Source organism: Mytilus edulis, chromosome 3 (assembly GCF_963676685.1).
Source record: "Mytilus edulis chromosome 3, xbMytEdul2.2, whole genome shotgun sequence".
NCBI lineage: Eukaryota > Metazoa > Mollusca > Bivalvia > Mytilida > Mytilidae > Mytilus > Mytilus edulis.
Window position 1 is genome coordinate 39,434,758 of NC_092346.1, and position 66,185 is coordinate 39,500,942.

The following is a 66,185-nucleotide window of genomic DNA, read 5'->3' on the forward strand; positions in this document are numbered from 1 at the left end:
GATTGAAACTTGCTGTGCCATTCGTATTGAACATGCTCAATGATGCTAAAAAAGAAAAATAGTTCATTTCAGTACTATGGGTACCATATAAATTGCGCCACCTTATGACAACTGCGTTGCAAGTGATCGGTTTCGATTTTATCTTGAAAGAAATAAATATGCCACATCTACATGTAGTCAGAATATTTGCATTTCAATATTAGCTAGTAGGAACTGGCCGTCTCAAATTGAGTTTCCTGGCGACAAGTAACTTCGTAAGGTGCAGAAGTTGTCGGATTATATATATCAAAAATATGTTCGTAAATCTTCAAATGAAATACCGTATCTCAATTATACACAACTGGTTTTCGTTTTCGTTTTTGTTTTCTTTGAATTTCATCTAAGGAACTACTGGTACATATATATTGATTTTAATAATTATCATTTCTTAATAATTTCTAATCTGATTAGATCAGACCATTTGCATTTGCAAATAGGTAAGGAAATTTAAAAAGGCAAATATACTAACTCCAATGGAATATAAGAAAACCGAAGTTGGGGAAAAAACAACTTTAAACGTTACACTAAATAGTAAAAATCACCAACAAAATAACGAACTCCAAGGTAAATCCATAAAGGGGGGAGTCCAAAAAAAGTCCCAAACAAAATCAAACACTGACTTAATCAATCCACGAAACTAATGGAAATTAGCAGTCATATTTCTGACTTGGTACAGGCATTTTTTTTTTTAAAATAAAATGGTTGTTTAAACCTTGCTTGTAACTAGTTAAACTTCCCATTTGTATGACAGTTTATTGCTCCATTACATCGATTAAAGATTGTCAAAGTTCTATTTCGAGTCTACTTGGAATTGGCTGTTGGGTGAAGTTTTATGCACATATTTCAGCTAATTTAAAATTTTCTTCCTTTTTATTTTCATTTTATAGAAGGAATAAAAACTTCGGTTGACTTAGATGAATGTAAAGAGCAACCGTTTCAGCAGTGTAAAGTAAGTAAGTAAGTAAATTATTGATTATAGTGACATGTGTACATTATGTATAGATTATAAACATATAATATATGATAAATATTAATACACCCGGCCCAATGGAACTATAAGTCACCTCAAATAAAATAAAAGTGTACATGTTGATTTATGATAGGAATGTTCGGTTTGGAGGAATTTGAAATACTTGCATTTTGTTAATAAAGAGGAACGTTTTTATCAGAATATAATGGTACTTATCTATCAAATTTAAAACTAATTGTGATGAAACTTGTAATTAAAAAAAACTGTCAATGCAAATAGCCTTTTACAAAAATTTAAAAGATTGACGAGATTGTATATATAACCGGAGAAATCACCGAATCACCCTTGTGCCTATACATTCCAAAAAGTAAAAAACTTTTGAATTTTAACCCGCCAACATTTTTCGTTTGTTATATGTGTTCATAAAGTAAAGAAAGAAGAAAATAGATTCTTACCACAATAGCATGTAGGAATGAAAACTGTTAAAAATATTAACAAATTCATTTTAGCAAACTTGTGTCGTCGTTCTATTCCACCTGCTGGTAGGATTGCCAGATAAGACAAAGAAATTATCATTAGGTCGCAGTCAAACACGTGGTCAACACTTTAAATTGTTTGTTATTTTTGTCTTTTATCAGTCGTTATTTAAGATTATCTGAAACTGGGGGAATTTTTATATTTCATCTGATTAATGTCCAGCTTTTATTGGATAAATTCCTTATGGAAAGACAAAGGCGATAGTTTGTTTTAAATACGTATTGTAGAGGTACACATAGATGCATGTTTTGATCATGCCAGTCTCAAAGTACCCATCACTGAGACCTACAAAAAGAGGGGCGAAAGATACCAGAGGAACAGTTAAACTCATAAATGGAAAATAAACTGACAACGCCATGGCTAAAAAAAACTGACACACACAAAAATAATAGTACACAAGAAACAACATAAAAAACTAACGACTGAGCAACACGAACCCCACCAAAACTGGGCGTGATCTCAGGTGCTCAGAAAGTTAAGCAGATCCTGCTCCACATGTGGCACCCGTCGTGTTGCTCATGTTTTTACAAACCCAGTAAATAGTCGATAGGTCACATTCATGAAAAGGGTAGGGGAATGTAGTTACGATAACTTTCTACGTTATGTGCCGATTCCTTAATCTTATTGAAATATATTGTAGGTGAAACAAGTTTTGCCAGACCTGCATAAATTCTGCCCCTTAGGTCCGACGATTAGTTGCATCTCTGCACTTGTCGCAGAAAAAAAATCCTATATAGACTTAGGGGTTGCCCATTTGATATTCTGGGGGGGGGGGGGGGCAGGAGGATTTTTTTTTGACAGGTTATCTATTTTTGTAATCTAAGAGGACAAATTATTCATTTTCTGCACTATTGAAGCAAGATTTTTCATTTTCATTAAAGCAAGGGACTGATTATTCATTTTCACAACTGTATTTATGATATTCAAAACCATACAATTTTTAAATGATTTGTTTATCATAAACAACATATTTGTGTTTCCTTTGACATTTTTTTTTGTATGCCGAATGCTATAAATTTTATTTTGACATTTTTTTTTGTATGCTGAATTGATGTGCACGCTACTGCGTGTTGGCGTATAGGGAGCTACGCGCCTGAATACAATTTAATTAAATATATTAAACAACTGGGAATCCTCCCCCTTTATAAGTAGAGACAATCCATAACCTACATCTCAGAAATATTAATCTTAAATTTATATAAATGAAAAGTAAGCTTCCATAAATAAAATTCAACAATGTTTCTTAAAATTAGTAAAAGTGGTTTATAGTCATACCCCAACATGTTGACCATAGATAGACAAACAATTCACTTGCATTCGATTCGCATTTGAACTATATGTGTTTGTTAATGTAAACTGTTTCAAATGTGAATTAAACTAATTCAAATTAGGTGTGAACTCAGTATGATTCTCAGGTAGTTTCAAACTGAAAGATACTTTTAAGGGAAGGGAAAGAAACAGATAAAATTATGTGTGTTACAAACACTGTTTATTCAAGTCAGAATCCTGGATCTCAATAGTACTTTGATAATGTCAAATAAAAACATGAATATGATAGTTACATACAATACTACATGTATTTATTACATATTAAATGACATTTATTTTAGTGATTGGTAATTAGGAAAAATCTGTAATTCAGGTGTAAATTGAGACAAACAATATCACTGAATGCAGTTTCTAGTCAAGTGACCAGCAAACATGGAAATCTACCTTTTGAATGAAAGGAGAACTCTTACATTGAAAATGAATGATGTAAATCTAGATTCTAATAATAGCCGAAGGGAGCTCACATTCACAACAGTTAAAGCATTGCTGAATTAGTGAACAAAGCATTTTTCTCATTAACTTGAAAATCCACCTATTAGAATGGATAAAACCCGAATTTTAAGACATACATGTAAGGTCCGAGACCACAATTATTTCGTAGTGCATTTCTTTTAGAACATAAATGAAAATAAAAAAAATCCAACCTGTGCTTTCTGAAAGAAACTTTTACAGTGTGTTGTACTACTCTTGGGAAAAATTATATCAAAATTATAGAAAACTTCATCGGATCTAACACAAACTATGAACAATTTTATGTTTAGGGCGTCTTGAAATCTTTTGACAGCTTCTGAAGTGCTAATTTTAAACCTTTTTCAGCTGGACCAAATCACTACTTTCCTTTAAAATTCTGGACTCAATTTTTTTACAGTGTAATATGACCCCCCCCCCCTCCCCCAGGGAAAACATGACCTAAAACCTCCTTCATATAAGACAAAAATACATGGGAACTCATACTGAATGGTCAAATGTGTTCAATACACCTTATTGCTTATAATTATCCCGGCTGACCCAGCCGCTTGAACTTTTGACACATACAACTGTAGCGGGGTTGCTTCCCCTCAGTACAGGTAGAACATATAAAGCCAGTCTTAATCAACTGAGCTAGAGAATAGATTCTTTGGCTCAGTGGGTTAACGCACTGACTGTCATGCAGACAACCGGGGTCGAATCCCAGTGGTGACAATATGAATTTGTAGAGTAGATACGTGCTCTCCGGTTACATTTGGCACCCGACTAAAAAATCCACAATGGTTATCTGGAGTATAGCCAGGGTTTGTGTTGTTAAGAGTCATATATGAAGATATGATGACTCTTGTGGTGGGGGAATAGTGTAGCAGGGTTGCTTCCCCTCAGTACAGGTAGAACATATAAAGCCAGTCTTAATCAACTGAGCTAAAGAATTCATTCTTTGGCTCAGTGGGTTAACGCACTACCTGTCTCGCAGACGAACGAGGTTTGAATCCCGGTGGTGACGATATGAATTTGTAGAGTAGATACATGCTCTCCGGTTACACAACAATCACTTTTCCATTGTGGCGTCAGATATTTTGTTTTATGACGTCAAAATTTTATGGGAACCTGTGTGATATCCAGTAATGGCGGACAAATAGCGATAAGGTGTATATGAAAATTGCAGTTAAGATGGTAAAATCACAAATCAGCCATTACTGTAAATGGACTAAAAGTATGACTTTTGAGCAAATTTAAAGGGAAATGACAGGGAAGGGGCAAAATAGTGTTCAAGGGGAGCAAATGCCCTTTAATTTGGTATGGAGGTTTCAAAAATAGAGGGAGAATTAGAGGGAAAGTTGAGTCATCTTTTTAGACTTCAGTTAAATAATGACTTATGAAGTTAGGGAGCTACCATTTTATTTTTATGGGGGGGGGGGGGGGGGGGGGCTAGGATGAAATTTGAAAAAAATAGGCAGGACCGGAGTTTTGAGTAAAAAAAAAAGTCAGGATAAACTAATAAAAAAAAAAATGCAGGACCGAATAGAGTGAAAAATAATAAGGCAGGACAGATATTACAACTAAAAAAAAATGCAGGACAAATTTTTCATCCTAGCCCCCCCATAAAAATCAAATTCTAATTCTAAAAAAAAACCCACACTTCTCAGAACTATGTCTAATTCACTTTGACTACTGATATGCAAACCTAAAAACAAACAGAAAAATATATCATAATATTATTTATAGTGATTGAAAGATTCATAACACTTTGAAAGGATAATTCACACGTGTTACACGGGGAGCATGTTTGTTTACAAATAATAATGTCACGTGATCGCGCAGACCTCACATGTTGCATCGCCCTTACAATCCACTAATACATAACCAATTATCATGCAAACATGCAACGTGAATGTGATTGGTTATCAAATAATACAGAAATAATGCATGTACAGTTTATGAAGAAATTAGTTCATCAAATAGATGCGATTTTCACTTTTGACACGAACAGGTCGGGTTGACATTTCTGTCATCGGGGATAATATTGAGATAAATTGGATAAAACTGACCGTCAAAAAGGTCTAGAGAAGCACATCAGTAGAACCTTAACATTAATAAGTAAAACTTACCAAAATTTCTCTAATTAATAAACTATATAACTGAAATTTCACAAAGATAACGGTAAATAATTTTGATGATGGTGATGATGGTGGTTAAATTGGCGCGAAATAATATTCTTACTCCTATTGCTTTACGTACAAAAAATGTATAGAATTGAATTTGACTACAGTTGAGCATAAAAAACGTGAATATGCAAAAGCCTGGTAATATATTAATGATAAAGTTTGTATAAATTTCCGTAAACGAATTTACCCGTATACTTCACTAAGAATTACATTTGAGCGCAAGGAGATCTTTATCATGTTTATTTGTGAATCGGTTTATATAACCCCGGTTGAACTCAGGGTCGTATTAACGGAATTTTTTGCGTTGCTTTTAAATCATTGAGGCCATCTATTTTTATTACGGGTTTCCACATCTTTAAATCGGAATTATAGAAAAAATGGAATGTTGTTAGCAGAATCAAAACAGAAATGATGAACACTGCAACATTTTCAGCAAAACATAAATAGGATGGAGGATCTGTGTATTCACATTATTTGTAAAACTCTCCTTATTCCTGTGAAGCGTGTGCTTTACATCGAGGCTTTCTATGCTTATCATCGACGCCACAGTACTTCAACCAATTAGACAACGTTTATTTGGGGCATTCGACCTATTTTAACTCAGATTTTGGAATTTTTTAATCGAAATTATAGAAAAATGGAATGTTGTTAGTACATATAAAATAGAAAAAGATGAATACTATTAGCTAAAGCAAGTTTAGATGGGGTTCTGTGTATTTACATTGTTTGTACAACTCTCCTTACTGATGCCATATTTTGGAATTTCCGTGACCTAAATGGTTCGCGAAAATTAATATTTTTATATATAGTATAGTAAATAAATATGCCTGTCCTGACAAAAAAAAAAACTTCCAAAAATATATACACGTGTCGTACCTATCGTGTGGTCAGTTTCCCACCGAAACGGTCATTCAGTACGACAGCGCCAAAGCGATCGGTCCTCTTTTGAATACTTGGTGAATTTTAATTTATTCAATTAGTCCCCCTTTTTTAATTATTTATAAGATATATATGATTGATAGGACTGGAGTGTTGTTTTTCTTTTTGGTATTATATTGTGTGAAGTATACAGTTGTGTTTAATATATATATACATATGCGTTTATGAATGTTCATCTGTACCATATTTAATAAACATAGCAGTGGCGTTGTCGTGTAGCTTTGCACTTTAATTATGAGTTTTGTATTCTTTATACTTTCACAGTATAAAAGGTTTTTCAAAGGCACACATTATCATGGGGTGACGTACATGAGACTAGTATTATGTATTGAGGTTAATACAGAATGAAGGTTGTTACAAGAGAATTTATTTCTTAGTTAAAAAGGGGGGGGGGGGGAACTGAACTCCGACAACATTCAAAAAAGGAAAGTCCTTAATCAAATTTCAAAATCAAAAGTTCAAACACATCAAACGAATGGATAACAACTGCCATATATTCCTGACTTGGTATAGTCTTTTTTTTATGTAGAAAATGGTAAAATGGTGAAAATGGTGAGATATACCTGGTTTTAAAGCTAGCAAAATCTCAAACTTGTACAACAGTCACATACAATTCCATTATATTGACAACATGTGTAAACTATAAAAAAAAATAAAAAAATATATCAACAAAGAAATCCAAAAAGGCATATAGACAAAACACAATAGCTAAAATGAAAGACAAGAACACAAAAATGTATTATAGCACTATAAAGGCAACAGCAGTATACAACTGTTCAGAAGTTATGTATCAGTTGAGGGAGAAGAAATCCGGCTTACAAACTAAAACAGAGAGAAAAACAATAACTATAAGAGGAAAACAACAAAACCAAAACCTCTGAAGTGAGAAAAAAAACCATAAAAAAAAAAAAAAAAAAAAAAAAAAAAAGAAAATGCAAAATACAAGGAAAAGAATTATTAGATAATAACTACCCTTTTCCTGACTTAGTACAGGACATGACGGGATGTGTAAATACCGAGCCACGTTAAATGGATATTACCAAAAATAAACTAAACGGTAAAAGTATTCACAAAAACAATTAAAGAATACTTTAACACGTTATTTAAAAGATGATAAGTAACATCAGTACCTATAATTTAAATTTCAAGACCATCGTGTTAAAAATGTGAAGTTGGTACGGAATATTTATCATCAAGGTCTTCCGATGTTGTTTTTTAAAAGAGGGTGAGACGTTCTTTGACATACTCCTTGTTCATAAACTTTCTGCTCAGCATGACACGTTGACGTGTTTGAAAGTCGCATGATAGTTTGATAAACCTGTGAAATGCCCACTCTGAGTCGGGTATTAAGTCATAATCGAGTTAGAAGCATGTATCAAATTAATACTTCTTAATACTGATTAAATAATTATTTCGATGCATTCTGACAAAATTAAACAATCTTAAATGTAAATGTAACAACAATGATTTTAATTGATTTATTTTCCAAAACTATTAAGCTTGTTTGGATCAAAGGTACCACTTCCAGTACCGCCATTAAGTTTATTCGGGTCAAAGGTACCAGTTCCACTTCCACCACTACCAAAACCAGTTCCAGAACCGAAACCTCCAGTTCCACTTCCACTTCCTCCAAATCCAGTTCCGCTTCCGAAGTTGTTTACTTTATTAGGATCAAATGTTTCAGTTGTCCCAGATGGAGCAACAGTCGATGCGGCAAATGTGGTCATGGAGCCTGCAAATGTTGACATGGAGCCGAATCCACTGCCTCCAAAGTTCTGGTTCAAAGCGTTTGGATTAAAACTACCCCCTGCGCCTGTTCCAAATCCACCACTTCCGGCCGCGAAACCACCAGTACCAAAGTCCTTGTTTAGAGCGTTCGGGTCAAATGTCCCATCTAAAAAGGAACATATTTATACATTTAATGATAAACTTTCTCAAAATCTTTTTCACATACCATATTAGACAACCTATGTTGAAGTATTCTCATCTTAAAGTCTCAAAGTAGGAATATCAGGCCATAAGTTCATATCATATATAATCATTCCAAATAAATTTTTGACAGGTAAAAAATATGATAATGAGTCAATTATCTTTTGCTCCGTTGCACTAAAGTATATAATATACCTTGAATATTATTACTTGAATTTCAAATTTTAAATTGAAGACATTTATATCAAGTGTATAGTTACACATGGATTTGATTAATGACATAATGTTGTAGAAACCCAAGGCTAGTATTTTCACGAAAATTTAATTCTATTCAATCTTTGACTTCTTTTCATCATATAAATTTGATATGCTTACCAGATAGTGGAGCCGACAGACATGCCGGTAAGAGACAAAGAAGAGCTAACCAACCCTTCATTTTGACTTTCGATGATGATCTGATGAAAGCGTGTCTTGATCAGTCTTCTCCACTTAATTATCTTAAGTTACGATAAGACTTGACACAATTACTATATACAGCTGACTGTCAAAGATGGGACTTTCGATGTACAAGATACCGTATATTTCCATCAAGGTTAAATAGAAATTAAGACTTTTCAAGTTTCTTAAAAGATGTCAACGATACTGACTATAAAAAAAAATAATAAAAGATTTTCATTTATTTTTCTATTGTCCGTTTTATTAGTTTCATAAATTTATATACCTACATATATAGTAAGAACTGTATAAGCTATTATAGATTAAAAAAAAACATTGACTATTCGAAATGGTTATGATGGCATCCAATATATTAGTAAATTCACTAAGTTGTTTCATAACTTGAGTGGACGTCTTTGACGGTTGCATCTTTTGAATAAGGTAGTACATTAATTGCATGCTCTGAATACTTAAAAAAATGTGCCCAAATTCATTGAACATTTTAAGTTTTTAAATATTTAGCTGTATCAAACATAGATGTGGAATTTTGGTATAAGATTTGAATTGCTGGACATAAGATTTTGATATGTTTATTAAGCTTCTCATTTACCATGCAGAAAAGTGTGGTTCAATTACAGAGAATCCGTTCCGATTTCTGCACTTATAGCTGATCTAAACTTAACCAATAATCTTTAATTAGGATTTCTTACTATTTACCTGAAATCAAGGTTGAAAAGATTAATATTTAAGTATTATTATTTGTGTTTATTAGGTTCAATACAACAAACAAGATTTCATTCATAATGTGATTAACAAGATTTAAACATGCTATTCATTAAGTAAAAGACTTTTCATGAACCTTTTTACATATATTTTTTTCATCGATCTGAATTATGACATATGGTATAATTTTTTCCCACTCACATGGATGGATGATTTAATCCAAATTCTGACTGTTTACCGAGGGAGACTGTCATTTTCAAAATTGAACTTGAAATAATAAAAAAAAAAAACAACATACTAGCCAACAGAATAATTTCTAAATCTCAAAAAGCCTGTCTGTCGGCCAACAATATGTCAAAATTTTCGCCCTTTGTACCGGTGAACTACCTAATGTCCATGTGGTATCTTTCGCCCCTCTTTTAATACAGGACCTACTTATTGTTCATTTGGTTTTGTCCTGAACATGAAATGAACTGGACGTAAAGCAAACAACAATTACTCGTTAATGGTTCGAAATTACACCTGTTTTAGCATTTGATATTATTCTTAAAATGCAATTTGAATAAAAGTGTAGAATTTGTGATAACAAAACTATGACATTGTATACAACAGCAATGACAATTAATTTCTTTCAATGTAAAAATAAAAATAGAATCAATTCATTTTCAAACCTGTTCCCCTTTTCTATTCTATGACATCACCGAGTGACGAGTCCACACCCTTGACATCATCTAACTTTATCTGCCATAACTGCTTTTAATGTAATGAAATTTTATTAGACTGTCAAACAGGTGAGAGGTTTATATACCATGGTTAAATCCAACGGGTTGTTGTCTCTTTGACACGTTCCCCATTTCCATTCTCAATTTTATTGTCTACATAAGGTAATGCCTTAGTCTGGAATATGACAGTTGTTTTCCATTCGTTTGGTGTGTTTGAGTTGTTGATTTTGCCATTTTATAAAGGATTTTCCCTTTGAGGTATGTTTTTATTTTTTGTATCGTTTTTTTTATACAACCAAATGGTAAATGAGAACAGAACATTCAAATTCTCTCAGTCCCCAAAATAACCAAATCGTACCTTTTGATAAAAGGTACATGGTATATGAACATGAAAACGCAAAAATAAACTGATAATCTAAAATGATTCCATGAAACACTGATAATCTAATATTGAAGTCATATATGAAGTTAGCTTTTATATAGAAAGTTCCTAGATGCTTCTGTTTCTCAATGGAGTTTAGTATTAAACATCTTGTAGCTACATGCTATATATGATTATTTTGAGCAAAGATGGTGCAAGTGAATAAAAGTGATGACGTCATAGAAGTGTTTACAGCATTTGTTTTTTCTGAATCAGAACTATTTATTTCAAATGTAATTTATCGTTATGCGATTTTTCATCTGAATGCATAAAGGCAACAGTAGCATACCGCAGTTCATAAGTCATAAATAAATTAAGAGAAAACAATTCCGTGTTCAAACTAAAACTGAGGGAAACAAATCCACTACAAGAGGATTACGATGGAACAAATGTTGTTTAAACTAACAAAATGACACAAAAAATAAAAATATCACAAAATAACAAAACAATAAAAAGTCATTCAGACTTTTCTAAAAGCGTCTCGGCCGAAATAAAATGAATTTTTCTTGCCATTATCATTTTACATTTTAAATAAATTTTAAAGTTTAATACCAAAATAATTTCTACAAGACCATTTAGATCATGTGTATGAAATGTGTATTGTGTATTGCTTAAAGCACACAAAGTCAGTCTCAGTCATGAGAAAAGAAAAATGCTTCACTTGTAAAAACAATTTGATGATTTTTTTTATTGATTTCATATTAAGTTTAATAATTATAAATGTTTCAATTTGCAAAGTTTACAAGGTGCGTCAATTCATAGATATTTATTTGGGCGTAAAAATATTATCTGAGTAAATGCCTTTTTTTAAAACAATTTCAACTTCCATCTCGGAGTGGTATAATGCAACCATGTTCATTATTATTATTATTATATGCAAGGCTCCAAAAAGTCAGTATAGACGACAACTTATATTAAGGATGATCGCTCCTCTATTTCATATCAGCAAGCTTTTCAAAAGACGGTTATTAATCCACTGTATTGGATCCCATTTCAACCAAAAACTATGAAAAAAATAACAAGGATTTCATAAGATTTTCAAAAATGGCTATGTCATTAAATTATGAAAAGAAAAGAAAGGGTTACTAGTAGCCGTAATTTTTTTTATTGAATAAAACTAGAGGATTCGTAATATCTGACAAGAGTAGCGAACATCATTAATAGGCAACAATAACAAAACGATGTCATCTTGACTTTATAACTCTCCTGGCCCAAATGGCTCTAGTGGAAGTCTTAACACTCTGATGTTAATAGGGTTCAATAACTATGATCCGTCCACATTTGCATCAGTCTGTCTTTTTTTTTTTACTAAATTTTAAATCAAGGTTGAAATGGTTTATATATTAAGTCTCTTTATTATTTTGATTATTACTTTCATACGAACATTAAGATTTCACTAATAATGTGATACATAAGATTTAAGCATGTTTTTTCTCTCTTCACAATGAATGGAAGCATTTCTTACTGGTCATGAACTTTTTACAGTTTAAGTAGATACGTCAATGGATTATGTATGTAATCATTATAGTTCCAAATTTTACCCGTGTTTAAGCGTTTTTTTTTGAATATGAGAAATTCCGATAACTGCTTTACAGTTCGGTGTCATTGAGTTCACACCAGTTTTTAGTTTTTATACGCCCGTCGTCTTTTAGACGGGACGTATTATGGTATACCGTTGTCCGTCCGTCTGTCCGTCCGTCCGTCTGTCCGTCCGTCGTCAACAATTCGGACAATAACTCAAAAACACTTTCACCAATTTCCATGAAACTTAAGTGAATTGTTTATATCTATTGAAGTAAGCTCCCTTTCGTTTTTTTAAATTTCAGATTTTAAGTTTTGGATTTATGGGGCTTTATTCATAAAAAAGGGGGGATTTTCAACACTTCGGACAATAACTCAAACAGGCTTTCACCAATGTCCATGAAACTTTGGTGAATTGTTTATATCTATTGATGTAAGCTCCCTTTCAATTTTTATAAATTTCAGATTTTAAGTTTTGGATTAAAGGGGCTTTATTTATAAAAAAAAGGGGGATTTTTAACACTTCGGACAATAACTCAAAAAGGCTTTCACCAATGTCCATGAAACTTTGGTGAATTGTTTATATCTATTGATGTAAGCTCCCTTTCAATTTTTATAAATTTCAGATTTTAAGTTTTGGATTTATGGGGCTTTTTTTCAAAATTTTGCAAGCAAATGCCACAATTATCATTCACACTTCATTTATACAGTTTTATCAATTGTGTAGAGAAGGCATATTTATACCATAATCTATATTTAGCAAACCTGTTTTGAATTGTGATGTGATCATGGACATATAATCAAAACACCATAGCCAACAGAAAAAAAAACAGAAAAAAAACCAAAAAAAATAAAAACAAAAGCAGTTTTTTCATAAAGAGTTATTCACAATTTTCCAATAGACAAAATGAATTCCATTCAACATAAAATTTATCATTTTTGTATCATCACTATTGAAAATGCGTTTTCAACATTTAGATTAAATAGTTTCAACATATCTGTTTTGAACGGTTAGAGATGCATAGTAGTATATTGCATTGGAACAGTGATAACCATATCTGTTTCAGTCACGAGATAAAGGTTTCATTTGCAAAACATATTAAAGAAATGATTTTCAGTAAAAAATCTTAATCTTATAAAAATGGATTGCAAACTCATCTGTAATTTGTTTGGAAATGTTTTCATTTTGAAACCCAAAGATTTTTTTTACTTTTAATTTCATTTTTTAGGTGCCTATAAGGACGAAAAATGGTATATGCTACTAATCCCTTATCACCATGTGTTTAAGACTATAAGTAGTTATAGTTATAGTATAAGACGGGCTTTAAGAATAATGAAAGGGAATCCAACATGAAAATCAAATTATATTTCTTTTGTACTCTGCCCAAATGTAGTTTATGTAATTTCCCCTTACAAATATAATAAAAAAAATAGAGGTATCGGAGCAATTTTAAGCTACAAGTTGTGCAATTTTTTAGAGGATTATACAAGGAAACTAATTTTTATAGCTAGCTAAACCTTTCACATGTATGACAGTCGCATCAAATTCCATTATATTTACAACGATGTGAGAACAAAACAAACAGATATAATAGGCTGCTATTTCAAAAATAGAGGTACAGCAGTCAACATTGTGTTATAATCTTAATCATTATAAAAACAAACAAATATGTAACAAAGAAACACAAAAAGGCATATAGACAAAGGTTATGACCAAAAATGAAAGACAAGAATACAAAAATTTACCATAGCCCAATAACACAATGAGGGGATGTAAAAAGTAAAATCACAAAAATACTGAACTTAGAGGAAGATCAATTGGGAAAGTCCATAATCACATGGCAAAATTAAATAACAAAACGCATCAAAAACGAATGGACAAAAACTGTCATACTCCTGACTTGGTACAGGCATTTTCAAATGTAGAAAATGGTGGATTAAACCATGTAAACACGAAGAGACACGTTATAAAGATGATAAATAACGTCAGTACCCAGAATCTATTATACTTCAAGACCATCTTTCATTATTTGTGAAGTTGATACGGAATATTTATCAACAAGGTCTTGGTACTTTCTTTTAGAAAAAGGACGAAACGTTGATTGACATACCCCTGGTTTATTAACTTTATGCTCAAACACTGGTTAGTGAAATTTAGTAAAATAAATAAGATTACTGAACATTTCATTATAAAAAAAACCTGAACTATATCTTGTCAAGCAATATAATATTAAAATCGTCATATTGAATTTCTGTTTACTTGCGATCATAAGATAAATAACAATCCGTTTCTTATAAGCTAAAAATCAATTTAACAAAATTCTAGACGAATCATTTGAAGCTATTTGCAAGCAAGACCCACGATGTACCCTGGCTGTTGATAACCCTCTTGGAAAGTGGGATTAAACAACCGCGATCCCGTTCTGCATTTCGCGTCGAACACAGGCCTACACATAACCATGATAACTTTTATTAACTACGATACAGCTCTTTCTATTAAATATGAAACCAAGGCCGAAAAGATTTATATTTTAAAATATCTTATTTATGTTTTATTAACACACAAGATTTCATTCATAGTAATATTTAAGCATATTAGTTTTTATAATAGTGAATACATCAATAGACGCATTTACATCAGTTCATTCCCCTTTTCACAGTGCACTTAGACTAATCACATTAACCACATGTGGTGTATCTTTTTTTTCCTACAATTTGTTTGACGGAAAGTTTTAAAAACTAGACCAAATAGCAGAAGAAAGAAAACCAGTAAATGTAATTCTATTGATAATATATTTTATTTGTTTGTTTTTGTTTAAACAGATTTGGGGTTTTCTTTTTGAATGTGTTATTTTTGGGGTCAAGGTGACTCACAAGGTCATTTTTTTAAATTAAGGTCAAATGAGTGAAGGTCAAATGGTATGATGTTTTTTGGGGGGTGAACTATCTTTTTGGTGAAATGATATCACAAATGAGACCCATTCGTTAAAGAAAACATATGTGTGATATAAAGTCTGGCAGAGGTCTATTTTAAGGTAATGGAGTTCTGTAACTAGTATTTGAAAATACTAAATGTGAAAGCGGTTGTAGAGAAAACAAATTTACACGAAATCAATGCAAAACAGTTCACCAAAGGGATCATGTTCTTACTAAACCGCTCTGTATCTCTTACACAATATGTAAAACAAAGGCAACAGTAGTATTCTGGTGTTCAAAAGTCATTAATCGAATCATACAACTGAAGGAAGACCAATGCGATGAAGATTTTCTAAATATAAAATAAGGAGATATGGTGTGCTTGTAAATGATACATAAAGACATGGATACATACAACAATGGTCACCGTTCGGCCTTTAACCTATCTAAATTATAGCAATTTTATTTTTTGTGCTTCATTGCATGAACATCAAGTACAGTTTATCAGATATATCCTAAGTGTAAAACTAAAAGTCACACCCTCCTTCTATTTGCATTGTTTCGTAAGATTTTCCGTAGGTATGAGGCAGTCATGTTGAATTCGGAAGTTTTGAATTGAAATTTGAGACACACTCGTCAACATTGGTTTGATATGATTCATTATTAATTTTTTTTACTAAAAAAAAAAATAACTCGCGAGTAGAAATAGATGTTTTCGATGTATTGGTGTTGATATTACAATTTTTGTAATCTTTTTAATCAGTAATTAATAGTATTATTCATGATACCTGGTCATGTTTACAATATAATGACGGTGGTGTAAGATAGTGATGGTTTTATCCCACGACAGGTGCCCAGACCTCTTACATGGCGGATCAAAGATCAAGACGAAACTGAGAAAATGACAGTTTTTACCATCTTTGTTGGAATTCTAGTATCGGGTATGTATTTTAGTGTTGTTTTTTTTAACACAGGATAATTTTGAGAAAACCATTTTTGTGTTTTCGTGAATTACTTAAACTTTCATTTATATTGGTGAATAATTATTCATAAAAACACAAAACTTTTTACCACTCTAAGGCTATATTGAAAAACACTGGTTTACGACAATCGTTAAGATCTATATTTTGTAAATGTATTATTTTTCCGAGAGAACACATGGGGATACTCGCCGAACGAGCTTTGAAACCTCTCCCCTTGCAAAAGTGTTTGCTGGAATTCTGCTGGATATATCGAATCCGCAATCCTGATATTCCCACTAGCATCATTCGTTAAAAAAAAAACTCATTAAGGAACAATGCCGAAATTTTTACGCAATGTGGTTTGATTGCCAAAAGGACAACTACACAACAGAGTTCAAATAAAGCGTATTAAATCAACTATAGACTCAAACAGTGATCCTAACCCATACCTTGTAGTCAGGTTTCCGACATGACAAAACATGAAACATTTTAATCGAAAAAAAACTCAATGGTCTGATTCACGTCGACTCAATTCGAAAAACAAATATTACATACAGCAACCAACGACAACCACTGTATAACTTTCTATATATTCTAATTTGCTGTCGAAATTGATTTTCATCTTGTGTCCGATCCTACCCTTTTTATGCTTATTTGATATCATCAATTTCAAGTAAATCGTATTGTTCTTTTAAGTTACTGGAGCGTTCCTAGTAATTCTAAGAAGTGAAAACAGTAAGTTAACATGTCGGCAACTCAATGATTGTAACTAGAAAAGAATCTAGATAGAAAAAAAAACGTACTATGTTAAAATACTACATTTAAATGTATTTCACCGAATACAACTAATTATCTTTGCAGGATGTTATAGTTTTTCACTACCAGGTCTGCAAAATGTCCAGACAGATGATAATTTCACAAAAACTTTTGGAATTATACCAGGAAAAAGCACATACAAAAAGACAGATCCAAATCATTCAATCAACACAGAACAACTTGGGGAACATGTACTCTCATCCCAGGAAAAAGTTTCCACTTCCGTCTCAAATCACGGTAGTCTTGCAACAACGCTGAATCAACTATCTGGTATGTCTGCACTTCAGTTGCTGAAAATTCTAGGAGTACAACTTGGAAGTAATGCGCCTCTCAACATCAATACAAACGCCATCATCCATCGCCTGCCACAGCAACAAAACAATGTTCCAAAGAAGCAACATTATACGGTAGAACCATTGAAACCAACAATGAAAACACTTTCAAACTATGGACAAAAAACTGGAAGTTTTATGCCTACTGATAACAACGTCTTAAGTACACCCCGCCCACCACAGCAAATGAGCAATGCTGGAAAGTTCAATACTCAGCAACAATTGAGTCCAGTTTTCATGATGACGTCAGGAATGGGTGAACAAAGCTTCCCTGATACGTCTTCAATTCAACATCCATCTGGTTCTAATCATGAAGATAATAAAGCAAAATTGTTTGACCCTGATGCACTGATGCAAGAAATGATGAGCTCTTCTTCTTCATCACTAGGTGCTGGGAAATATATGGTAAAACAGAATGTTTCTCCACAAAATTGGGCACCTAATCAACAGAAAAATATTAAAACGAATACCAAAAACAGTCCTGGCATGTTTAATCCTATGCATGGTCAAACATCTATCAACTTCAACCCTGATTCATTCAACAACATAAAAATGAATTTTCAACCAGATGCACTCTTGCTTTCTGTTAATAAAGGGACACCGCATATTAGTAACAAACTTTCATATGATCCTGATAAACTTAACAACTACTATGGAAAGTTTAAACCTGGACAAATGTTCCAAGTTGAAGATATGAATACACCGCTACCACCAGTACATCAAAGTTTATTCAATGCCGACACTTTAAACAAAAAGTTGATGAGCAGTGCCAAAAAGTCAGATGACCCAAATCCGAACAATGAAAACACATTAGCTTCATTGCAGTCCGAAATTGTCCCGCAACCGTCATTGAAGAAAATGTCAGGTTTTGTGCCTGGCTTACTTTTTCCTGGGTTTAAACCTGATAATGACGAGCTTGGGAATCACTTTTCGGAATATGACACAAACTTTGTAGAAAGAGCAGAGGAAAGTAAAAAAAGTATCAAGCATAGATATGCCTTTGTAGATATGTTATCAGATTTACCAGCAGAGCCTGACCATTCAGTTAACCCGGGAAACCTTACAAATCAAACTGCACTTGCACCAACTAGCCAATCACAGACAACCATTACAGCCACTATGGATACTACAACTCAAGGGACTACTTTTGTGTTCACAACTTCAACTGATAGCCATGAAAACCATAGTGAATCCAGTAAATTTATGCCTGCTCAGTCAAACCACCCTCAAAATGGATTTGTTCCTGGGTCTTTGACAGGAGATGGGCGAACATTACAAATGATGGTAAATAAAGGAATGTATAACCCTAACGTGGTCAATCAGCAGGCTTTCTCAATGAATAATATTCAAAATACAGGATCATCAAATATCAACAATAACACAACGCATCAGACGTCGAATAGTTTTGGAATGATGTTTAATTTTAATCCTTCATCAGGTAACCAACCAAAAATCAGTTTCAACACTAATCAGCAAATAGGAATGGATGGTTCAAGTGGGTCGACGTCAAACAACTACAATACATTTTATGATCCAAATAAAATAAATCAAAATTCATATATTAACCCATTCGACAAGGCCCAGACGAACATGAATAACATGTCAACAGGGCAGTTTGATAATTCACAATTCTTAGGAAATTTTGACGCAAACAAGGTTAATATGGGGATTATTGGAAATTCAAAAAATAGTACGCAAAATAGTATGAATTCTGGGTTTGGTGGACAATTTAACCCAACAGAAGTAAATAAAGCATATTTTAATCCAAATGTGGTAAATAAAGAGAGAATTAACTTTAACCCTTCTAAAATGTTGGAATCTAATGCTGGCTATGACAAGAAAACAGCCGAAAGTTATACATTTGATCCGAATAAAGTCAATGACTTACATGTCAATTTTCTTCCTCCTTTTCTTCAAGACAATTCAAACTCAACTGCAGGAAACAGTTCAGGTTCTGGATTTATCCCGGGTCTTCTGTCTGGAGGTAAAGATGATAGTGGTGTATTTGATCCTAGTAAAATGAAGGCTGGCATGTTGTTTAATCCAAACGCAATGATGAATACGAACAAAAATACGACAGAAAATGGCGGCATCTCAGATAAAAGTCAAACGAATATGATGTTTAGTCCTTCGGCTATGATCGGTAACATGAAGGGTTTGATATCGGGAGCAAGTTTTGATCCAAATGCAGTAAACAAAGTTAACATGCATTTCAGTCCTAATGAAATGATGAAACAAGTCCCTGGCAACGTTGAAAGGACATCCAAGACTGATAATCCTATAATTGGTCAAGGAAGCGATGAGAAAGTAAAATAAAGAAATTATCGAACAAACAAAAGGATAGATATTATGTTTTTTTCTGACTAAAACAATGTTTTTTTTCTACGAAGGCCAATATGGTTTATTGCAAGAGTAGACAGTTTAGCTATTGTTGGTATCGTTTGTTCTTAAATATACTGATATCTTTTTTTTTTGGGATAAACTTGCATGTAAATCAGGCTTGAAAGATTTTGATCCCTTTATGTTCATGCATTTTCTACCTCTTAATGTTTATTAATTCTCTTTGTATCAAGGTAAATCTGATATGCAGATTGACTATTTCACTTTTGTTATTTTTGCTCCATTTTGCGTTCAGTAATTTGAACAAATGTGCATTCACGTCGGAAACGTTAAAAAAAATAAAAATATGTGTATAAATATGACTTCTTCCCTTGCTCTCTCCCACAGAGGAATGTTTATAGAAGGTGGTCTTCGTAAAACTAATTTCGATTAAGCATGAATGCTTAACGAACATTTGATGGCAAATATTTCATGCATATTTAAGGCGAGAAGAAAATGTTAACAAACTTGCTTTGTGAGTCCACAAGATTAAAAAAAAAAAAAGTGTAATTCACATATTAACATGCGATAATTGTATTGCTAAAAGTTGTACACTTACATTGAATTATTATTGGTAAAACGAAGGTTGAATATTTTATTTAGATATAGAAAAATGTGTAATGATTGCCATTGAGACAACTCTCCATCCAAGTCCAATTTGTAAAAGTAAACCATCATAGGTCAAATTACGGCCTTCAACACGGAGCCTTGGCTCACACCGAACAACAAGCTATAAAGGGTCATACAAACTACTAGTGTAAAACCATTCAAACGAGAAAACCAACGGTCTGATCTATATAAAAAAACGAGAAACGAGAAACATTTATGAACTACATTCGCTAACTTGATATGGAATATATATACTTCGGCAACTTCCATGAATGGTTTAATTGATTAAATTGTCAAACTGAATAAATGTAAAAGAGGGAAGAAAGATACCAGAGGTGTAGTCAAACTCATAGATTATAAACAAAGTGAAATCGCCATGGCTAAAAATATAAAGACAAGGATTTCCGCAATTTTATAAAAGTATCCCTTTTTGCATTATATGTCAGACTCAAAATTGCCACACTTCTCCAAAAGGTATGAACAAATTTAAAAGAGACTATACGTGATCCGGCATCAACCGTACGTTTTCTTAAAATAAAAAAACAAAAAAAAAAACAAAAAAAAACCAGCTACTGGTGAGGTGTTTTGCTTGAGATAAGGTACATGGACTGAGGTCTAGTTAATATAAAAAAGAAGAAGTGGTATTATTGCCAATGAGACAACTATCCACAAAAGACCAAAATGACACAGACATTAACAACTATAGGTCACCGTACGGCCTTCAACAATGAGCAAAGCCCATACCGCATAGTCAGCTATAAAAGGCCCCGATAAGACAATATAAAACAATTCAAACGAGAAAACTAACGGCCTTATTTATGTAAAAAAAAAGAACGAAAAACAAATAGTTAAACTTTTTCTGACCAATAAACTAGGGTTTTATCGTTTCGAAGTTTTCGTCACTCGATGATGATAATAAACAGGTGCAAAAATATTTAAGTTCCTATAATCCAATCTCGCCCCACAACTGCATAATGGTAGAAGATGGTGAATTTTAAAATTGAACATCAAATATATAGATGGGTTTTTTTCATGCCTAAGAAAACGGCAACCTAAGTCTTTTTGTAAAATAGTATGATTCGGGAACTTAACTTTAATAGTGTTACCGAATTATTTGTGCCTCCCAAAATCACGATTTTGTAGAATGAAATTTAGAAAATGCTGAGCCCTCTCACCAAACCCAGGTATCGTTTGTTAAAGTATCCATTTCTGATGAAAATAAAATAAAATATTTTCCTCGCTCTCTCTTTGAACATAATCAAATAGGACAGAACATATTGACATTGACAACACTTTCTGAACATCCGTCACTTGCTTTTGTAAACTTGTAAAATATATCTTGTCTGATGCACAACAGGTATATAATGCACAACTGGTATGTGCTTATCCAAAAACACAATAAGTGGTTACACAAAGAATGTACAAAAATGTGATTACATACACACTCCGTACTACAAGGATAAGCAGTGAATATATCATGACTTAATAGGGTGTGGCTATAAAGCAAAGTATTATATAACTTTTTTTGTCTTTAAAAAAATCACCACACACTATATTCTATAACAATTTCCAGTATTTGCTGAAAAGATGTTGGTAATTTTTCATTACCAACTTCATTGTCAATGACACCTGTAATTGACTTTTAGAATAACAGAAATTTGATGATATTTTTCATGCTGAATCTTATCAATGGAATGGTCAATCCTAGGAACAAGATAAAACCTTGTTTTGAAACCGAATTAACTTGTCTGAAATCAATTACAAACAGCGTTATCTTGTTTAGATACTAGGACATAGGAACAGCTCCAGTCACTGTTACTGCCAATAACATTATCGTCTAACTGTTTTCATTAATTAAGTTTCAGTAATTTTAGCCGCTAAAAGGTTGTACCTCAATTTAAGGTGGAACCTAACACTTTGACTAAAATATAATTGGCTCGTTTAATTTTCATAAAATTTGGACAAAATATTTACTTTGACCCCTTTGATTTCAAAATCTTTGCACCTCACATTCTCTCGGAAACCTTTCATTGGATACATAGCAATTTTACAAACACTATTTTTTTTATCATTGGGAAGCGTAATATTTCTTTATCAATACAACGTGATTAAAACGTTTATATGATTTTTACAGAGTTATCTCCCAGTGGTGTTGGGTACCACCTTTAGAAGCATCGTTTGCATCAATATCGTGGCAAGCACCATGCAGTGGCTTTATTTGAAATGTGACAAATACTTAACTCTTACATTTTGAACCTTCATTAATTGTTTTCTTTTAGTTTTTTTTATGATACAATTCAAATAAATTATTTTGCTCCTTATCTTACAAATTCAAATTCAAATTCAAATATATTTTATTGCTAATCAAAGCGCCCACAAGGAGCAGAACAATCAACATTAATTACATACAAATAAATGATTACAAGTGATTCAATATGATTAAGACACAAGCACAGTGTTTAGTAATATAACTAGGTTAAAAAAGGGGGGTCACTGGGCATTACTATATCTATATATCATTTAAGGAAAATTTTCTGTATGAGGATAAATTTTCAAATAATTCTCCGAGTTTCTAGAGTATGAAAATATCTTTAGAGGACATTAGCCAAATAAATTGTGATTTAATATCTAAACCACTAATCATTTTTTACATGACCAGATTCAAAACTACCCGACATCCTTACCATAATAATTTTAAGTTGCAAAACATAATACAAATCCCGAACATCAACCTAGAAAATAAAATTTGTATAGCTAAACATTTTAAGTCAGGAGTTTTGCATTGTAATTGAAATCGGTTTGAATAATTTGGTAGAAATTAAAACTTGGTTTCCAGTATAATCGTATTAAAAGTTTGGTCAACAGTTCCCGTATTGTACCACTTAAAGCAGATATTCATATGCTACATTCTGATGCAAGCCTTACCCATTCGTTACAAATTTTACTAGCATAGTTTTCCGATTGGTCTAATGCACTGAAGACGGTGCATGTTGTGTTACAGTTTGTGAAAACGATTTTAAATTACAAGTGAAAAAAAAATATAATTTTTCCATCGTTATCTAATTATTACATATTTCATTAACTCTATATATTTTTATTTGCCAAAAAAAAAAACTTGGTTTATAAAATTTAGATACACCATCCTTTTAACGAATATAATGACTTCGCGCTCCAAGATCAGACAACTTTTGTGCAAACGAAGTAGTGATTAGTGAAAACATGAAATACAAGTTTGATAGCCGATTTCATGATTTTGTGACATGAAAATTTTTTCAGTTTTCACATAAATTTCTTTGTGAAGATAAGTAAGGGTTGAATGATCCCATATCAATTCCACCTGCCGAAAGTATGTTATCGAAGACATGAACTTTTGATACGAGTTCTCACCTGCGACCTTCAAATATTAAAATAATCCTAAAATTTCATTCATAATTCACACCGAATATGGCGTGGACAACGGTGATATTGTCGACATTATTGGTCAGCCATGCATTCGCCATTAGTGGTAAGTTTATATTTTTGGAAGGAAATTTCATGCTGAACGTAAACAAAAGGGAAAACCCCAAAAGTCTTTAAACAAAATATTATTAAAAAAAGTTCATTGTTTCTATTAGATTTTTGTGACCATTCCCTTACCTTTGAAATTAATTCAAATTTAATATGATTTCGCCTGTACATGACTTAAAAAAAAATCACATAGCTTCTTTGATTCACATCTATAAGTGAAGATTCATCGTTATACATTTACATGAAGTCATAGTAGTATTTATTTGTTCAGTTCATTACTAAATAATGTTTTGCTATTCTAAATTTTAATTGTTCCAACTAATTTAAGCCTTCCTTATTTCAATTAGAAATTTCGTTTTTTTTTTTTTTTATCAAAGTTTAGATCAAAATAGGCTCAAATGACAGATAAAAAACAGAAACGGACGGTTCGGATAAAAGAACATGGTTACGAAAATATGCCACAACATATTAAATCCATAATAATCGAATTAAAAAAATCGTAATAAAAAATTATTTATAATGAGACTCAGTGAGATTACATGGTAAAAGCAGTTTGAAAATGCAAAAAACAAAACATATACGATATGTTGACGAATGACAAATGCGTTTTTAAACCGTTGGTTTTCCCGTTTGAATGGTTTTACACTAGTAATTTTGGGGCCCTTTATAGCTTTTTGTTCGGTTACAGCCAAGGCTCCGTCTTGAAGGCCGTACATGGACCTATAATGGTTTACTTTTATAAATTGTTAATTGGATGGATGGTTGTCTCATTGGCACTCACACCACATCTTCCCATATCTATTAAATAGCAAAATACAAAAAAATATAAAACATGTATAATACTAGACTAACTTTAACGATGGAAGTATTTTTTTTATTTTTATGCTTTAAATCATTATAATAGGTACGAAAAGACTTCCCGAAATCGCGTGATTTTTCGCTAGTTTATACAAGTTTTTTTTATTTTCACGGAAATTTGAATTAGAGTTAAAATGTCATGTCAGGTGGTAATCTTGCAAGTTCTAATTAAAGCTTTAAGTTTATGCCCTTCATTTTCATTGTGTACGTACTTTCAAAATGCCTAGACCTTACTAAAAAAACAACCTAGAAGGATACATTCTTTTTAACAGAAATGTTATCAATATTTTCATTTCTTTTCAGTGCGACAAGCAAACAGCACATCCGGGGGAACATCAGGTGGGGGTTCTGGAGGAGTGACTCAGACTGGTGGAGGTTCTGGTGGAGTGATACCAAGCAGTGGAGGTTCCGGTGGAGTTACCCAGAGCGGTGGAGGTTCCGGTGGAGTTACTCAGAGTGGAGGAAGTTCTGGTGGTACACCAGGAGGTTCCGGTGGTAGCTCCAGTGGATCAGCATCACAGAATATTCAACCTCCTCAGTTTTTGTTAAATCCATCACAGTTTCTTGGCGGCGGAAGTCAGCAAAGGTATTTAGATACCGAGATTTTCTTACCAAACACATGGGTCTGGCAATAGTGCATTTGATCAATAGAACATAATGACTTGCTATGTTGTCATATTTTCTCAAATAAAAATATAGTAGTCTAATATTTATGGTGCCACACGTGGAGCAGAATCTTCTTAACTTTCCGGAGCACAGGATATCACCCCTACTATAAATGAGTTAGAATAACCCTTCGATGTCTTTCGACACTCAATTATAGAATTGAACGAACTGAATAAGAACTATCATTTATTATACTGTTGTATTTCAGTTCTAGCGGAGGAGGGTCTAACAGCAGTGGTAGTGGTTCCAGTAGTAGTTCTGGTGGCGGTAGCAGCAGTGGCGGTGCCCAAATTCCAAATTTTGATCCAAACAAAGTCAACCAAATACAAGCCAGTTTTCTAGATCCATCAAAACTGCAGCTAGGATCAGGCGGAGGAGGGGGCAGTGGTTTTAACCCCGACCAGATCAACAGCATGTTATTTAATTTCCTGAACCCTAGTCAAATGACAGCAGGGAGGCGTATGTATTCCATCTTTATTTATGTTTTTGTAAATTTTAATCCAAAAAAATAACCCAATTACACATCTAATTCCTGATTCAATATTATACGATAGCTGTAATGCGCAATTTACTGTATTATTTAATTTTTATTAAACAGGTAGACGACAGACAAGTCAAAGTAGTTCCGGCGGAAGTAGTGGTGCTAGTTCCGGCGCAAGTAGTGGTGCTAGTTCCGGCGGAAGTAGCGGTGGAAGTTCAAGCAGTGGAAGTCAGCCACCAAACTTCGACCCTAATAAGGTAAACCAGATACAATCCAGTATGTTAGATCCTTCCAAGTCACAGCTGGGTTCTGGTGGCGGTGGCGGAGCTATGTTTAACCCAGACCAGTTCAACACAATGAAGTTTAATTTCTTTAACCCAAAAGCACAAACTAGTGGCGGAGGTGGTAGCAGCGGTAGCAGTAGTGGAGGAAGCCAGCCACCAAAATTCGACGCAAATAAAGTTAACCAATTACAAGCCAACATGTTGGACCCATCCTCATCAAAATTGGGTCAAAGTGGGGGAAGCGCCGGTGGATTTGATCCAGATCAATTCAACTCCAAAACATTCAACTTCTTTAATCCACAAAACCAATTAGGAAAGAGAGGTATTATGTCATTTATATAATCAATAAAATTTCATAGAAAGGAAAATGTTTCGAACATGTAAGTTAAAATTACAAGTAAATACATAATCAGAAGGAAGAAATTCAAATTCTTTATTATAAATAGTGTGATGTGTTGCTATGCATTTCATTTCAATGCACTGCTGTCACCCAGATATATAAGAAAAGAACAGTACCTCAAATCTTTAAAAAAACAAAACATATTCAAAACATTGGCATCCAGAAATGCTCCTGGCATCCAGAAATGCTCCAAACATCGATGTTGTCTTTATTTTACATGTATTATATACTTATGAGTTGAATTGTAATAGCTAGCCCGTTGTGCTTCTTTTTGTTTCATTTTGAATAGAAATTTAGGTCTCGATAAAAAATCGTTTTGTATTTTCTGTTCAATTGATTCGTAACTTGTCTATACTCAAATGATTTTGAACCTGAGATATGATATGGATGCTTCCATCATTTAAAATATGAGGTTGGCATCAAGATTTTTATGCCCCACCTACGATAGTAGAGGGGCATTATGTTTTCTGGTCTGTGCGTCCGTCCGTCCGTCCGTCTGTCTGTTTGTCCGTCTGTCCCGCTCCAGGTTAAAGTTTTTGGTCAAGGTAGTTTTTGATGAAGTTGAAGTCCAATCGACTTCAAACTTAGTACACATGTTCCCTATGATATGATCTTTCTAATTTTAATGCCAAATTAGAGTTTTTACCCCAATTTCACGGTCCACTGAACACGGAAAATGATAGTGCGAGTGGGGCATTCGTGTACTGAGGACACATTCTTGTTTCTATATGTATCGCTAGGTTTTCTCTCGTTTACGTATACATGGTATATCGAATGTTTAATTGTATTCAGATTATATAGGAAAATGAACAAATTTACAGACATGGATCTAGTACTTTTGCAATCACACCTAATAATACTTTATACTTCTCTATGATATGTAACTAACTTATTATCAGAATGCTCAAATTGAAAGATTTATCATTTGGAGAACGTTTACTCATTTCACAATTTTCTTGTCGGAAATCTGTTTCAGAATTTACAAAAAAGGTAGAAGATTTAAGAACGTAGATGGTGTATAGCCCTTTTCGCGCGCATTTCACCGCCTGTTTTCAAATTTGATGTACCCATTGACATGTCTTCGTTACCAAACAAATAAAAGTGTAAAATAAAAATTCGTTAATTATCCGATTAAAAATTTCAAAACAAATTTTAACCTATGTGGTTGGTCCTTATTGACTTGCTCGTATAATTTATATACTAATGCTTAAATCTATGTTTATAATCTTTATATTAAGTACTTAATTTTTTTAGTCCTTTATAGGATTGTAACTTTTACTTTCTGTCTTTAATAGGGTTATAATATTTACAAGTGTAAGTACTTTAAAAGGTCAATGAAACAAGGTTTTGCACGTGTTGGTAAAAGTTATTTGTGCGTGCATTAATGGAAGCAGGCGTGCACATGTTGGGAATAAGTAATTTGAACATAATGGCTAAGGGATAACTTATATGCACGTGTTGGTAATTATTGATTGATTTATTGTTGTGTAAGTCCAGCAGCAAATATTTCGTGCATCATTATGGACAACGTATTGGTAATGAGTGATTATATGCGCAAAGGATAACTCATATGCAAATGTTGGTAAAGGGTAGCTTATTTGCACGTGATGGTGAAGGGTTATTTGTAGTGGCATACATTTTTGATGGTTGAACTTCAAATCATGTTTATTTTTATTTTTTTTAAATTGTGGTGCTAAATCTATGGCTGCAACTTCCTAAGGGGTTGGCGAACTTCTATAGTTTTAAGTGTTAACACCGAAACATGTGTTACCTAGTCTACTGAAAGGCTATTTTGCTTTGAAGTCAAGAATGAACTTTGAAAAATGGCTGCTTTTGCATTGTATTGATATTGTATGATACTTATTTAAGTGCACGCGACACTTGTTTCTGTTTTGAAAAAATAAATATGCATAAGAAGTTTGAAAGCATCAAAACCAGGAATGCTGTAACACACGTGTCAACACTGTTTAAGGTCAATTGACTTTGGTTTGTACTTCAGTGGCTTGAAGTAGATTATCCGTACTCTATAAATCTAAACGAGACGCTTAAGTACATGAAAAGTTAAAGCTAGCAGATGCGCAGTATACGTCAATGAAACAACAAACAAACACCACAATAACGAAAACAATATACGTAACATACATTCTGACACAAGTAAGACTTTAATACCTTTCATAAGAACAGCGGTTTTTTTTAATTCGACAATAGGCGTTTCGATTCAACAACATTTAATTTAGAGAGGTGTGGCCAATGTTTGCTTCACTAAGAAGCTCGAAATCTGGAAGATGATGGAGCCTAGAAGAATACAAAAAAGAAAAGAATATATGATGCAATTTTAAAACGATTTTGCATTACTTCGGCTGTTTTCTGCTCTTTGGTCGGGTTTGTTGACTCTTTGACACATTCCCCTTTTCCATTCTCAATTTAAGTAGGATAAAAAGTCAAATGAGAAAAAAATCATTTTTGATCCCAACAGCTGTGATGTGCAGTCGTGGTTACTATTTAACTGTTGAAATTTTAAAACCTTGTACAATCCTGAACCTGAAATAAGTGTTTTAATTACTAGTATTACTGCAATATTACTAAGTTGCTAACTACTTTTTATTTTTTTCAAGGTATTGATAAGTTTATACCGGGGTCGCAATTTTCAATTTTTCAATTAAAATCAATGTTCTTTCGTCATAAATTTTACTGTGACAATTTGTATAACACCCCCGCCACAAAAATACCAAAACAAACAAACTCTAGCAATTTAAAAGAAAACAAAATTCACAGATAAGCAAATATCTCAACGCCCTTAAAAAATACTAATAAAACTTGCACTCACAACAATTAAGAATATAACTGAGTTTTTCAGATGTGAAGATTTTCATAAAGGCAACAGACGTCATGTGGTGGCAATGACTCATTCTGGTTCTCTTAACCAAGCGAGCTTAAACCTTTTCTTAAGCTTCAAACCACAGTGTACATGCGTTTTTGTTCAGTATCACTATCACGGCCCTCACGGTACAATCATATTTCAAAGTTATTTAGGGAGCTACCATTTGATTTTTATGGGGGGGGGGGGGGGGGGGGGCTAGGATGAAAAATTTTGTCCTGCATTTTTTTGTAGCTGTAATCTCTGTCCTGCCTTTTTATTTTTCACTCTGTTCGGTCCTGCCTTTTTTTTTTAATTTATCCAGACTTTTTGTTACCTACATTGTCGTCCTGACTTTTTTTTTGCAAGTGTCTCATCCTGCCTTTTGTTTTTACTCAAAACTCCTGTCCTGCCTATTTTTTCAAATTTCATCCTAGCCCCCCCCCCCCCCCCCCTAAAAATCAAATGGTAGCTCCCTTAAAAACTTGACATTTTCCATCATTCCCCTAAAGCTAATATTTATTAAATCGTTATTTTTATTGAATCAAGTTAAACCTGGAATATGCAGAAAGTTTGACAGGATTATCGATATAGATTTAAACAAAAAAATCGACATTGATACCAATCGGTGCATAGAAATAAATGGTTCATCCCCTATAACTTGCAATAGATAACAAAACGAGTGCATGGTAAACTAATTTCAATATTCTCTTTTATTTACTTACAGATGCAGTTAACTATGCTACAGAAACCAAAAAAGAGCTATCATATGATATTAAACATAATTCAGGAATCATAAAATGTATTTTGTACAGAAATTTGTTTTTAATAAACACAAATCCTAATAATTTGTTTTGTCTTAGATGTGTCAATATTTCTTTTATGGTTTACATGATATTTTTTTTAATGATATTCTTCTTTTAATCTAGATACTGCGTCATTATGTTAAGAGTTTGCTATCTCTCATGAGCGGCGATGGTCATGGTCTCGATCCTTTGTAAATTATGATTGTAATTCTTCTTTTTGTCTTTATGCTGTTGTTAAAATAATGGAACATTTTCATCTTCTTAAATTTTGATCATATATGTAAAAAAAAAATGTTTTTTTTTTTTACTGAGACCATATTATATAGTCATCATAGATACAAGGATTTGTAGGCCAGAAGCGCGTTTCGTCTACAAAAGACTCATGTTACGCTTTCAAGAGTGAGAAAAAAAAGTTTAAAAAGCCAAATTAAGAACGAAGTTGAAGAGCATTTAGGGCAAAAGTTCCAAAAGGTTTTGTCAAATACATTTAAAGTAATCTATACCTGCCTTAGGATATGGAAGATTCAAAGTGTTATAAACAGGTTAATTCATGTCAACACAGACTATAGTAGGTTGGTTACCGTGATACACTGGGAGATTACATCCCAGCTCCTTTGTTCTAACAGGGGTGATCTGAGCCGGATCACCCCTTCCAGATCACCCCAGTTTAAGTGTCTTTGTTATGCATGCTTTCCTTTGTTCTGAAACATTTTGGCGGGAAGGACACATCCACTGTAAAAGTTATAATTAATTATACGGAAAAGACTATGCATCAAAATTCACGTAGAAAAAATCCAGTGTATATGCCGGCCATCGGGGTGATCTTACACTGACACACCGCGCCATCGTGGGATAACTATTAAAGAAACTTCCACTAGCAGTGACATTGACGATGGAAACACTCATCATAGATATTTGACAGTAATAAAATTTTGAACGTCAGGCGCATATATTGTTAAGATAGCTATCGTAAAATTTTCCTTCATATATAGTTACGGTCTCGCTCAACCTTCTAATATGCTATGTGCATTTTATTCTGCTAAACCCTATCATTGGGTGATTCATCATTTGTGTAAAGGCGCAATTCATCGGTGATCCTTAACAAAATTCAATTTGCGAGTGTCAAAGCAAAACCAAATAAATGACCAATGGTAAGGCTCATAAAGTTGCTGCTGCTATTTAATATAAGATTATCTAGATACTGTATAAATTACTTATTGTAATCACTCGGGGTATGTCGTCTGTGTGTGTCTTCTAAAAAGCCTAAAACGAATTGGTCAATTGTAATTTATTTGGACCTAGATAAGATAAGAAATAGCTAAATGTGAAAACAATAAAGAATATTAACTAGATCTACTGTTACTGGCGAAAACATACTCAGAGAGATTATTTTAGAATTTTTTTCAGTTCAATATAGAAAAGATTAATACATGTTTAGAACTGTTTTCAGGTTTAAATGGTCATCTTTAGTTTAAACATATATTTATAGTGGATTGGTAAACAAATTATTGCATCTTATATTAATCCCTTTCCACTTTGCGGGTGCGAGTGCTGCCTTGTAGCGGCATGAGCCTGCAAACACGAAGAATATGGAATTTATAAGCTTAATTACACTCCATTTCAGAAATTGTATCGTAAAATATCATAAGAACTAAACAAAGGCGACAGAACAATCAAAATTCACAAAATGGAAACCCGACAATACCATGGCATGAAAACGAAAAAAAATAATTAAAAAATCGAGAGAAGACAATAGGTGCAATAAGCATTTCACATAACACTACACTGAGTTACACGAGCCTCCCTGAAACAAGGAATAATTCTTATGTGTTATTGAACATTAGGCAACTAACAATAAATCAGAAACTCATCAACAATAAAAATTGATTCAAAGGAATAACCCCAACACCATACATCAAATCTAGCTGTGATGCCAGCTAACTCCTGGGAGACATAAACATGAGTGAGAATTTAAATAAATAAACAGCTGCGCCATGAGCGCATGATACGCCAGTCGTCTTGTGTGGAAGTTTTATGCAATAATCATAAATAGTTTCTGAGAAAGTTTTAAGCAATAACCATTTATTGTTTCTGAGACACGGCGGGACATGTGAAACCCCCCACCCTGTTTTTTTTTTACAAATATCACTAAAATAAAATTTTGAATCAAACCAAAAAGTATATAGATCTTTAGATTAATATAACAAAGAAGTGTGTACAGTTTCAAGCAATAATCATAAATTGTTTTTGAGATACGGCGCGACATGTAAAAAAAAAAACCTCCCCTTTTTTACAAAATACTCAATAACTCAAAAATGAAATTTTGAATCATCACCAAAAAGTATGCAGATTTTTATATTAATATAACAAAAAAGTGTGTAAAGTTTTAAGCAATAATCATAAATCGTTTTTGAGATACGGCGCGACATGTAAAAAACCCCTCCCCCCCTTTTTTTTTTTACAAAATACTCAATAACTCAAAAATGGAATTTTGAATCATCACCAAAAAGTATACAGATATTGAGATAAATATAACTAAGAAGTGTGTAAAGTTTTAAGAAAATTTTTAAGCAATAATCAAGAATCGTTTTTGAGATACGGTGCGACATGTGAAAAAAACACACCCCTGATTTAGTTACAAAGTGCCGTACCTCAAAAAGTTTAAATCTTATTTTCACCAAAAAGTATACATAACATTTGACATCATAAAAAAACAACTATATTAAGTTTCATGAAATTTAGATAAGTCGTTCTCAAGTTACGGTGCGACATGTTTACGCCGGACAGACGGACGGACGGACACCGGACATTTGTATACCATAATACGTCCCGTCAAAATTTTGACGGGCGTATAAAAACAAAACAAAACAAAGGATATATAGAGTATCAATCTATGAGAAAACAATAGCACTTTCACAACAAAAAAACACACAATAAGCAAAGGGATATAGCTTTTATTGCTGTTTTATCTCATCAAGAGCGGAATTCGTTACAAAATAACTCCGGTAAATTTTGTAAGAACAAGTAACACAACAAAATCTTTTATTTTTGAAAGAAGCGTTTAAGTATAAAATATGAACTGCAATATGTACACACCGAAGCCAGTGTGTTGGTGGTATGTTGTAATGGTATCATTGATTTTATTACTCAGAAATGGTATGTTGAAAATGGGGAAATTATGACCACTTCGTATGCAATATACCTTAGTTTTGAGTAGAAATTAATGATCATTGGGTACTTTTAGTATTTCTAATTCTGAGTTTAATATACTGATTGAAAGACACGTTTGATATACCAGTAAATAAAATTGAGGTGTTTTAATAGTGTTTTTGTATGTAATATTATCATTCAAAAAACATTACAGATGTTTTGATATATTGCGTTTCAAACGCTTTAAAAAACTTCTAAACTAACATGTATGCTGAATATTAGAAAAGTAAGAAAAACGATATAACAGTCAGAAACAACCATTATAAGCACAGATCACAAGCTTATTTTGCTAGAGGAGTCTAAAAACTTGTTTTATTGTTTTAATATTATCAAACCATACAGAAGTCGGTTCATGATGGCTATTACTGTACAGTCACGCAGTGAAGTACGATTGAAATATTACATTAATATTTTTGTTTTCAATTGTCATACAGGAATGATTGCGATTTGTGTGAACTTACGTTAAAATTAGACCATTCATAATAATAGGATATAGTTTAGTAACGATCAAGGTCAACTAGATCACTATCCTTATCTTATACTGATAAAATAATTCTATTTACCCTTATTTAGGACTAAATATATTTATCATGGCATCGTTAAATACAATATTTACATTTTTGTGTATGGTCAGTTTGACCAAAACCCGAAATGGTGAGTCTGAATTTGTCACCTTCAACAATTTCGCGATGAAATTCTAGACAAAAATCTTATTTTACGTATTTATAATTTATGTAAATTGGTTATTGAGAAAACAAGTGTCACGGATGATATACCAAGGCAAACCACTGTTCAACTCCCAAACACTCTTTAATATGCATAATCAAATCTCTAAATGGTGGGCTTTGATTACGTGAGCAAAATGCATATCAATCTAATATTTATAACCTTTCAGATCACGTTTTAAATAAATATAGTCAATATTTATATTTTTTTTATGAAAAAGAGAAGGGAGATATCAAACAATTGCAATCTATACCATAAGTCCACCTAACACAATACATAAAACTAAACACCTAAAAAATTCTATTAAAGCACGAAGAATAGGAGGATAATACTAAGGGAACATTCATAAGATGGAAATAAACAAACCGACAATGCCATGGCAATACATGAAGAAAAAACGACGAATATCCGACAAATCAACAAATAGAAATAGACATAAAAACAAAGATGTGGTATGATTGCCAATGAGACAACTCTCCACAAGAAACCAAAAATGACACAGAAATTAACAACCATAGGTCACCGTACGGCCTTCAACAATGAGCAAAGCTCATACCGCATAGGCAGCTATAAAAGGCCCCGAAATGACAATGTTAAACAATCCGAGAAAACTAACGGCCTTATTTATGTAAAGTCTACGCAACACGAACTCACTAAAATGAACTCAGAACATAGATGTCCCGGAACGTATGCGAAACTTTAATAATCAAGAATGCTTAAGTTGCATCTCGTAATGTCAAATCAACACAAAAGCTCCTAGGTTAAATATATTTTATATTTTATATCTAAATTTACTTATTTCTAGATAGTATTTATTCAATGTTGCTGGATCATCTTATATTATTTTTCAATACAATTTTTACAGTCCGACAAAGTTTTAATCCTAATTCAATGATGGGAAGTTTTCTTGGTGGATCATCGTCCTCGTCTTCTTTGTATGGAAGCTTCAACCCTAATAAAATGATGTCACAATATACAGGCGGGGGTTCTAGTGGAAGCATGTTTAACCCTAATGCCGCGATTGGAGGAGGTCAACAGCCACAGCAACCTGCAAACAGTGGTCAAAGTTCACAGCAGAGTCAGTCATCCCAATCTACAAATAGTCCTCCACAATCAGGAGGAAGTCAGTCATCTGGAACTGGAACGTTTGACCCGAATGCTCAGATGTCATCGGGTAGTTCCGGTGGCACCTCTGGTGGAAGTCAATTTGGAGGCATGTCTAAGTCATCAGGGGGATCCGGTGGCACCTCTAGTGGAAGTCAATTTGGAGGCATGTCTCAGTCATCAGGAGGATCCGGTGGCACCTCTAGTGGAAGTCAATTTGGAGGTATGTCTCAGTCATCAGGTGGCTCTAGCGGAAGTATGTTTAATCCGAATGCCATGATAGGTGGTCAGCAACAACCAATGAACAGTGGGCAAAAATCACAACAGAGTCAATCTTCCCAGTCGACAAATAGTCCTGCACAATCAAGTCAGTCATTTGGAACTGGTATGTTTAACCCAAATGCGCAGATGTCATCGGGTGGATCTGGCGGAACTTCTGGTGGCGGTGGAATGTCGTTCAATCCGAATCAGATGACGTCTGGTGGTTCACAACAAATGAGTGGAGGCGGTGGTGGTGGTGGTGGTAGTAGCAGTTCAAACACAAATCCAAAGTACGACCCGAACAATGCTGTAAATACTGGTGCCAAGTATGACCCTAATGCTGCAAACAGTGGAATGAGTGGTTCTTCTGGTGGAGCAAAACCATCTTTTGCCAACGGAATGGGGTTTAATGCAAAACAACAAACGCCTGGTGGGCAACAGACTACGATTCAACCAAGCCAAAAATCCGGATCACAATCCGCGTCTAGTTTTGGTCAAGCATCTGGTCAGCAACAACAATCGGCAGCATCAAGCTTTGGACAAGCTTCAGGTCAACCATCACAGTCTTCAGCATCAAGTTTTGGTCAAGCTTCGGGTCAACAGTCGGGTTCTGGAAGTCAACAGCCTCAATCTGGCTCCGGTAGTCAACAGCCTCAACCTGGCTCCGGTAGTCAGCAGCCTCAATCAAATTGTGGACAGCAAGGCTCTTTTGATCCAGTAGCAGCCAATACAGGAGGAACTTCTGGTTTTAATCCTCTTAACCCACTTTTAGGTATGATTGATGTCAATAAGCTAATAATTATGCAAATTAGACAACTAATGGTTTCGGTAAAACTATAACTGACAAGATAAATCAAATTAAAAAAAAAATTATGCAAACTTTTCCATAAATACTTAGATATTTAATTTCTGACAAAAAGTAAAATAACATAAATACTGAACTCAAAACGGAAAGTTCGTCATCGAATGGCAAAATCAAATGCTAAACACACCAAAGAATCGAACACAAATGTCTTTTCCTGACTTCGTACAGGCATTCTCAAATGTAGAAAATTGTGGATTGAACCTGGTTTATAGTGCTAAACCTCTCACTTGTAAAGGAATTTTTGTATTTCAACATACTTAGCTGTAATTACATGCTGTAACGCAAATGTATTTTATGAACGTTAACTTTCAGTTGAGAAAATATAAATGAATAAATATTTTTTCCTTAACATTTTTTTTCCTTTACATATATCTAATACATGATGCACACTTAGGCTTGTTTAGTTGATTTTCTTATATTTTATAGGAGGAAATACTATGAGTAAAATCATGGGACCGAAAACAGGATGTGGTAAATATATACAATAACATTATCTGATAAATACAGACTGCATGGTTCATCTGATTTCGACAGTATCTAATCGTATTTAATAGATGACCAAATTCATTCAAAATATCAGTTTTTGGAGGATAAAAAATTGTCTGACTGGGAAGCCAATTTTCTCAGAATTTCATAGCACGGCCATTTTAAAAATTGGTCTTTATCAAATAGGTTTCGTGTTTAGGTTTACCCAAGATTGGTAATACAGATACCGTCAGAATTATCACTATTGTTGTTACTAGATTTGATATATAAAAAGTAAAATCACAAAAATACTGAACTTAGAGGAAAATCAAATCGGAAAGTCCATAATCACATGGCAAAATCAAATAACAAAACGCATCAAAAACGAATGGACAAGAACTGTCATATTCCTGACTTGGTACAGGCATTTTCAAATGTAGAAAATGGTGGATTAAACATGGTTTTATAGGGTTAATTCTCTCACTTTGATGACAGTCTCATCAAATTCCGTTATATTTACATTGATGCGTTAACTAAACAGACACAATAAATAAAATGGTCAAAAGATGGGTACATCAGTCATCATAAATGTTACAGGTAAAAGTAATGGTGGCTTTGATCCTGGCTCCGTCAATATGCAACAAGCCAAGCTAGGAACCAGCTTAAACATGTTTGGCGGCGCTAAAGGAGGAGACCCAAGTAAAATGGATGCAAGTTCGTTAATGGGTGGATCCTCTGGAATGACGAGTGGAGCTAATTCAGTGATGACTCCAGGTGGAAGCAGTGGTGGGAGCACTGGGGCCAGTAGTGGAGGGGGAATGAATTTGAATCCAATGAATATGATGAGCAGTATGACGGGAGGATCCGGAAGCGGAAGTGGGAGTGGTACGAATCCCATGAACGCAATTATGGGAGGAACATCTGCTACATCCAGAGGCGGAAGTAAGAGTTGATTTCTTAATATTCTAAAGGTTACAACTAAAAAAAGGAAATTTTTAAATGAATGTGTTTGCTTAATTTTCGCTCAATGCTTTGCGCTTTGGATTTTTCGGTATATTTTTATATGGTTGAATGATTATAAAATGCTTCATGCAGCTTGGTGTTGTAATAAGTCTTATAAAATATGCCTTGGCATTATCTTTTCAATATTCAAATCTTTTATGCAGATATATTCCTTACTTGTTTTTGGTGCACATTAATAGTAAAAGAAAATGAAAAAAACAAACAAACAAAAAACAAAAAAACATCATAAACAGCAAAATAAGTAAACAGAGAATATAAAAAATAAAAGATAATGCCCCCTAAGTCATATGTTATAGGACTAGCTTGTTTTGTGGTTTGCAAACGCTTCTTTTAAAACTTTTCGACACTATTTATTATAGACAGTGGCTCTACAAGTCAAAGCGGAGGACAGACGGGTGGTAATCCGTTGGATCCTTTAGGGGCGATGATGGGTAGGTAGAACACTAATCTATATCAGCCGGTATCTGGCATATCAAATTGCAAAATATCAAATTGTCAGTTTGTATATAGGTTTTTGGTAAAATTGAATACGAGCAACATTAACATCAAATGTATACCATGGTGCAGTTGCCAGATAAAATTTAGTTTACTTATCTCTTTGTTTCAAAATAAATTTAAAGACCTAAATTCAAGTAATCTGTCAAAATATTGTCGTGTTAACAATTTTATGCATTTTTATGCATTTTTAATGCATTTTTATACTTATATATATTATTTTCTAACTTATCTGTAACCTTTGTACTTGCATGGTTTTATGAGAATAAACTATCTATCTAACATTTGAACCACTTTATTTGAAAAAAAACCAACGTATTTTCGATTTTTTTAAAAGCTCTACCATGCCTCTCCACCTATTAACCAATTAACCATACGTTTTGTTGCAGCCCTGAACTTTTGAAACTTTCTATTTATCAAATGACAGCTGTTATAGCAGATCATTGAAGTTTTATTTTCATTGAAATTTATAATTCTGTTTTATTTTCAATTCACCTTTACGCTTTATGACACTGGTTTTTTTTTGTATTTATTTTCATAGCACGAGGCTTGTTACGTATTAGATTCAACATCTTTTATTTTGTTTTATCTGATTGCATTTCTTTTGTAACAGGAGGTGCCCAGAGGTTTGCAGGAGGGAGTAATCTGATGGACCCCATGGGTTTTATGAATGGTAACTTAATGAAGATTGGCTTCACTCTGCTTGATTTTTTATAAATCTAAAATATATGCAAATTTGTTTACCCAAAAAAATATGATTCAAAGTCTTGTTTTGTTATAATTTCAGATCATTTATATTAAAGTATCACATATGTATACATGTACTTGAAAGTTTACTATTAAACGTTTGCTGCATTGATACAAAACTATACCTTTGGCGCAATATCGTAAAAAAATTAGACCCTGCTTGCCTTGTTTGCCCCCAAAACTGATCTAAAACATATAAAACATCGGTTTGGTAAACAGTTTGAAAACCATGTGAGAAGACAATCTTTTGAAAATTTGAAGCAATCCTAAATCAGAGAAACAATTTATTGCTGTTCCTAATATACATATTTCTGATTGGTTTATGACAAAATCATATCGGATTATTTTCAAAAATACGTAAGCACACATCCAACACAATTTTGTCCAACAAGTTATTCTTCATGCAACACCTGACATAGATTTAATTTTTAATCAATGAATGTTCTGTGTATTTCAGGAGGCGGACAAACTGGTAAATTTGGAAACCGGTTTTCCGTGCCGTTAACAGGTACGTACAATTTAACAATATCTGTTTACCATAGTTAAAATGTAAAAGATACAACATACTAAATAATTGCATCGATAGATATAATATAATAATTAATTTTATAAATTATAACTTTAAACATGAAGAAGACGAAGTTTTATGGATTGCAAAAAAATACGGTTGCACAATGAATATGCCACAACAATTGGAAATAAAAATTATTTTTATAAAACTGATAATTTTCAAGATACAAGATATCTCTATCTCGTTTTGCAGACGTTAACTTATCAATATCGGGTTGATACTATATCGCCAGTGACGTAGCTCAGACAGGTGCAACTCGAATCCCAAGATGTCAACCAAGTTAATATTTTGTGTATATTTTGTTATTGCAGGAAGATCTTTGCAGACAGAAACGGGTAAGTAATCTTGTTTTATTCAAACATTTACAAATATATAGATTAAAAAAATTAAGAGTCTGCAGATACCAAGAGCCAATCAAAATCCATAAGTCGAAGTAAAACAGACGCACGGCTTAACGTTAAAACGACGTTAAAAAGAAAATACATAACAAATTGACTTAAATAGATTTGGATCGTTTTTATAAAATGTTAACAAAATTAAAAAAAAATTAATTTAAATGTAATTATTAAGAATGGAAAAGGGGAATGAACCACATAATTTACAGGATAATTTCATTTGACACATAACAGTTTGGCAAACACTAATTAGGATTATTGAGAAACTTGTTTTTGCCTTAGGTGTATTTAACCTTTTAAAACATACTACAGCCCACACAACACATGACAGACGTATTTGATTAAATTGAAAATAAACTCGTCATAGATACAAGTATTAAAATTCTATATTTGCGCAAGATGCGCTTTTCGTCTACTAAATACTCATCATTAAAAAGTCAATTACAGTTCGAAGTTGAAGAGCATCGAGAACTAAAGTTTCCTTAACATTTGCCAAATACAGCTAAGTTAATCCATTCCTGAGTTAAAAAAGCATTTATATTTCAAAAATTCGAAATTTCGTAAACAGTTAATTCATAACTATGACCATATCAATGACAATTCATTTCAACACATGAATGCTGACTACTGGGCTGGTGATACCCTCGGGGAATAAAAAATCTCCACCAGTAGTGGCTTCGACCCAGTGGTTGTAAATAAACTCATCAAAGATACTGGGATCAAAATTTATATTTGCGCCAAACGCGCGTTTCGTCTTCAAAAGAATCACCAGTGACACTCGAATAAAAAAATGTAAAAAAACCAAATAAAATACGAAGTTGAAAAGCATTGAGGACCAAAATTCCTCCAAGTTTTGCAAAATACAACTAAGGTTATTCATTCATGAGTTAGAAAAGCCTTAGTATTTCAAAAATTCTAAGTTTTGTAAACAGTTAATTTTATTATAACCATACCAATGACAATTAATGTCTACACAGGAGTGCTGACTACTGGGCTGGTGAACCCCACGGGGAATCAGTTGATAAACCGACTTTGAATATCAATAAGAAAATACTGCTATACAAGAAGATAAATATAGACTAAATTTGCATTATGTGATAAACTGCAAATTTATAAATAGAATACCTTTAATAGAATATCTGAAACAATAAAAGTCAACAATCACCATTACCATTACTTTTCTTTCTAGGGAAGGGTAGTTCCCTGATGTTGGCTAGAATTTTACAACACTCAGCACCGTAACAACATTTGGTATAAGTAACAGAAATAAAGTGTTATTTATACATTAACTTTTGCATATTGTAACACATAGTTGCAGCCAATTCAGGGAATATTTTTTATGTTATGTACTGAAATGTCATTACTTCGATCCAAATAGTTCAACAAAAATAAAATGTTATTACACATTCTTGTTTGCGTATCATAAAACATAATTTGAAATTGCCTGTACCATTTCAGGAATATGACATTGTTGTCCATTCGTTTGATGTGTTTTGTTGTTTGATTTTGTCATTTGATATGGGACTTTCCGTTTTGAATTTTCCTCCGAGTTCAGTATTTTTGTGATATTACTTTTTGCTGCCAATTTGCCGAGTGTGTGTATGTTCTATTCTAAAATTCTATAATTTCTGTATAAGAGTCGAATGTATGAGTCTCTACCGGGGTTTGTATGTATGAGTCTCAACCGGGGTTTGTTTGTATGTGCGATTGGTTACATTAGTTTATTTTACTCACGTAATTGGAAACGTTATGTAAATAGAAATTAAACTGTTGACTTCTTTTACTTTATTGTTTGAATACCATTTATGAGTCATTTATATGATAGCCATTTTCATTATCTTGTGAATATGTCATTTCCTAAAACACTTATCTGAGGCGTCGGGTGCGATTTGCTAAAGATACTAACTTTTCTGGCGTCTTTGATATTTCCCAATGCCACAAATTGTATGTTTATGTTTATTGTATCATTCAAGACCTGGATTTGGAAACATAACGAACCCAGAAGTTACTGTCTTGACACTAACTATAATTCTAAACATACAAAATACGCAATTAACTAATTTTTTACCAAAAAAAAACAACCAAAACTATTGTTCACTTTACTTCAGCTAGGTCAATTCCGACCTGATTGTCTGTGGCAAAAATCCAGACAAGTGCTTCAGACGTAGCAAAACCTTTGATATGTTATTCTTTGATAAGTCAAAAAGCCTAAAAAATCATTGAAGAAAAATCGAATACCCAATGTATACAAAGAGGTCGTCATGAATTTGTTTCCTTGAATGTGTGTAAGAATTGTATGAATGTAACATATATAGTTATCAAAAGTACCAGGATTATAATTTAGTACGCCAGACGCGCGTTTCGTCTACATAAGACTCATCAGTGACGCTCTTATCAAAATATTTATAAAGCCAAACAAGTACAAAGTTGAAGAGCATTGAGGATCCAAAATTCCAAAAAGTTGTGTCAAATACGGCTAAGGTAATATATGTGGAGAACATATAATTAGAACGCAACTGAACGATACAAATAACATGCACAGGGAAAATTTCAGAATTAATATGCGTCTTGATAATAAATCAAGTTTTAAATGATATCATGGTCTTAAATTTTCAATGATTTATAAGCAGAGTGTATCAACACTTAATTCTACAAATGAGAAAAGTAAGTTCTAAAAAAGAGACAACTGCAGACGAAGTTGAAGCACATGAAGCTACGGCTTGGTTAGACCAGTTTATATCTCAATATATTCAATCTCGATTGGTGCTATACCAGCAGTTACAGAGAAACATACTAAAGAAAACTAATACAGGAAGCAAATTAAAATCAATAATAATGTTTTAACTGGTAGAAAACCACAAGTACAAAAATGAACAAAAATAAAAACTGAATAAACATCTCTCGATGGTTTAAAACCAACGCATAAAAACTCAATTGGCATAAAACCACATGTACAAAAATAAAACAAAAATTAATATAAAAACTAAATAAATACCTGGCGATGGTTTAAAACCAGCACATAAACACTCTGCAAAAAACCTCATCATCTTATACACTTGTTTTGGTGTCTGTTAACACTCGAGTAGGTTTCATACAGCTAGAGTCATAAACAGAATGATTAGGTCATGTCCAGAACACCCCGTATATTATTTAATGAAGTGAAAACAAAATATCAAAGAAACTGTCTGTTCTTGCTTAGACGAGAAAAGTTTCATAAAAAAAATATGGTAGCCTAATTTCAAAACTGCTCTAATAAATCGAAATCAAGAACACGTTTGTTAATGTTCAAATATACTCCGTTGAAAAAGAAACGCATACTTGATTTTTTAAGATTTTAATACACGTATTTTGAATGGAAACTTTACAAGTCGTTATTCAAGAACTTGCAGCTGCTACTCAGACCTTTTTTAAACGTTTCTGGTGTCTGAGCAGAAAGTTGGTGAACCAGGATTATGTCAAAGAACGTCTCATCCTTTTTCTAAAAAAGAGTTCATCAGAAGACACATAGACCTTGCTGATAACTATTCTACATCAACTTCATAAATAATACTCATTGGTCTGGAAGTATAGATTCTACATACTGATGTTGGTTTATCATCTGAATGACGTGTACTATTATTTTTTTATATATAAATCTTTGTAATTTATTACTTTGACTGTTTTGGTAAACTTTTGTTAATATCCGTCGGATGAGGCTCGTCCCGTTATTAAGTTATTGTGCTATGGTTATTTTGTGTATTCTTGTCTTTCGCTTTTGCTATTGTGCTTTGTCTATATGCCTTTTTTGTGTGTTTTTATTGACATTTTTGTTTGTTTTAAAGTGATTACGATTATAACACAATGTTGACTGATGTACCTCTATTTTTTTTACATTTTTACCTATTGTGTCTGTTTGTTTTGTTTACACATTGTTATCAATATAATAGAATTTTATGCAACTGTAATACAAAGTGAGAAGTTTAGCTTGCTATAAATTTAGGTTTAATCCACTCTTTTTTTACATAAAATCATGAATTTACTAAGTCAGGAGTATGACAGATATTATCCATTCTTTTGATGTGTTTGTACTTTTTGTTTTTGCCATTTGATAAGGGACTTGCCGTTATGAATTTTCCTCGGAGTTCGGTATTTTTGTTATTTTACTTTTTGAATGAGAAGGGGACGGTCAATATATCCCAATCAGAGTTACTTCAGATGCCATTACAGGTAGTACCATGTATGACTACCTCTCGCTGCTAACACTGCTATGCATATCTACGGCATGGATGTAATCAATGTTCTAACGTTATTGCGTGGAATTGCTCGCCATTCCTGTTGCAACATTTGTCGGAGCTGATCAAGGGCATTGCATTGTTCTGCTGTAATAACTACCTCTTTTGGTCAGGTTAGGTTGGAAAATTTCGTCTCTGTACCTTTGAGCCGATAAATTACCCTGAACATGTATCATTTCCGTTTTATATATAGAGATTAGAGATAGCCATCCACATCATGACACCTCCTCCACTGAGGCTGTCCAAATCTTGGATACACGAAAGAGGAAATGGTTCAAACATGTGCCAGTAGTCACGAGTTCTGCTTTCACGTTTCAGAATCATATTAAAGAAATCATTACTGAACAATACTCCGTGCCAGTTGCCCTGTCCCTTGATATGTTGCACCATTATACTCTGTTCCCTCTGTGTAACGGCCTCAAAACTGGTTCAAAATGTGACCTCCTGCGTCCAATGTCATGCTGTCGCAGTCGATTGCGAACTGTTTGTGAGCTGATTCTTCAATCCTGGTATCCTTACTGCAGTGGCTGTTTCGGCAACGGTTCAATTCCATAGATGAAATACCCGAAATTATTGATTTTTTCTTGTAGTCGTTTGGCGAGGTCGTCCACACCTCGGGTGGTCATTGGTACAGCCAGTCTGTTGATATCTGTTCCAACGTCACATAATTGTGCTCTAGTTAGCTTTTTCAGCTCTGGCTTCTTCACGTTCGGACACTCCGGCTCTACCTTGACATTGCAGCGTTTTAACGTTGTGATGAGTTACTCGGGTTTTATATGCATAAAAGTGTAACAAATGACAACAAGCTTTTATGAAAAACATTGGCAGAATTTCGCGGCGTAAAAGGTCATATACACTTTTAGCGAGTCGCAAATGTCATGTGCCAGAGAGCCAAATAAAAAAACCGGACATTTAAAGTTAACAAATTACCTATTATAATTTGAAGATGCAATTGACCGTTCATTGTACCATGTAAAATATATTTTTTTCTATTTGAAAAATTCATCCAAAGTATGCGTTTCTTTTTTAACAAATTATTTTGTAATACAGGCATTTTTTCATGCATATTAGTACTGTGACAGATTAAGTTGAGTTCCTAGAATATTTCGTAATCTTAACCTTATTAACGTTCTAATATGATAAAGACACAAAACACACTGAGCACAACTGGTCGTGCGTATTAAGGGAGGGATGCTGATCGTCAAACAGTTTTTAATTTGCCGAATGTTTTTCTTAAACTATGACATATTATCCCGTTGTCAGTTAACTGCTGTAATTCTGAAAAGCCATAATAAAAAATTGTGATCGTCAGGAAGAAAAGAATCTCAATATAAATTTTATGGAACGGGGTTTGTAACGTAAACGACAAATTAACAAATGGTCAACCATTTAATTAAAATTGCCCAAAGTAAATTTATTAAACCATCGAAACTCAAAGTCAAACTCTATTAATTTAGTGTCTTCTTTTATGACAGAAATAAAGCAAATACAATTGATTGTGTATTACCAGTGTATGTATTAATTACTGTGGATTCATTTCAACTCGTTTGATACCAGTTTTCTTTAATTTCGTGGATTCAGTTTAACGACCGGCAAAATTTTCTATGGACATCGGAAAAAAACACCAAACTAAGTATCCACGAACATTTAAGTTTTTTTTAATCCACTAAAATTTGTACCCACTTAAAAGTAATCTTAGCATCACTGAAGGTACATTGCTTGTTCAAATGCACATCTGGTGCAGAAAAATGGTACTGTTTGTATAATTAGTAAATGTGAAGCCTTGTCTTCCGGCTACTAGCTGCTGACGAATATACTCTCTGTTAACGGCGGTAATTCAAATTGAGCTTTTATCTGTAAATATAGAATGAAGGACTTTCGATTTTTTTCGAAATACAAAAGATTTTATCTATTTAGCAAAGAACTTAAACGTTATGTCAAAACAAGTTATAACAATGAGAAAAAAGGTAATGTATAGATTGCATTTTTGAATGCAGATTTGCTTGATTGTGTTTGCGGAAGATATTTTAAATAGAAATCCGTCGGAAAATACATAGACGAAAAAGTTAAAAGTCAACGAGACACGTGTACAGTTGTATTCAACAGCATAATATACATCAGTAAAAGTTTGGTTTGTTAAAATTATGTGTTTCATGACCGATTTACTGACTATTTCATGAGGTAAATGAAATTGAACGAAACACAACGTAAAGGAAGATATAGAGATTATTACCAATAGTAGTGTATTGAGAACTGTTTTCATAAGTGAAATCAAAGTTCAACTGATTATTCGAATATTTTCTATATATACTGCTAGTGTAATATCATTCCTTAACAGAATATTTGACAAATTTACTATTTTTTTCAAGTATTATCCTTCGGCTCCACCGTTTGAAATCATCCCTTTTCCCAAACCGTAAAAGGTGACCTTTTTAAATATTAGCTTTCAATTCCTGTGTGTATGCAATGTAAAAACATTGACAGAAAGGACTATGCCATTAACGGAGTCTACCTTTCTAAATCTGTTAAAGAGAGACGAAAGAACCCAAAAAGACAGTGAACATAAACTGACAACGCCATGGCAAAAAAGAAGAAAAATACCAAAAAAGACAAACAACAGTACATAAACGACAACATAGAAAACTGTCGAATGGGCCACATAAAACCCCACTAAAAACTGGGGTGATCTCAATTATTTCAAAACTAGTATAGACTAAGACAAACGATTAAAAGGCTTTTTCCTAGATGAATATTTAGTTTTACTCTTAGTTGATATATATTGACTATTATTCGATATAAATTCAATTGGGCGAATTAAAAGAAGTTCTCAAGATCTGAACATATTTGACTTTTTATAAATATTTTGTCTTTTTGTAGCGTTCGTTCCAGGAGATCTTGGATTTTTAGGAAAATTTGATCCAAACAAATACTTTCAAAACTGTAAGTAGTATTCATGTAATATTATTTTATCAATCTTTAGTCAGTCTGTTCAAATTTCAGTTGAATATTTCTGATACTTTACAATTTCGGTTTACAAATATGACTTTTTTTTAATTCTTTATAGATAGGAAGATTTCATATTTAAAAAAAACATCTTCATTATAATAGAAAGGAGGTGCATTGAATAACAACCTGTGTTTTGCTATTTAAAACTAATACATTTCCCCCATTTCAGCAATAAATAACAAGAAAGCTTGGAAACAGACCTGGGATGGTTCTTGGCCAAACAAAGGTAAGACAAAACTATAATAAGACAATTAATTGTGAAGATGTTTTCGATTTATGAGTTTGACTGTCCCTCTGGTATCTTTCGTCCCTCTCTTAAATGATAATAAAATTTTGTAGTATTTTGTTATTTGTACGAGAAAACGTGTATGCTTAACCAATCTCTCTCAGCTAAAAAAAAACCCTCATCAAATATACCAGACCTGTAAATTTGTGCGCTACACGTGCGTTCCTTCTACAAAAGATACTTCAGTGACGCTCAAATAAAACAAGTTTAAAGCCTAAATAGAGTACGAAGATGAAGAAATTTGATGATCCAAAATTCTGAAGGCTTAAAGACATTTGTTCATGCCGCCATTATCATAGACAATAATTTAAATCCACCGCAGTTTATCGATGTTCAAATCTCATTATCGATTAAGAATCGACATAAACGGATCAATTAGTTGCGTTGGGAAGAAATAAGCTTATCAAAAATTGAAAACAACACGTTTAACAAGCATTAGCCTTTCAAAAAGGGCTAATCGACTCTTAGCTGATGAAAATGGAAAGTGCTCTCGATTTGTAGATTAATTCATTTACTAGAATAGCCACGTGAATCAATCAAATTTTTTTACCACACACGTGATGTCACACGTTATGAAGTAGTATATATATATATCGTTTAACGTTGTTGTTTACGAAACTCCAGAAGATTCGACTATTTATAGATAAAGGTTACCTGTGTACCAATATCATGAATATGCATGATTGATGACCAGTCAAAATCTAATTGCTAAAATAGAGAGGACAAATCCGATACTCTACGGGATTGAAAGACATTTACTGGGTTTGGATTGTCCTAACCAATCAATAAACTTTGATTATTCACGTCTCGTAATTTCTTCCAACCAGGTAGCAAGAAAAATTCACGCACTAACTGTCCATCGTTCAATTCTTAATCTCGACTCCTAGGAGTCGATAATAATCTCTTGCGTCCGAAGCGCTTTTCTAGATTTACCTTCATCAGGAACACTCAAAGCCAAACATTTGAAATCCGAAGATGTATAAGTACCGAAACCGTTGAAGAGCTATATGTCAAAAAAAATAAATAAATAGCCAAATCAATCTCAAGACAACTTTGCCTGAGGGAGTTGAAACCTTGGTTTCTTAATAATTTCAAAATGTATAAACGGACAATTTTAGTAAAGTTTGTTAAATCATGCCAATACCGAAGTACTGACTACTGAGCTGATGATACCATCGGGGACTGATAGTCCACCAGCAGAGGTATCAACCCAGTGATGTAAACAATTGAAAGCAACACGTTTAATAATTTATTGCCTCCGAATCAAATCAAATTTTAGTTCTCTCTATGATAATGATAATAACAGTGATATTAATAACTTTGAGATGTATAATTCTATTTTATGCTGCTGCTTATGTATTCAAGAAGTTCAAGACTGTTATAATTCGTCAAATTTAATCATATCTTTGAGATTTTTCTACACAAAGTATCATTCTCAGGTGGAAGCCAAAACGAACTGACGACGACTAAAGCAACGCCATCAGAAGTGGATATAGAATCGGGTTTAGGGAATACAGATATTAAGGAAGGATTAGTTCAAGCTGCTCAAGGGAACAATAACCACCATGGTATGTTCTTTTGTTGTCAATATGATGTATGTTCTTGTAAAAAATTCATTGTTTGAGTCTAGCATGTCCAGATTTAACATCTATATCAATACCGAGAAGATTTGCGTGATTGCACCTTTCCCGTCAGAAAAAAATTATGAGAACATGCACTTCAGGCCACTCAATAAATACTATTAGTTTACAAAATATGTAGTGAAATTCAGTATAATTGTATATAATTTAAACACAGTACGATTTTGACACAGTGATGTATAAATCCACACGTGTGCAATGTCTGATGGATTTTTAAACATATGAATATAATTGACATATATATGTCGAAAGAAATTTGAAAATTAAGAAACTCCATTAAATCTTATGCTAACTTTTATTATGCATTCTAGAGGAGAAGGATAAAGTAAAGACATGGGACGGATCTTGGCCAGGTATTTATATGTAAATTAGATATGTCATCACAAATATAAACCACACACGAAAAAAAAGCCGAACAATAACTGTCGTAAAATTGTTAAATATGGGTGTTTACAGAAGGCACGGATCTATTTCATAATTTCGATAACGTATTGTGAAAATGAGATGATGACAGCCCCTTGGGATGGAAACTCTTTGCTTGGATAAACAAATTGAGGACATTGTTCATGTGTAAGACATTATTTTTTGTTAAAAAAGATTCTGATAAAAAAATTTGAATGAAAGAAATATTAACTACAATATCAAAGAAAATACTAATAGTTTTGGTTTAATTTTGATATTATATTGAACTTATACTTGTACAAACAATATTGTAGACTTATTTTTAAATTTTTATTTCTTTGTCCCAGGCGGTTATACAGCAAAGTCCTGGGCTGGAGCGTGGAAACAGGAAAAATCTGGTATATTGATAATTAACATTTATTTTGTTGAATTTATAAAATAGTATTGTCGGAATAAATTAACGACTATGAATTGAATATAAAAAGTGCGGGAAGACTACTAGAGACAATAAAAAAGAGCGAAAGTCGAACAAAAAAGACAACACGTGATCAAAGGCAATTAAGTAATTTACCAGTGTCACAACCACAAGAAAGAGGACTGGACCATTGCTACAAGCAGAACTTATAAATGAATATCTGTTCCGATTTGGAATAACCAAATCATTTTGACGTCCGTAAACTTCGAGCGAGTGCCTTATACTCGGCGTTTCTTCAAACTTGCAAAGGCTTCCTTGTTAACATAAACCCTATACAAAGCAAATCATGATAAGAATTGAAGACACAATATTTCTATTAATTAGGAGATTTATACTCCAAATGCAGGAGATGATGGAATGATGTTACAAACAAACGGAAATTTTATAAACGGGTAAATGCAACAATAAAAAATATGACAAATAAGGTTACTAATCATTGAATAAAGATAGGGGCATACTCATAACATAAGGTCATTTATAAATTGTAAAAAGGGAAGATGATGACAATTCCTTGGTAGAAACTCTTAGCTTGAATAAACAAATTGCTCGTGTGATAGAATTTTACCGTATTTTTAGAAGCTTGGGGTGAAGTAGCATAAACAGTATACATAGTTTTTAAAATCAATTGGTAGCATTTATTAATTAAAGAGCAAACAAAAAATGGAAAATAAAAATGGTAAAACGTACTTATCAAACAAAACAATGAATCACGTTAAAAAAATAAACATAGTATTCTGTTTCATTTAATAATTGTACGATAGGAATGCTATCTACTACTTTCAGGGAAATAGTAAAATTTTATGTTTAATTTTTAAAATTGATATTAATATATAAACAAACTACCATACCAGAGTCTTATTTACATAATTGTCTTTCCTTTTCACCAGACAGTGATACAGCAAAGTCTTGGGCTGGAGCATGGAAACAGGAAAAACCTGGTATGTTGATAATTTACATTTTATAAAGAATTTTTAGAATTTATGAAAACGATGATAGGAAATGAATTAACTGATTATGAACTGAAAAGTCAAAAGGGGAGACAATCACAAGGGAACATAACAAAGAGCTGAGAACGAATAAAAAGACAATACCATGATCCAAAGGGAAAAAGATCGTTCAGTTATTTAAAATTGTCACAACTGCAACAAAGTGGATTTTAACACAATCAGTTGGTAACATGTTTTAATCAAGGCTATTAAATACACACACAAAAAAAACTCGATAATATGTATTTTTTTAAAACTGTACAATAAATCACTTAGTTAAAAGGTTAGATAGCTTGTTGTTCGGTGTGAGCCAAGGCCTTACATTGACCTATAATGGTTTACTTTTATAAATTGTTATTTGGATGGAGAGTTGTCTCATTGTCACTTACACCGCATCTTCCTAATCTATAGACTAAGTTCTCCGTTTTTTATAACGTTTGTAAGGTACAGCTGAATTGCAAAACAAAATAGCATGTTTAAAGCCTCGGTCACACCTTACCGGATAGCTCGAACGAACGCCTAACGGATAACTTTTTTTCAATCCGTTCATGTCCGTTAGACGTCCGTTCTTATCCGTTAGACGTCCGTCCATATCCGTTGCATGTCCGTTAAGCGTACGTTTTATCCGTCGACGTCCGTTCTGTCCGTTGGAAAATTTTGAGCATGTTCAAAACTTTGAACGGACGTCTTACGGATAAAATGTCCGTTGAACGTCCGTGTTAGGCGTCCGTTTTGTACGGTACTCGTCCGTTTCGTTTCCGTTTTGTATCCGTTACATGTCGGTTCTACATCCGTTGGAGTTCTGGAAAATAAATTCACCAACGGACTTCTACCGGACGTTTTACGGATAAAACGGATGAGAAACGGACTTCTACCGGACGTATAATGGATAAAACGGATGATGAACGGATCTGAAACGGATAAATGCCAATTGAAAATTTCGCGTCAGAAATGCCAATTATTGGTATGTCAGATTTCTTAAGGTTCATAAATTCTTATTATTCATGATCGATCTTAGAGTATAAGCACGTCTTCACAATCAAGCAGTTCTTATTCAGGCCAGACACCGCCCTTTGGCAGAATTTCGAAGAACAAACCAAAACCAGTTACACAGAAACATTTTGAATATTTATGCGATTTACATGTATTATTATCGTCGCCTTTGATTTTTTCCGTATATCTTGTTCATCCGTTTTATCCGGTACGCTTCCGTTAGGTGTCCGTTTTATGCGTTACTCGTCCGTTGGATGTACGTTCGACATCCGTTATGTCCGGTACTCGTCCGTTTCTCGTACGTTGCATATCCGGTGTGTGTCCGTTATGCATCCGTTACACGTCCGTTTTATTCAGTCAGTACATCAACGGACTCCCAACGGATAACAATTTTGTCAACGGACAACTTTTATTTTCATCCGTTAGGCGTCCGTTCGTGCTATCCGGTAAGGTGTGACCGAGGCTTAACGTTCTACAATTGTATGAAATAAATGCTATTAACCATTTCATATATTAATTTTCATCAGGCGGTGATATCGCAAAGTCTTGGGCTGAAGCAATGAAACAAGAAAGACCTGGTAATGTGATACTAAACATTGTGAAGAATTTCTTATGATAAACATTATTATTATTAAATGTTTTTTCTGTACAAATTTTACAAAAAATATGTTTATCATAAACTGATAAATAAATAAAGTAAAAATGAAAGGGACAAAAATAAAGAATAAGTCCATGAAAAACTGACAACCTCATGTCCCAAAGCGAAAAACAACACAAAGACACACAACAGTGCAAAAGCAAAACAACCCCCCTAATCTTGTTTGGGATTAAGGGCTCCGGAAAATCAACAATTAATGCCCTACTAGTGTCACCCATTATGTTGTAATAGCTAAACTAAATTGTTGGTAAATTGCAATAAAAAAAGAATAAGTCGAAGAAAAACTGACAACATCATGAGCAAGAGCAAAAAAATAATGAAACGACAGTCACAGAGCAATACCTCCTCAAAAAATCTTGAAGAAATTGTGTGCTACGGAAAAACAATCAGTTCATGCTGCATTTATTGAAAGAGGGACGAAAGATACCAAAGGGACAGTCAAACTCATAAATCTAAAACAAACTGACAACTCCATGGCTAAAAATGAAAAAGACAAACAGAAAAACAATAGTACACACGACACAACATAGAAAACTAAAGAATAAACAACACGAACCCCACAGTAATGCTTTAATGGCAATATAAATTGAATATACCCATGTAAATCTGAGACAGTAATCCAAATCAGTATTCGTCCGTAAAGCAGTCTAAGGGATTACTTTTACTGGATGTATTTAAAGTCTACCTTGTTATCAGCAACCCATTATCAAATATACCAGGATACAACATACACGACCTGAATAATCGTGTCAACTAGGAGATATATACTCCGTCTGCAGGCGCTGCTGAATTGATGCTACAAAGAAATGAATAATTCACAAACTTAATAATGAAATCATTGCTTGAAAACAAGTCAACTAAAATACAATGAAAGTATTAACAAATATACCAAACTCCTAGGTAAATTAAATACAGAGAGAAGTCCACAAAAACCTAACAAATTGGCTATAACAACGAAAAGAATGGAAAAACAATCGTAAAATTTCTCTCTTGGTACCAGCATCGTTTGGATTCAAACATAAATCGTTAAAACTCTCTCCGTGAAAATAATTTAAAAACACTTCGACATTTAATCGTCAAAGATCTTAAAGATATGAAAACAAAATAAATCACTATTATAGTATTCGCAAAACCGCAATTCATTGGAACGACGAATGAAGACAAAGGTAAACGCAGATCTAAAGTTCATGTTTGACATTTATTTTTTATTGATGGAAATAAGTCAACTGATATGTGACGTTTGTATTGAGTATAAAATATTTCATAAATCAAATATGGTTCAAATGAAAGGCAATATTTTGATTTATCTTAAAGTGTAAATGTTAATCGTTTGAATATCAATTATTTCAAATTCACTGGAATGATAAGATGCATAATATAAAATGTGGATTATCAATTTCAGTAAATAGTTATCAAAGGTACCAGGGTTATAATTTAGTACGCCAGACGCGCGTTTCGTCTACATGAGACTTATCAGTGACGCTCAAATCAAAATATTTATCAAGCCAAACAAGTACGAAGTTGAAGAGCATTTAAAATCCAAAATTCCAAAAAACGTTGTGCCAAATACGGCTAAGGTAATTTATTCCTAAGTAACATCATGAATATTTCTAACAATGCATTCAAATTAGGATATATGGTTATGAAATAATTTTTATATTATTCTGTTTTTCCCTTCCTACAAATATGAATTAGTCAATTTTAATGTTCAAAAGTATTTTGGTTATCTTAAATATTCAAGTATTTTTATTATCTTTTTATCATCGAAAGGTGTACCAGAAAGTAAAGCTTCCATTACCGACAGGGAAGAAAAAATGACACAAGAAACAGGTACGTTTATTCTATGTTCTACATTAATTTTTAAGAGGAAAAATGTTCAAAGTTAGACGTGTAAAATTTGCTACGTTCTTAAAGTATTTCTGTATTGACCTCAAAACAAAAAAAAAACCCAAAAAATAATTAAAAAAGGACGAGTGAATAAAACATGGGTTGCTATATAACAATGCCAAGGTCTATCAAAATTGCAAAAAAATAAACAAAAATCAACGATGAGCATAAGACACAAAGTTGTAAATAACTTTGCAGAATATATCGTTTGGAATTTATAATTATACACTTTTCGCCCATATAATATTTTCTGTTCAGTGCTTTTTGAGAATTATTAAAAAAACATAATTTGGTTTTTTAGTGTACATTTATACAATATTGTATTGTAAAACATGCATATATTTACTTTAATCTATTCTTGTGAATTACCGAATCAATAATAATTTATTACTTAAAAAAAATAGAGACAAATATAAACAAACGTAAATGTAACACATCTGATGTGACACAAATACAATTATAAAAATATAGTTATTTTATACTGGTATATTTACACCATATTTCATCAGACCAAACACGATTGTCTTAAAAAAAGATTAATCTATACTACCACTAAGATTCCGAGTTGAAATATTTTTAAGATAAAGTGAAGTTTCATCTTGTAAATAACCTAAAATATAAGGCAACAGTAGTATACCGCTGTCCAACATTAATCACACCATCGTTTTCAACTTAAAAAATCACTGCACCAGCTGGTCAATTAATTGCACTGAAATAGAAATAATACAATAAGCCGTCTTCAAATTTCCTGAACTACCTGGTCAACAAATTAACAAGGTTCAGACACTAGTCTTGCTTAATCAATTTGACTCTTTTGTTGTGTACATGTTTCTGATACCACTGCATGCTATTTTATTATTAATATTTTTAGTTTAACAATATTAAAAGTTCTTATGTATTTTTAGATGAAAACAGCTTTTCCAACTCCTCTAGAATTCTGTCAGAGATTATTGCAATGTTACAGAAGTTGAGGAACCCATAGATCAATAAACAAAGCTTCTCACTGACTAGTATTTCGTTAGGTCAAGACGATTTTATGATAAAGCTACTTTTTTGGTGACTTAATGATAAAAAGCATAAAGCCTATAGTATTATACACGTACGTCTGTCAAATAACTTAAAATATTTGTAGGAATTGTTCTTGCGATGAGATGACTCATACACCGACGAGGAAATTTCATTGTCAAATACATAATATGTAACAATTTACCAAAAAAACAAATGACAGACATGAACCAACAACAACACAGAAACTACAGGCTCCTGACTAGGGACATACCCATTCATAATGTGGCGGGGTTAAACAATGTTACATGTTTGAAGGCGCCAGACAGCCCCCTACCCTGGTTCAATGGTGTAACTATTGTCATCTGTCATAACTGACAACCAAAACGTAAAACTTTTACAGATATGATTTATCGTTTACCATTAAGAAACCTTGGTTTATAAATAAAAAAAAGGAACATGTGGTATAAATGCCAATGAGACAACTTTCAGTAAGAGCCCAAATGACACAAAAACTAACAACCATAACCATTCGGCCTTCAGCAATGAGCAAAGCTCATACCGCATGTCAGCCATAAAAAGCCCGTAGTTGAATCTTTGTAATTACGAATCCTCGATCAAAGAACTCCAGAAATCCTGCTAGGCAACGGCAGTTCCGGAGTAGGTTATTAAATTGGAGACATGTAATCAATATCTAGAATAAGTACGAATATTTGTGCATGAAAAATATAAAAAATATATAGGAACAGAAAATTAGAATTGGATCAATTCATTACACAAAATCACTTTATGCACTTAAAAATACCAAGCGTAAAGTAATAACGCTGCTTTCGTTGCTTTTATTACTCTTCTTGAAGTTATCGCTTTTGCCGTTGAGCTTCATTTGTGTTGTAATTTGTTTCTGGTTAAACTGCTTTAATGTTATCAACATGGTCGCTAAACATAAATATTTAATTTAAAGGCATCAACTTTATAGAGGAATTTGAATTCAGCGGATAATGTTTGCTTCTGTGTCGGAATGTCTGCTAAAAGAAACAATTTTATTTTCCCTAGAAATGACAAATATATGACGAAAGTCGTTTACCAAAATATTCCACAGAGGTTGTAAGCCGAATAAATCTAGTATGATAATAGTCATCTAGATGATGTCAGTTTACACTAATTTAATTAAATGAATTATGGGGAAAGAAAAATAACGAAAATTCAAATTGGAAATTCTATATCAAATGGAAAAATCAAAAGCTTAGACAAATCAAACGAATGGAAAACAACTGTCATATTCCTGACTTGGTACATGAATTTCGTTAACTAGAAAATGGTGGTTTTATTGCTAGTTAAAACTCTCACTTGTAAGACAGTCGCATAAAATCCATAATATTGACAACAATGTGTGAACAAAACAAACAAACATATTAGGTAAAATGTCAAAAACATGGGTACAGTAGTCAAAACTGTGTTATAAGCTTTATTACTGTAAAACAAACAAAAATGTAAAAAAAGAAATGGTAAACAATGTCAGAATCTACACTGCAATACCAACGTCGATTATTTCTGAAGTTGATACGGAATATTTATCAACAAGGTATTTGTATTTTCTGGCGAACCTTTTTTATAACCCTGGTTCATCTACATTCTGCTCAGGGATCGGTGAGATTTACTAAGTATGATTAGTAGCCGCAAGCTCTTTAATACCGATTGAGTTGGAAAATGTATACCCCATATGCAAGTGGAGACGCCATATTGCTACTTAGGTAGGGACAATTGATCATTTCACAATGAATTGTCTCGTTTGTCTTATATTCTGTACTGAGATGCCCGCTTATGTCAAATTTGAGGCATTAATTAAACAAATTCGTAAGAGTTCCGCGGAATCCAGTGTCTTTACTTTTTCTGTTAATCGCAGGCTCAACAAAAACGAGGGAAAAAAATAATAAAGATATTCCTCTCGAGACTAACTTTTGATTGGAAGAAGCTTCTGTCTAAGTTTGGTAAATATCCAGGATAATTTATGAATCTAATAAATGTTTTGAAAACTTTAACTGCAGACTGTATGACATGTTAACTTGAAGAAAAATAAGACCATTTATAAGTCAAATACAGATAAAAAGGTACGAAATTTTAACAAAATTGCCTACTAGATACTAGCTTATGTTCATAAACAAGCTTCTATCTAAGTTTGGTAGAAATCCAGGATAGTTTAAGAAAGTTATAAGAATTTCAAAAACGTTAACCACAGAGTGAATATAAGTTGAAGCCAACGACGGAATGTGGGATCGCTATGTCTCGCTTTTTCGACTTAAATCGAAGGATCGACATAAATGCGGCAAGGGAAGCCATGTCTGTTGTTTCTTTAATTTCTAGTTTTGGGCGATATATTAATGGAACCAAATAAAAAAAATGCATTGGTAATGAAAAAAACCATCATCAATATATGTAAATGTGAAATAAAAGGATCTGGCTTCCTTGATCTTCTTGTTTTTGACAAGTTATGGAAGGAACTTCGACTCATATAAAAATAAGGATAGGTCGACAAGAAGAAGGACACAGCTTGTGTACAAAGGAAACTATAGCTCATCTTGATTATCGTATCGACTAAGAGATGTATGTTCCATACGTAAGTGTTGCTGAAATGTTGATCAATGGAAATAGAAAGTTTACAGAGGAAGTTAAAATCATCTCTTTTGTCATAAAGTTTTGTTCGTAGCTGACTCCTATCGTCAATGTTTAGATGTAAGTCAAGATATGAAGCAGACTTATCTGTATCTATGGTATCCTGTATTTCAAGTTTGATGAGAAACCTTTAACATTGTCACAAAACTTTGAATTGTTTAGTGAGAGGCATTATGAACATTGCGTAACGTAATTTTAAAGGATAATGCTAGCTTCTTTTCATTGCCAATAAGAAGCTTCATATGAATGAAAGAAAAGTCTGCAGGGAGAGGATCACTGTTAGTTTGTCCTAAGGCATTTATTGTTTATTGAAAACAAGTCTTCCAAATGTTAGAAACACTAAAGCTTCACTCATGAAGCTAGAACAATCGACAATCTAATTAACAGTATACCTGAGAGTTTTTCTATGAAGAAAACAACGTGTTAGGTATACACATAAGAGACTGCAACCAAAAGACCCCTCCAACACAAAGGTATCAAGGGTGTATACGTTTTTATGTAAAATGTATGATTTTAAACATATAAAAAGAAGATGTGGTATGATTGCTAATGAGACAACTGTACACAAAAGACAAAAATGACACAGAAATTAACAGCTATAGGCCTTCAACAATGAACAGAGCCCATACCGCATAGTCAGTTATAAAAGGCCCCGAAATGACAATGTAAAACAATTCAAACAAGAAATCTAACGGCCTTATTTATATAAAAAAAAAATGAACGAACAATAATATACTTTTGCATGGGAAAATAATAATGCAACAATTTTATTATTTCGTAGTGTATTTATTATGCTATAAGATAAGCAGAGAACATACTGTAGTGTTCAGAATTGCCGAACAGAGCAGTATGACCGCCACCACCTTTCACTGTTACTTTGTCCCCTTTCTTTAAATGTAACACCATGTTAGCAGTAGCCTCGCTGAAGCCAGTACCAGGATACAATCCAACTGTCTTATTTTCATTCTGCCAAATGCGAACATGCACAGTTTTTCCCTGTGTAGACATGACTGTAGCTGAAACATGGTACAGGCCTTCTCTTGCAGCTTGGAAAATTCCCGTTTTAGCATTGTAGTGGTTACCATTGTTTGTCCAAACTTTATCAAACTTTACTACATCATTAGCATTGATAGTCTGAGAAGCTGATAAAGATGCAGTAAAGGCAGGAATATCTCTCCATTTTCTGTAGTTTCTAAATTCTATTGAAATATAAACTTTTAATTTACATTATTCACGTGTTTCTTTCCTAATTTGAAAATTACAATTTCGCATGTTTAATAGAGTAATACTTTCCAACATTTTTGGCCCTGTGCATATCTGTATGGGTTGTGAAGTTTTGCAGATTTGCACATTTATTTCCTTTGTTTGAATCTATGTGGTTTGGGTTTCAAATTAAGATATTTGATTTGAATTATAAGCAAGGGATATTTCATATGTTATGAATGAACATGACCAAACAAAAAGAGTTATCAATCAGTACAGACTTTAATGAGCATCACACTTCAAAAATGTATCGAACTGTTCGTCTTAAACGAATACTTTTCGGACAAAAGTAATTATTTGAAAAGACAGTACCACCTTCAAAAAAAAATTGACAGAAAGTTCAATAAGTTATATAAACAAGTGAAATATCACAAGCTTATTAAGTAAAAACTACGTTAACACATGTTTTCACTTCCCTTATACTTTTTAAATCTATAATCCATTCTACTGTAAACTAATCGTTTATAAATAAATAACTTACCTCCTTTATATTTAACTAACATTGCAAAAAGGTCTTCAACTACTGCATTATCTGTAAATATAAAATATTATAATATGAAAATACTTTTGATTGACAACTGGTAACTGAAAATGTTTTCTTACAGCAGACCGTTTTTTTTTTAATGAAATGTCTTAGAATTAATGAAATCATAATGACATATGAAACGTTCATTTACAAAAAAATGTTGATCATGTGTATTGTTTTAAATGTGGTATCTTTAAAAATGGATAATAAACCTACCAAGTTTTGGACTGCAGTCTGCTGTAGCCATCATCATAAGTTGAAAGAAAACAAGTCCAAAAATAAAGATCATCTTCTTTCTTTACAGGAAAAAACTCAGTTGATACATTGAAACACATATCACTTATTTTGTATGAGTTCTTGATACTGTTGTCACCTGTATTTAGATTTCATGACAACGTGTCATTTGTAATTCAATATGGCAAATTGCTTTTTATCACGAAGCATATTATTTACCTGCCAGGTTGGGCTTAAACCTTTTTCTTGGCAAGTAATGTTTCCATGATAATTATACTCTGTAATATGATGATATCTGAGCTTAATTGTGAAAAAATATGCAAATGAGGTGGTTGCATGAAAAACTTGTGATCTGTGTTTACCATCAATAGTTTAAATGATAAAGATACCAAGGGGGCATACTTCACTATCATAATAAGCTCTTTACCCAATATGACTCCAGCTTGAATTCAATTCAATGCGTTAACAAGTAAATAAAAGGATCAATCATCGGTACACTGTACACAGTAAGAAAACAATTGCAATAGCATATACAGCTACTAAATGATGTCATATACAAACTTTAATCTGACCACTGAATTAAATAAAGTCGCGATAACAACCTGCTGCACATTTACAAACTTCCAACCAGCAATTTACACATCATTATCGAAGAGAAGTTAAACAATATATGAAATCCGAAAACTTTTATCCAACCATCAATGGGTAAAAATTAAGACAAAAGAGGGACGAAAGATACCAAAGGGACAATCAAACTCATTAATCTAAAACAAACTGACAACGCCTTGGCTAAAAATGAAAAAGACAAACAGAAAAACAATAGTACACATGACACAACATAGAAAACTAAAGAATAAACAACACGAACCCCACCAAAAACTAGGGGTGATCTCAGGTGCTCCGGAAGGGTAAGCAGATCCTGCTCCACATGTGGCACCCGTTGTGTTGCTTATGTGATTACAAATTCGGTAAATGGTCTAATTCGATAGGTCACATTCATGAAAGGGAAGGGGATTGTAGTTACGACGTAAGGAACATATCCGATATCATTTGTGAAACGGTTATTCCATAACGGTCAACCAACTCGTGATGGCGTCCGTAAAATTTACGAAGGGATGATTTCAACTTCACCATTTGGAACTCTTGGTTTTAATAGCTTCCTTGTGAGCAGTAACCCTCTATCAAGAAAATCATGATAGGAAATGCAAGCACGGGAATATCGTATCAATTGGGAGATATATGCCCCGTATGCAGGTGCTGCTGGAATGTTGCTACTTAGAAATTGAAAGTTCACAATTTGAAAGCTGAAATCATCTCTTTTGTCGTAAAGTTTTGTCTTCAACCGACCCTCATTGTCAATTTCTAGATGTAAGTCAAGATATGAAGCCGACTTAACTGTATCTGTAGTATCCTTTATCTCCAATTCGATGGGATACATGCGTTCCACATAGTCACCAAATTTTGAATTGTTTAGTGAAAGAACGTCATCTATATAGCGGAAAGAAGAGTTAAAGGATATTGCTAACTTCTTATCTTTCTTCCTAAGAAGTTCCTGCATGAAGTCAGCCTCATAATAATAAAGAAACAAGTCGGCAAGTAGAGGGGCACAGTTTGTTCCCATTTGGATGCCGACAGTCTGTTGAAAAACACGTCCTTCGAACGTAACAAATATGTTGTTAATCAAGAAATCATGTATATATTGACTTCAATCTATTCTTGTGAATTACCGCAAAATAAATTATTGAGGACCCAAATCCCTGAAAGTTTTGCCGAATACAGCTATTCAGGTAATTTATTCCTAAGGTAGAAAAGCCTCAATATTTCAACAATTAAAAGTTACGTAAATAATTGGAATGGAACTTGGAAAGGGCATGTCAGTATTTTATTTAACTTGTAGTAATGATAAATTAATCCGTTTTTATGTTCATCAGGGTTGGTTCTTTTTAGAAATGATGAAAAATTGATTTTAAAGTCTGTAAAATATTCTATTGTCTGTCGATGTGCTTCATTTATGTGCTTAGTGCTAGCAGTCACCGTTGATCTGTTTCGTACCTATTTATTTGCATTTTTTGTTTTATTTGTTATTGCATATTTTTTTTGTATTCGGTGAAAAATCAGTTTATTTGGGTCAAATGTTTGTCAATATGCTCAATCAAAACAAAGTTTTACATAATTACTATTAGGAAGAGCTGATAAATGTGGACCGTCAAAAGTTTAAATAGATATGACAGGACTGGATTAAATGCATTTGATGTTTCCCGGATTTGGAAATCCGATTTCGAAACTTGCAGAACTTGGTTAAAATAGTAGAATCATAGTGACAGTCGGCTGCTGAAATTCAAATTTCGTAAATCGATTGAAACACTGAATAAAATTTGATAAGGTTCACTAATTTGATCAACTGTTATGCAACTCTATTGTTATCTATATCCTTCAATACTGAACATTTCAATTATAATTAAATGAAACGTTTGACCATTATCCAAACTTTCTTTAATTTGGAACCTTCTTTGAGAATAGAAAAAGATGATTTCAAAATTCTGGTATTTTTTCTTATTTCTAAAACAGAAAATGCACAAATTCATTTGTTCAGTTCTTGTCATGCTCTAAAACTTTCCAGGTTCACAGGTTTGTTTGTACTCAAAGTAAAAACAAACCCGTATAAATTGTTAATTTTATCCGACATTCTAAATTATGTTGCTCGAAAAAATAGTTTCATCCTCTTATCATTTAATAAAATGAAAAGTCATGTACTAATAATGAATTGTGATAAAATATACATTCAACTCAATTATTTGGCATTTTCAAAACGTAACCCCCCCCCCCCCCCTGTTATTTAACAATTATAATACTCGGGAATCACAGTTGAAATGGAATATCCACATCTGCATTGTGTATGTTGTGTTTACACTGGTGATGATTCTATCTTATTGATGCTAAATATTGCTACACATCAATATCGATCGATATCCGCAATCATAATATTTTTTTGTCTGATGTTTTATTTGTTTTTCATTCTAGAATGTAAAAATAAATAATCTCCTATAAGGTGAGTATAAATATTAATGAAACCAATTTAGTGACGCATAGTAAAAGATAGTATAAAGTTATTTCTTATCAATGATTTTAGTTTAACTTTGGAAGGGAGATAATTTGTCCCGTCACCTTTACTTCCGTTATACCAGGTTGACAACAGCACCAAAATATATTTGCAGAACATTATAATATACATAGAAGGTGAGTTAGCGAAAATTTATCATGCCAAAGAAAATAGGTCCGTCAAAAGATTTACCTATATATTGTGCTACTTTTTTTTTTATTTTAATCGTATAAACATGTACCAAAAAATCAATTTTCTTCCTCTTTCACAAACTGAAGTGGTGAAAAGTTAGATTTGAAATTATTTGATAAGAGTTGAATATGTTTATTCAGTTAGGGAAAATTTACTTTCTTTCTGTGAATGTTGAATTATTTCGTTGCAACCGAAAACATGGAAGGTGCAAAAATGAAGTAAACATGGAAAATTGTAATTAATTGTATATTCATATACTAGGAATGATAGTGTTTCCATTGATCTTCGATGAAAATATAACTGCCGTTGTATAAAGCTTCACTATTTATTGTCGATTTGTATGTAATTCCATACATATCTGTTGATCGCTAGTAATAGGAAATCAAATAATGGGAGGAACCTATATCAGTGCATTTGATTTACCATCAGAACTTGTTTTAGTCTGACTATGTCTAATTAGATTTGGAAAGGAAGCAATCATAATAATGAAACAAAATATTAATAACTAATTTTTACAATTAAATTAAAAAAAAACAACATTAATTTACAGTGGCTATGGAGAGAATCGTAAATAATGTACGTTGTTGTTTTTAGATGTGTTGTTTTAATTAAATATTAGTGTAATAAGCAAATCTTGAATTATCCCCAACAACTTGGGATACCTAAAAGTTATGTAACGCCCTCTTAGTGTATCTTTGAATCTATAGATTTGTTTTTTCTCTTTGTCTTTTTATGTATAGCGAGATTCATCAACTTACTTCAAAGTTAGGTATTTATCTACGCGTAAATACAAACAACACATTCATTACACAAATATTTTACTCCATAAAACAAGTATAAAAAGTTACCGATTTAAAGATTACTTATTGAAATACGAATGGCGCAAATGAAAGAGTAAATTTCAGTGCAACTAAAATTCTTATGTCGGCACATATGAAATATTAGTAATTCTTCCAATTGTATTGGGATAAATAAAATGCCTTTTGATATTTTACTCCATTTTTTTTATTTTTACAAAAGATGTCAATACTAATGTACTACAATTCATGCATGTACTTTAATATTAACCAACATTTATTGTATAAGGGATTCATATCTGTAGTTTAAATATTTAGAAACATCTTTGGTGCATTTTTGTCCTCATTGCTCTTTAACTTCGTACTATTTGGCCTTTTTAACTTTTTTGGATTCGAATTCACTGATGAGTCTTTTGAAGACGAAACGCGGGTCTGGTGTATATAAAAAATGTAATCCTGTGACTATGATGAGTTTATCTACAACCACTGGGTCGATGTCACTGGTGGTTGAGTTTTAATTCCCCGAGGGTATCATCAGCCCAGTAGTCAGCACTTCTGTGATGTCATGAATTTTCATTGATATGGTTAAATTTATAAATTAACTGTTTACAATATTTAGAATTTTTGAAATACTAAGGCTTTTCTACTTCAGGAATAGTTAAATTTAGCTGTATTTGGCAAAACTTTTAGAATTTTGGTCCTCAATGCTCTTCAACTTCGTACGTCACTGGTTTGTAGACGAAACGCGCGTCTGACGTATATAAAAAAAAATCCTGGTATCTATGATGATTTATTTAAACACATTCCAAACTACTACACGACCAAATATACAAAAATATATAGGAATTAAATTTATGTATTGTCTTTCAGATAAAAATAAACAACACTTTTTTTCGAGATGCAAATAACCACGTAACATTTCACTACAATTTATTGTGCTGAAATATATTTTGACTTATGGAAATACCAGTATAATAAAAAATATATTGATTATTCCATTTACAATAGGTTTGGAAAACATCTCCCTAGTTTCTATCATTTCGAGTGTTAGAAATCCCTAACCTTTAGGTTAGTTTAAACGAAGGTATCGTCACAATCATTTTCAACTTAAACAAAATGCGGTATCTAATCTCCCACGAGCATTTACGTTTAATTTATACTAGAACACACCCGTGAAATCGCTGGTCCGTGACTGAATTAAAGTATATAACTAAGTGTAAGCCTTATTTCAGCCTGGATATTTAGTATTGATATTGTCATCTGATAAGGTCATGCTGATTATAAGATGCACAGTTTTCTCTACTTTCAAAATCTTTCTGTTCGAAACCGTCGACCTGGAACTTATCAATTATTGGTATAATTAATTATTTGAAAAACAATAGGGCCTGGAATGGAGTATTTTTTTTATCAACAGCATTGTCCAATATTTGTTATAAATAAAGTTGAATTCTTCGTTTCTCTGTTTTGCGTCATGCCGGCTAACAAATTGAAAACTGTACTTATATATACGCCTTATTTTAAGTCTAGGTTTTTATATTCGTATTGTCATCGTTTAAAGTCCTACTGATTAAAATACTACAATAGGAAACAATGTAACAATTATAGAATTTAGTAATGCCATCCCTGTGATTATTACCCGTGTATATAGCAAATCATAAATACACCGTTTGGTGGTGTGCCTGTCAAATGCGGAACGTACAGATAAGGTCCAGGTGGCACGGTAGTATTTTCTGGCCCATAAGAGATAATGATAGCCTTTTTAGAATTTTCACCTCTTTCCACACCGCAAAAAAATCTACATTTACAGTTAACTGAAGTACTTTCATTTTACTATTCAGAAATGAATTTGAATATGTAT

General features: G+C 32.9%; 6 protein-coding genes across 9 annotated transcripts in view; 4 read left to right on the forward strand and 2 right to left on the reverse strand.

The window, feature by feature from the left end:
* Positions 1-7,913: 7,913 nt before the first annotated feature.
* LOC139516500 (uncharacterized) lies at positions 7,914-8,885 on the reverse strand. Its single transcript, XM_071306650.1, has 2 exons — positions 8,755-8,885; positions 7,914-8,344 (listed from the first exon to the last, which is right to left on the reverse strand). Exons 1-2 carry the CDS (start codon positions 8,813-8,815, stop codon positions 7,929-7,931), a joined length of 477 nt encoding a protein of 158 aa, XP_071162751.1. The 5' UTR covers positions 8,816-8,885; the 3' UTR covers positions 7,914-7,928.
* Positions 8,886-15,973: 7,088 nt separating this feature from the next.
* On the forward strand, positions 15,974-19,673 carry LOC139516501 (GATA zinc finger domain-containing protein 14-like). Its single transcript, XM_071306651.1, has 2 exons — positions 15,974-16,058; positions 16,941-19,673. Exons 1-2 carry the CDS (start codon positions 16,019-16,021, stop codon positions 19,541-19,543), a joined length of 2,643 nt encoding a protein of 880 aa, XP_071162752.1. The 5' UTR covers positions 15,974-16,018; the 3' UTR covers positions 19,544-19,673.
* Positions 19,674-23,601: 3,928 nt separating this feature from the next.
* On the forward strand, positions 23,602-30,117 carry LOC139516465 (loricrin-like). Its single transcript, XM_071306601.1, has 6 exons — positions 23,602-23,720; positions 24,884-25,166; positions 25,455-25,705; positions 25,845-26,333; positions 27,707-27,725; positions 29,996-30,117. The coding sequence occupies exons 1-5, from the start codon at positions 23,660-23,662 to the stop codon at positions 27,712-27,714; spliced, it is 1,092 nt and encodes a 363-aa protein (XP_071162702.1). The 5' UTR covers positions 23,602-23,659; the 3' UTR covers positions 27,715-27,725; positions 29,996-30,117.
* A 4,763-nt stretch (positions 30,118-34,880) lies between these two features.
* Positions 34,881-55,599, forward strand: LOC139516502 (uncharacterized transmembrane protein DDB_G0289901-like). 4 transcript variants are annotated; one of them, XM_071306652.1, is made up of 16 exons: positions 34,881-36,147; positions 36,667-36,711; positions 37,303-37,647; positions 38,088-38,159; positions 38,837-38,896; positions 39,428-39,478; positions 39,853-39,876; positions 47,085-47,147; positions 47,383-47,439; positions 48,939-49,067; positions 49,451-49,492; positions 49,889-49,939; positions 50,904-50,954; positions 52,523-52,573; positions 54,424-54,483; positions 55,446-55,599. In XM_071306652.1, the coding sequence occupies exons 1-16, from the start codon at positions 34,902-34,904 to the stop codon at positions 55,520-55,522; spliced, it is 2,424 nt and encodes an 807-aa protein (XP_071162753.1). In that variant the 5' UTR covers positions 34,881-34,901; the 3' UTR covers positions 55,523-55,599. The 4 variants fall into 4 exon arrangements, with proteins under 4 accessions (XP_071162753.1, XP_071162754.1, XP_071162755.1 ...); XM_071306653.1 differs by lacking the exon at positions 52,523-52,573; XM_071306654.1 differs by lacking the exon at positions 50,904-50,954.
* A 3,404-nt stretch (positions 55,600-59,003) lies between these two features.
* LOC139514854 (complement C1q-like protein 3) lies at positions 59,004-60,296 on the reverse strand. The gene is made up of 3 exons (XM_071304455.1): positions 60,221-60,296; positions 59,960-60,010; positions 59,004-59,414 (listed from the first exon to the last, which is right to left on the reverse strand). The coding sequence occupies exons 1-3, from the start codon at positions 60,291-60,293 to the stop codon at positions 59,005-59,007; spliced, it is 534 nt and encodes a 177-aa protein (XP_071160556.1). The 5' UTR covers positions 60,294-60,296; the 3' UTR covers position 59,004.
* A 3,071-nt stretch (positions 60,297-63,367) lies between these two features.
* Positions 63,368-66,185, forward strand: part of LOC139516466 (E3 ubiquitin-protein ligase TRIM71-like) — a 6,022-nt gene continuing 3,204 nt past the window's right edge. The window contains exon 1 of the mRNA XM_071306602.1: positions 63,368-63,475. The gene's annotated coding sequence lies outside the window, so the exon portion shown is untranslated. The remainder of the gene's footprint in view (positions 63,476-66,185) is intronic.

Excerpts from the sequence above, each read along its gene's own strand:
- LOC139516502 (XM_071306652.1), top strand. The coding sequence starts at position 34,902 with ATGATGGGAAGTTTTCTTGGTGGATCATCGTCCTCGTCTTCTTTGTAT. Across the intron at positions 49,068-49,450 it reads AGGGAACAATAACCACCATG|AGGAGAAGGATAAAGTAAAG; the intron begins GTATGTTCTTTT and ends TATGCATTCTAG. Across the intron at positions 49,493-49,888 it reads ATGGGACGGATCTTGGCCAG|GCGGTTATACAGCAAAGTCC; the intron begins GTATTTATATGT and ends TCTTTGTCCCAG.
- LOC139516501 (XM_071306651.1), top strand. The coding sequence starts at position 16,019 with ATGACAGTTTTTACCATCTTTGTTGGAATTCTAGTATCGG. Across the intron at positions 16,059-16,940 it reads TGTTGGAATTCTAGTATCGG|GATGTTATAGTTTTTCACTA; the intron begins GTATGTATTTTA and ends TTATCTTTGCAG.
- LOC139514854 (XM_071304455.1), bottom strand. The coding sequence starts at position 60,293 with ATGATCTTTATTTTTGGACTTGTTTTCTTTCAACTTATGATGATGGCT. Across the intron at positions 60,011-60,220 it reads AGACTGCAGTCCAAAACTTG|ATAATGCAGTAGTTGAAGAC; the intron begins GTAGGTTTATTA and ends TTATATTTACAG. Across the intron at positions 59,415-59,959 it reads GTTAGTTAAATATAAAGGAG|AATTTAGAAACTACAGAAAA; the intron begins GTAAGTTATTTA and ends ATATTTCAATAG.
- LOC139516465 (XM_071306601.1), top strand. The coding sequence starts at position 23,660 with ATGGCGTGGACAACGGTGATATTGTCGACATTATTGGTCAGCCATGCA. Across the intron at positions 25,167-25,454 it reads GGCGGCGGAAGTCAGCAAAG|TTCTAGCGGAGGAGGGTCTA; the intron begins GTATTTAGATAC and ends GTTGTATTTCAG. Across the intron at positions 25,706-25,844 it reads TCAAATGACAGCAGGGAGGC|GTAGACGACAGACAAGTCAA; the intron begins GTATGTATTCCA and ends TTTATTAAACAG.
- LOC139516500 (XM_071306650.1), bottom strand. The coding sequence starts at position 8,815 with ATGAAGGGTTGGTTAGCTCTTCTTTGTCTCTTACCGGCATGTCTGTCG. Across the intron at positions 8,345-8,754 it reads TCTGTCGGCTCCACTATCTG|ATGGGACATTTGACCCGAAC; the intron begins GTAAGCATATCA and ends GTTCCTTTTTAG.